We start from the raw sequence: 72089 nt of genomic DNA, 5'->3' as shown, positions 1-72089 counted from the left end.
AGCCCTTCTACTCTGTTTAGCGGGCAAGGGATCTGTCAAAAATAAGCACTGAACAAATGAACAGAGTCGGTGGATGAAATTGAAACCAACAAGATATAAGATTTCATTGGCATGCTTAACTTGAGATATGTAAATTTGCTCCAAAGAAATTAATGCAAGGACAAACCTCAACAAATTGGGGCTGCCACACCATGTGCATGAGGTGACAGGCATCGGGCGAGTCAGAATCTTCTTCGCTTTCACTGGTTTCATGTTCTTCACGATCCTTGTCCCTATTAATTATAACCGCGATCAGAGGCTCAAATGATTCATTCCTCATGTGATCAGGCTCTGCTTCAGTATTAATAACTTCATTCTTAGACATGAAGCTAAATGCGTCAGGAACTTATGCAAACTAAACTAACAACCCTGATTAAATTAAGAACTCCGAATTACCGTCCAATATTAAATCCCAGCTATCAAATGTTAACCTCAATCAAATTTTTAGCGTATTCCTAATTAAAGGCAACTTTGCAGATTCAACTTTTTTCAGAGCAAGATCATCGGATGAATAGAACGAGATCAAACTTATCAGGCTGTTGATTATGAGTTGACGATTTTAATGGATGCAGCCTTATGAATATATATATATATATATAGAGAGAGAGAGAGACACACACACACACACACAAATTAGATGGAAATGATGCAGCCATCAGAGGGAGTGGGATTGAAAAAGAAAGATGAGAATATATTAATGTTCAAAGATCGAACCAGTGATTATATTCCCAGACTGCTTCTTCGATTGCGCACGCAGATGAACTTGATCTCTATATTTGCAAGCTCCTTCAATGGCTTCCTCAATTTCTATAAATCTTTTTCTTTCTCAATCTGCTCAGTTAATTTCCTGTGATTATAGAATATTAGAAGTAAGAAATAATCAGCTTAATGTCCATTTGTTGAATCGAATTCTTCAAAAATGTTAAATTAATTATATGTATGCCAATTCTTCAAAAAAAAGAAAAAAAGAAGCATGTCTATCAGTAGTAGTTAAAACCAGAGCATACCATTTTGAGGTGGAGGCGCGAGAGTGATGTATGAAGTTGAAGTAGTGGGCAGATGAATTGAACTTGAGAGCTGTAAAACTCAAAAACCATGTTATGAAATTCATGGAAGTCAGCTGTGATATTTACGCTTTCGAGAGGTCGATTGCGTTGCATTAGAGCTACGATGTGGATGCAATAATGCCAATTGAATTCGTTTGATGTCATTTTGATATTCAACTGCAGATGTCGGGTACACCCCACACTCTTTGATCTCTACTATTGTTTCATCAGAGAAAGGTGCGAATTCAATTTGAAGCAATGGATGATAAGTGTTGCTTTGGGCTTCTATTTTCTTTTCTTCAATTTTCCTTTGCACTTCTCGACATGGCTTTTGATCGTACCAAAGAACAACATGATCTGACAACATGGACTCACTGAGAGACCAGCGTGCAGACATGGAAGCATATTGACCATCAATAAACAATTTGGCCGTAATTTCTGGAAACCGTGGTGATCCAGAAATGATGGTGCAAAAAATGAAAGCGCCATCCCAAGGTTGTGGAATCGAACTGAGATCCACAGTCAGGAAAGACTGTGTAGTCCTATACATGACCCACTCTGCAACTCTATTTCCCGGATATTTCACTGTAGCCCCGTAATCAATGGCTTTGTTATTATTTATGTCAAGTAGCAATGTGGCCTCAACAGCTTTGATTGACTGCCCATCCAACTTCATGCAATTTCTGAAACTGAAGCTCGGATGAAAATATTGTTTTCCTTCTCTACCTGCAGTCATTAAAGGTAAATGTAAAGTCTCAAGGGATGGGCAGTCATTGACCCAGAGTGTTGAGATAAAGGGAGGGAGTTGTGGCAGAGACCGAAGCCTTTTGCATCCATTTAAGATGAGACCCCGCAGGCTTGAAAGATGTTTGATGCTTAAAGGCAAGGTCTCTATATTATTCCTCGAGAGATCTAACTGACTTAATGACGACAACAAGCCGATGTTGTCGGGCACTTCAAATAATTCACTACAATCAGTCAGGTTTAGATATTGCAAAGCACGCATCTGATCAAATATGGAACGTAGATTTGACGCTAGCTTATTACAATATCTAGCATTAAGGCATCGAAGGGTACGCGGGTCAACCAACTTGTGAAAACTTATCACACCTTCGCATCTTCCTAGATCCAAAGAACCAATGTTGCTGAGATGTCCGCTTGATGAGCACAACTCACCATGGATGGCTGCAGCACAAAGATCCAAGTGAGACAAAAAAATTTCTGAGGTCACCGAAAATTCTCTTAGTCCTGAGCATCCCAACAATTGCAGTTTACTCAGTGATTTGAGATAGGTGTTGCTCGTAAGGCTGGCAAGGGTTGTGCAACCTGTTAGCTCTAAATGACAAAGGCTATGGAGAGATAAAATAGATGGATGAACATTCTGCAATTTTGTACAATATCTGAGATTAACTTGGGCAAGATGTATGGCCTTGGAAAAATTTGGGAGCTCAATCAAGTCTTCTGATCCACGAAGATTGATTTTGCTTAAATTCACGAGATTCTGTTTTTTGAAAAAAAATCCATGGTAAGATTGGTGACAAAAATGAAAATAATTACTCTCATCCTTTTTTTAATAGTTTTACTAAAAAAATTACTTGTTAATGTTGAAAGGTTTTACAACTTTCTAAAATTGCACTTAATTAGTAATCTTTATAAATATTGGTGTGATGGTGAAATACAAATGCATTTTTTAGAATGGGTGCTGTCAGCCTTTCATTGAATTTTTTAAGAGGTTTTAAAGACCCATAGGTAAAAGCTTACAAATAATTAAGAATAAAGAAGAGGCATATAATAAAAATTTTCAGCTAGTGCATTAATAATATTTTCAAAGAAAAAATATAAAATTTACCTGCTCTCCATACCAAAGTTTTGTCAATTTGCTGTTAGGCATGTTTATTTCAACAAGATTTTCACCCTTGAATGCTGTCGGCAAGGCCCTTAAAGGGCATCCCACCCAATCCAACAGCATAAGATTTCTTGGCAAAAGCTTCAGACCAAAAGTATTTAACTTGTTCCTAAGCCGAACATTTAAATTTCCATAAACCCTAAGAAACTTCAGATTGGGCATTGAACGAAATGCTTTATTAATTACGCGCGTCTCTTCAACTTCTGAAAGGTTCATAACCATACCTTCAATACTTACCTAACAAACAAACAATAATAATAATAAATTATATAAATCAAATAGGAATTTCGAATTCAACAATCTCTTTAATAAATAAATGTACAAATTTCACACTTACCATATTTTTCTTCAGTATTTCAGAACTTTTCTTGAAAATCCAAAATATGTTGCACCATGTAGGATGTTTTAATGATTCTTCACGAACAATTTGTTTACCCATTTCTTTTATCAGATTGTGCATGTGTATTCTTCCTTTATGAATATTTAAAAGAGCTTTATCTTCAAGACTTGTCAATCCAATCTCAGTTGAATAACCGCATGCATCTAACAATTTTTTCACATCCTCAACATCATAATAATAATTAAAAAAACATGCGATATGCAAGAAAATATTTTTCTCTTCCTCGTCATCAAGTCCTTCAAAGCTCAATCTGAGGATATCATTGACTTTAGGACAAGGTAATTTTTGAAGCTTTTCAAATTGGCTCTTCCATGCTTCTAGCTTTTTGCCGTGCAAGGAGGAGCCTAAAACCTTTAGGGCCAATGGATTTCCACCTGCATATTCAATCACTTTTTCTGCTAGCTCACTTATCTTTGGATCACTGTAGCCTTTTTTGAAGGCATTCGAGGAGAAAAGTTGAAAAGCTTCATCAGGATCCAAACCATGAAGCGCATATATATCATCCACTCCCTTACCAAGCACTTGCTTATCTATAGTTGTTATCAAAATTTTACTACCTGATCCAAATTTAAGTCTTCCAACTAGATTTTCTAATTGTTCATGATCATCAACATCATCAAGCACAATTAAAACTTTTTTGCGACAGAGCCTCCTCATGGTATAAGGATATATTGCATTGCCAATGTGAGATTCTTTATCCCCTAATGACCTCCAGACAAGTTCTTTTCTTAAAGCATCCATTCCGTATTGCTTTGATTCTTTCCTTACGTTCAGAAAACAAAACCCTTCATATGTAAAAAGCAATTTGTTAAATAATGCTTTTGCAAGAGTTGTTTTGCCTAAACCGCCCATACCCCAAATTCCAATGAATTGACAACCAGCATTGTTTGAACCTTTATCCAACAATGATTCTACATCTGCCATTCTTTTGTGAATTCCAATCAAGCCTTTTAGATAATATTCACTTTTATACCTAGGGCCCAACTTTTGCGTGACTCGATTCACTATTTCTTTAATTAGCTCTGCTTCATCCCTACACACCATTGAAAAAATAAGGAGGCACCAAATTTAATACCACGTTATCTCATTTCAAATTTTGAACTATTTCTATTGACATGTAACTACGAAGATTTGCCAATTTTTAAAATTTCTTATAATAAAGATGACATAACTAGATATATAGATGAAATTCCAGCTTCATCTTATGGCTACGAATGCATCGTCATTACCATAGTGAGATAGGGATTTATATTAAAATATCACACCAGCAAATTGATTGACCCGGTGGACTGGTTAAGCGTAGTGTACAAGAAAAGCTATTCTCTTTATGATCATCAATGTAATGCCTCAAAGATTGATTTAATTTAGCCCCAGGCATGGAAGAAAATGGTAAGGGGAAGATCATAAATATGTAGTTACCTATTGAAGCTACAATGCCAACCAGACAAATTGGCAGCTTGAGTAAGAGCCTCCCTCCACTTTTGCAGTTGTTGATTGTTGATGTTTCTTTTGCGCTCATGTTCTTCAAATGCTTTCTGGTAACTCCCAGACTGCTTCCTCACATGTGAAGGATCCACTCTATAGAACACCGGCATAACAAAGCAATCTTGATTTTTGGTGCACGCTAATATTTTTGCAAGCTCCTTCAGGCACCACGTGGAAGATGCATAGTTTTCTGAGAAGATCACAAGGAACAGAGTTGAATCTTCAATGGCTTTCTCAAGGGACGGCCATACCTCATCTCCTTTCTCAAGTCTGTAGTCGATGTATGTATCTATTTGGTTTCTGCGAAGAGCTTCATGAAGGTGGCTTGTGAAGTTGAAGCGGGTGTCCTCACCTCTGAAACTAATAAAAACATCATATTTCTTTGGAGATTGAAAAGATGGAGCTGAGGAAGAAGATGAAGCCATATCAAATTGCTTGGCTATGATCTGAAAAAAAGAATTGGGACTGCTTTCAATTCTGATCTAAGAACGATTAGCAATAGGAAACAAACCGGCCTAAGAGGAATATATATACAAGATTTTAGGGGAATAGATTGAGCCAACCAAGTCAATGAAAGATGGAACAAAATGAATAATAAATAATCATAATAAAGTATAAATAAAACCAAAGCTAACTTTTAGAGATTTATCACAATACAGCTTCCATACGTCTGACTTTTGAGAAGTTTCACATGGCTTCATTCTCAAATTTGAAATTCCGAAGAAATGCGGTCCTCCTACCCAATTAGTGGTGTGTGGAAGAGACAGCACTAAATGAAAAACCTAGTATAGAGAGTAAGGAAATTCCACTGACCCTTTCTCCGAAATGTTGATCAAATTTCTTTGAGACCTTCACCCAAAGCTTTAATCAAATTTTCCAAGGGCTGCTCAAAAAGAAAAACAAAATCAAATTTCCCCAGAAATTATAAACTCCTGCGGTCAAATGTCCTGATGAAATTTGGTTTAATAAAGCACTATAATTACACCTCTCTTACCTGCGTTGCAGGTTTAGTACTCTTCGCCTCTAGAAATATAAGATTGAACAAATACCTATTTTCTTGAAAAAATAATAACATACATTAGCAAAACATTTAAAGTGAAAGCCAGAGCTAGTAAGCATTCAAAACTGCAAATTTTGACAATTTTTAATTATATTTATTATTAGCCCTCGTTTTCTCTCCTCTTGATAGACCAATAATAAGCAAGTCAATTGCGCGTAGAGGATGGCGTGGTGCGACTGCGAGTAATAAACACGGAGGAAAAAGTGCGGATTGCGCGTGACAGTGAGAATGGGGCAGCCTCACTTTGTTTGGATGGGCGTTAAGACCAACAAACGTGTCTTGGCTATTAAAATTTGTGCTCCCTCCATCTCATTTTATAAACAACAACTATTATTTCTTTTTTATTCTTAAATATAAATAATATTTATAAGTTATTTTAAATTTTTGTTGAGAATTTTCTATTTTATCCTAATTAATTATTTATTTTAATACTCAATATATTTATTATCTCATTTTCCAAATCATTATCTCTCCATCACACATTCTCTCTCTTCCATAAGTCTCTTTATTATAATAATTTTTTTATTATCTCTCTTATACTCTCTCTCCCACATAAATAAGGGTATTTTAAAGGAAAAAAACTTTTAATTTCTACATATTTATTGTTTTTAACTAATTTTAACTCATATTTTGATCTATGTGATGAACTCCAATATTGCTTATAAAAATGAATGAAGGGAGTATTTGTTTGGATGAACTTTTTTTCAAATGAGCTAAACTAAAAATTTGAGCCTTTTGAGATTGTAATAACGTGGAGAGAGAAACAAATGAGGATTAAAAAAAACGAGAATAGTATTTAAGTGGATCCTATATTAATCCAATAATTTAATTTTGTGTTAGTAATAATTTTTTTAAGAAAAATATTTAATTGTGGCTACTTATATTTATTATGTTAAGTTTTTCAATTACACATGATCATGTGTTCATTTTTTCATGTAAGCTTATAATTAAATATTGTTCAATGTAAATATTTTAAAAATATGACATATGGTCATGTGTGATCGGAAAACTTGACAAAATGAATATAAATTGATGTGGGTAATGTCCTTTTTTTTAATGTATTAACTCTTTTATTTTTATAATTTTTATTTTTATTTATTATTTTTCTTAAATTTATTAAGCTATATATGAGATATATGTTATAAAATTCATGATTTTTCAGTCATTTTATATGTAAACTTATTTTTCTATTATTCATCCAAACGATATTCAATTTAGCAAACTGAGTTTTATAACAAACCAATCCAAATATAAATCACACTACACTAACTAGATTTTTGTTTTACCCTAATTGCCTTCTGCAAAAGTCATATGGAATAAAAGTCAGCTTTCTCACTATTAATCCAAACACACCATTCATATATAATGTTTAATTGATTTTAACTAATTTTTTATTTACATAATTCAGTTGGTTGTCATTTATTATGTTTGAATTAGTTTTTAAACTCAAATTTGTTGTTGATATGTTCGAATTTCATTTGTATTAAACAAAATAACATAACCTAATTTTTTCCCCCCCAAAGATACAAAGGCAAGCAAAACTTGAAAATAGATAACCTATAACTTAGTTTTAATTGTGTTCCTTAGCCTTCATTCCTTACTGGAAGGAACTGCGTCAACGAAAGTTAAAAGAAAATCGTTCCTAAATGACCTGTCGGCAAAACGAGTCTAATGGTTGCTCGAATTCCCTTATTTTAAAAAACTTTGTGTTGGGTGAGAATAATTTTAATTCATAAAACGTAAAAATAATTTTTTAATTGATTATTTGAGGCATTTAGCCAATGATGTGCAAGTTTTGACATTTTTAATTATTATTAGCTTTCATTTCCTATCCTCTTTAATCAAACGAGCTAACATCAACGATCGTTTGATTTCCATTTTTAAACCTTTTTTAGTCTTTACCAAAAAACTTGGTTGGGTAAAGTGCATATTATTGTACTTTTTTTCTATCCTAAATGTAATAGTTAGTTGGAATATTTGTTTTGATCTTAAATATAAAATTTTAATCTATTTTATTTTTTAAACTCATAAAATTTTCTTAAGCATCTTGAAGTATTATTTAGTAACACCTAGTATCTTAAAATAATATTAAATAGGAAATGAAGAGTAAGGAACGCATGTAGAATCAGAACTTACAATTTTCAAGGATAGGCTGCATTTCACTAATACACAAAATGATAATCCTTAGCCAAAAAAAAAAAAAAAAAAAGCAATCACTGCACATTGGTCCCGAAAATAGTTTCTCTGTTACCAGTGAAGGTAACACAGAGTTCGCGAAAGATAAAGGTGAGATATTTGTGCTTTCGAGAAAACTGCTGAGTGTGATGTCTGTTGTTAATGCATTGACCAAAGTGCGAATGCTCTGTTGAAGTAAAAAGATAAAAGCAAAGTTTTCTCCGTTTGAGAATACTGCAAAGGATGATTTTTTTGGTAACTGCCAGAGATATTTTGGTGTTTCCATTTTTTATTTGAAATAAATAATTCTATGCATTTTTTTCTTAAAAGTGTACCAAACACACTCATGGTAATTAAGATTACATGGCAATGCATTCCATTTCGGATAGAAGGGAAGCCTAAATGCGTAACTTAACTTGCCCAACCTGTGTATTTCCGCCAGCTGGACTTTACAAGGACTAAATTTCCATAAAACACGAACAAATAGCAGGTAAGTAGCACAACACGATGATAAGCTCATTCTGAATATCAAGGAAAATATAAGAAAAACAAATCACCTGAATTTTTGCTTGAATCCGCCAAGAAAAAGGAAATCTGAACATAACATCATAAAAACATAATACTACGTCCAGTCCTTAATATAAAAATTCTTTTAACTTTTATTTTGATTTTAGATATAAGACCACAATCCACTTTGTCTCCCATACTTATGCATTTTTTTCTAAGATAATCCTTGTAATAAAAGTAGTTCTAGCCAATACACATGATTAACAAGAATATTTTAGGAAAGACAACACTTATTTATTACAAATATCTAACTTAATTTTTTAATTTATTCAAATTAGTTAACTAACTCTTATATTTAGGACTGAGGGTAGTATCTTTCAAGCCCCGTGTTCTATTATTCTTCCATGTCACAGTTGATGGGCTTGGGAAGGCAAAATCCTTGGGCTTCCTAGGAACCACTTGTTTGTCATTGGTGTGGTCACAGGAGCAGCCTACTTTGATTCCCACTGAATTTGGTTTTGACTGTAACATCGATTCCATTGTATTAGAGTTAGGTTGCGGACGCAATGATGCCGACTGAATTGGTTTAATGTAATTTTAATATTCAACCGCAGATGTGGGGCACACTCCACACTGTTTGATCTCTCCTCTTGTTTCATCAACAGAACCCCAAGAGAATATGATGAACCCAAATTGAAGCAATAGTGGATGATAAGCAGTGTTGTTTTGAACTTCTCCTTTATTTTCTTCAATTGTCCTTTGTACCTCTCGACATGACTCTGCATTGTACCAAAGAACAACATGATCTGACAACAGAGGCCCAGAGAAATACGCTCTTTCAAACGTGCAAGCAGATTGACCATCAATAAACAATTTGGCATAAATTGTAGTCGATAATGATGAGTCAGAAAAGACGGCACAGAAAAAGAAAGTGCCAACCCAAGGTTGTGGAACGGAACCGAGATCCACAGTCACGAAAGGCTGTGTAGTCCTATAGATGAACCACTGTGCAACGCTTTTTTCCGGGATATTCCATTTTAGCCTTGTAATCAATGGCTTTGTTATTATACTACCTCGGATCCTTAATATAAAATTTTATTTGATTTTTATTTTTATTCTAAATATAAGACTCCAATCTATTTGTCTCTCATATTTATACATTTTTTTAAGGTAGTCCTTTTAACAATGATAATTCTAATCAACACACTTAATTGGTAAGGATATTTTAGAAAAGAAAATACCTATTTATTACAAATAATTAACTTAACTTTTTTATTTAATTTTCTCAAATTAGTCAACTAGCTCTTATAATTAGGATCGGAGGTAGTATATGTCAAGTAGCACTTTGGCCTCAACAGCTTAAAAGTTGAAATTGGTCACGCATCAGAAATAGGGAAGATATAAGTTGGCACGAATCCAAGTTCTTCAAGGTCATGTGAAGAATTTTCAAAGAAAATTAGAGTTAATATAGTGAAGGGTGGCTATAGTTAATAGGACAAGGTTAACAACATGTCAAGCACTATTTTATTTTGGCTTGATATGTTTTTTGCTCTGTCAAATTTGCCCTCATTTTAGTTTTCAAGGGCAAAATGATCTAGATATTTATTAAATTATAGGAACCAATATTTTCAATGAAAAGAAACTTAAGGGACTAAAACCTATGATTTGAAATTTGTGAGACAAAAACTGAAATAAAGGCTAACTTGAAAGACCAAAAATTATATTAATCATTTTATTTTTTATTTATAAATTACTTTTAATATGTTTAACTGAAACTAAATGAAACCTTAAAACTCATTAATTCTATTTAAAATTAAATAAGCTTTCAACTTATATGGATTTTTTCTAGTAAGGTTTTAACAAGACATAATATTTGTTTATGGACATCCAAGGGAGAGTTACATGGATGTCCATAAACTCCCCTAATCCTTGGCCTTTCTTATTCCACGCTCCATAACATCTTTAATGAATGGTTTTTAGGAGTTTTCATTTCATAATAACTCAAAAGTTATATATTTTGCACTCATGAGAGTTAATTTTTCATTCATTTTATGTTACTCTTAATAAGGTTAAAACCCTATAAATAGAGGGCTATGTAATAAACAATTTGCACATACAATTAAGTGAATAAGAATACACTCTATCCTTCTCTATAATATTCTCTCCTGTCTTGCTTATTTGTCTAATCTCCTTTACATTTCCTTATTTTCATAACTCCAATCAAATATTCTCCTCAATTATAAGTCTCGTTTCTCTTAAATCCACTTGCTACAAGTAAACACCGAAATTTAATTAGTTTGTGGTGTTTTTCCTTAACCATCTCTAGCATGAAATTAAATATGGGCTCGTTTATATTTGGATTGTAATATTATTACAAATTTAAGCTTTTTACCACCTCTGCATCATCATGAGCGGTTAAAAGACATGCGATATCTAAGAAACTCTCTCTGTGTCCCTCATCAAGTCCTTTAAGAATTAGTTTTAGGGCACCGTTAATTCATGGATCAGGTGATTTTTGAAGGTTTTTCAATAAGCTTTCCCAAGCTTCTGGATCTGCCTTATCAGACAAGGCAGAACCTAAAAGTATTAGGGCCAATGGATTCTTTTTTTTTTTTTAACCCTGCGAGTCACTTTCTTGCCAACCTTCCTAGTTTTGGACAAGGCATGTGAAGAGAAAAGTTTAAAAGCCTCATTAGAATCCAAACCCTTTAGTTCATATATAGCGTCACGATCTATTTTCGTACCAAGGACTTGTTTACCTCTAGTTGTTATTAAAATTTTACTCCCTGGTTTAAACCAATCGTGCCTTCCAACCAAATTGTTTACTGAATCATAATTATCAACATCATCAAAAACAATGAAAACTTCTTTTCGTTCAAGTCCAATCATGTCATAAGGGCCAGTGTGAGATTTTTTATCCCCTAATAACGCCGAAATAAGATCTTTCTTCACAGCCTGTATTCCATTATTCTTTGATTTTTCTCCCACTTTTTCCACAAAATGATAAGACCCTTTGGATTTAGAACACTACTTGTTATACAATGCTCTTGCAAGAGTAGTTTTGTCCAAACCGTCCATCCTCCAAATGCAAATAATTCGGACCTCGTTGGACTCCTTGTCCAATAATGATTCTACATCTTTCATTCTCTCTTCAATTCCGATAAAAGTCTTCTCCATTATCTTCACTTGGATACCCACTTGCGCAACATGTTTTTAACACTTTCCACTATTTCTTTAATTCGGTCTGCTTCATTATCTCTGCGCACCATTGAAAAAGTAAAGATGCACAAATTTAATATCATGTTATCTATTGAAGATTTTAACTATTCCTAATGAAATGCAACTTTGAAGATTTCTCAATTTTGAAAATGTGTTCTTATTAGTAGTTTTCTTGAGAAACATTACTCCCTGTAGAGTATGTCATATTTTTATAAAAAAACACGTAGTCAGTTGTCTCAAATTTTGTTTTTACTCCTTTTCGTGGGTTCAGGCATATGTGTTCGCTTTTGAGAAATGTAAAATTGAACAAATAATTATCCTCTTCAAAAATTAGTAATATATAATAATATGTTTGCATGACATTTACAATGAAAGTCCTCTCCTTTTTGTCCAAAAGAAATGAAAGTGTCATCATGCTTTTGTAGTCAAAATAAAGCCTTTCTAGCGGTGAAACATACTGTAAACCTTGGGAGAAGCCTAAGCAATTGTTTGATTTCTATTTTTTTTTAACATTTTTATTTCAGTTTCAGCAAATAAAAATGGAATTCTCGTTTGACTGAGGTGAAACCCAAAAAGCAAGTCAATAAATAAAGATGGTGTGAGTAATAAACACGGAATAGGTTACATAATGGAAAATAGTGCAGACACAGCGGCTGATACGGATTGCGCGTGACGCTGAGCGGTGAAACAACAGTGAAATAAGCACAGAGAATCCCCACATAATTGGATATGTATTTTCTATGGTCTGATCGTAACAACATTTGAAATTACTTATAGTGAGTATATTTTATATAAATTGAGATAAATTTTTTTTATATATTTATCTTATATTTTATAAATGGTAATTGAAAAACTGTTTATAAATTATTTTAAACGGGGTTTATTTGTTTGCTTTTGTATTAGTACTATTATTTTTCACGAACTCGTGGAACACGTGACACTAGGGGTGAATTAATGTCTGGACAAATGTGGAGATAAATTGGTAAGGATGAATTTTCATTGTATAGATTTTTTTGGTGTAAAATAATATTATTCCCTCCCAGATTTATTTTGATTTAACACTTTATTTTCCCAAATTTATAAAAAAAAATTTCTCAAAGTCTTCATATTGATTATAACAAAATTTTTCATTAAAAAGTAGTTAATGGTTAAAAAAACACTTTAAAAATATAAATTAACATATGTTTTTCATAAATAATACTGCCTGCAATTCTTAATATAAGAGTTAGTTTGAATTTTATTTTAATTCTAAATATAAGACCCTAATAATCTATTTTGTCTCTTATACTTTTTTATTTTCAAAGTAGTTCTTATAGTAACAGTAGTTATAGCTACTATACTTGATTAGCAAAGATATTTTAGAAAAGATAACATCTATTTATTATAAATAATTAATTTAACTAATTTTTTTAATCTACTTAAATTAGTTAACCTACTCTTATAATCCTTTGATATTAAATATAAGACCTATTTTGTAGTATAAATTACACTGCAAAATAAATTTTATATTTAAAATCGGAGAAGTATTAGAAACCGAACTCAGCAGTTAATTTGAACAAACAGGGCCATGCATTTCAAAGAAAGGGGGTCACACGAGGTTGGAATTTTGCTGTGCTGTTATGAGTGGGGTGAAAAAGAAATTAACCCAGGACTTTCGGTGGCCTTCACCCCCTACGTACATGCACATCACGTGCAGAGCAAATTAAATCATTGAGCAAGGACACATGCATGCAAACTAGAGCTAAAAAACTAGGCTGAGCCCGTCGGGTCAGACTATTTAAACTCATTTAAATTGAGTAAATTGAGGGTTGGGTTTGTAATTTGGGGTTTTTAAAAGAAACTTAGACTTAAAAAGACTAGCCTTGTAGGGCTTGAAAATAAAAGGACCAGCTCATTTAAGCCCGTCAACAATAATTTTTTCTTAATTTATATTTTTTTCTTGACCCTAACCTAAGTCTATAACATTTTACACATTCTCTCTCTCTAAGTTTCACTTTCAACTTTTCACTCACTCTCAGTTCACACCTCAGTCTCTAATGATGTTGAAATAAATAAAAATATATTCTCCATATCCTAAAGCAGATCTCCAATGTGTTTATTTGAACCAGCAGTAATATATTAAAACAAACAAAATATATTCACCATATTAAAACAAAAATTTTAATGATTGAACCAATAGATACGTATTAATTTGTATATATATGTTATAAAATTTTAATAAATAAGTTAATATTTTTTTCTATAGTGACTATATCATAATTTTTACTCTATATTTAAATAAAGTTAGACAAGCAAGTTAGATAAAACCAAATAAGACCATCCTAAACAAAAACAAAAAAAAGATGACATAATTAGTTCATTAAAAGCATACTATGGATCAATCCAAAGTGGTCAGGTATTTTAGAATTCTCACGAGACTGTGTAGTAAAGTGATTTTCACAATTAAAGCCTGAGAAAAAAAATACTACCTCCGGTCCTAATCATAAGACCTTGTTTGACTACAAACAAGCTCATATAATTAGGACCAGATGTAGTAAGGAGACAACACAGAATCAATCTCTAATGGTTGCTAAGATGAAACATCTAAAAAAAAAAATTTAACATTAATACTTTTAAATAAACTTATTGGTGGGCAAAAAAATCAATTCAAAAAGAAGGAACAAGATATATTAGACTTCAAAATAGCTAAATAGTATTGAGAAGAAATTATTGATATTTTTTGAAGTTAAGAAGAGCCTATTACTAGTGAAGCACAATCAAATATTCTTACAATTGATGATAATCATGATAGTGTTTGTCTTTTTTTTTTTTAATAGTGAAAACGTTTGTCTATTTTTAATGAAACTTTTGAATGTTAATGTTATTAACTTGTTATGTCTAATGGATGTTTTAGATTTTTTGTATATTGATGGATATTTAGATATGATGGTCCTTTGTATTTGTGACTTAATTTTATTCATATTTATGTCTTTTACTAATAATTTCATTAGTTTATTTTATAACCACATTAATTAATCATCCAAATAAACATATTATTTATCAAACTGATTTTTATGTAAAAACTAATCCAAATATAAATTACATTACTGCCTTTTATCTTAATCCAAATAAGTACAAAAAAACACGAAAATTTAATTAGTTTGTGGCGTTTTTTTTCCTTTCCGGTTCTATCTTCTATCATGAAATTAAATATGGGCTTGTTTGGATTAGTATTAAATTGTAATATAAGTATCTTATTCAAATTTATTTTAATGACAGTGAAGATATTTTTTTTACACATTTGAGGGTGGTGGGGTATACTGATACACACGGAGCAATGTTCCCAATGGTAACCCCGCCTAGTGTGGAAGTGTGTAAAATAAGTCGGCACGCATGCGAGTTCTTAATGATTACGCATGCCAGTTCTTGAAAGAGCGGAATTTGTGTTAAAATTGGGATACCCTGGTGCTCACAAAAAAAAGAAAAGGAAAATTGAAGGCGGAATCAAGAGTTTTTTATAAACTCCCCTTCAAGAAAAATGAAGACATCAGTCCCACAAAGGCCTCTCATCCAGGAATGAATCCAGAAGATCTCAAGCTCGCTAAAAAGATAGGGTCTAAAAACTTATTTCATATGTCCAACGTTTCTTAGAGTACGGGATATAGCTGTAATTGGCTTCCGGGTGATTTCCGAAGAGTTTTAGTGCATGGTTAGGAAATTACCTTGAGACTTTCTCCCGAATTTCTCTAAAGGCCTTCATCCAAAAGCTTAAATTCAATAGGAAATAAACTGAGCCTGTGGGGGGATTATACTACTGGGGAAGATAATTAAGGTGGTCTTGGAGTTGACTCAGGCAACCAAGTCAATGGAATTACGTCTGCGAAACTTCATGGAATGGAACGCATACCATTTACACGAGGGGATGGGCCTCTTTCAAGTTATTAATTAAAACTTTCTTTTGTTTATGTTCTCAATCTAAACACTGGAAAAAAACTCTCCAATTAATATCTTCCTGATTATGAATTATTTCTCTTTTTTTTTCCTAACAATTATGATTCTCACATCTCAATACTTTGTGATTGAGACTTGGGGAAAACTAATTCATAAATCTTTATAGTTAATTGATTTTTAATCATATCCCACAAAGGTTAGTCTCCCTTTGAGCCATTTGATGAAAATGATAGAGCATAGTCAAAATGTATAGTTGCTTTTCACATACTGTCGTCAATGCAACTTCTCGTTCATTTCATGAATGGAAAAGACAGCATCAAATGAAAAAACAGAGAGCAGAGAGAAAGAAAATTACCCAACACTTAATCAAATTTCTTTATATACACAAATTAGTTTGAGCTACCGTATTTTACAGAAAATTACAATTAATTGAAGGGTCACAAAGACAATTTAAAAAGAAAAGGCTTGTGCCAGCTTACATAAATCCTTCGATCATGCCCAACTACTATCAAACCTCTTCAATTCAAATAATAGACTTAGCTTCACATGATCACACTATGCAAATAGCAAAACTGAATTAGCGATGATGCTGCCTTGATGCCTTGCTCTTAACTTGAACAAGCATATCAGTTTTTGCAAAGCCTCCAGCTGTGACATGTGCAGCATCTGGAAAGAAATATATCCTGATCTGAGGACCTTGGGCATTCAACCCTAAAAAAAAAAAAGTTGAAGCCTCTCCCAACTAACAAGATCTTTTTATTTTTTTATTTTTTTGCTGTAACTTATTCCAGTGCCCATTATCACAATGACACCTAACCTTTTTAATATTTTTAATCTGTAATTTTATTATAATAAATTTACTTTTTTTAAGAATTGATAGTGATAAACTGATCTTTGTTTTGAATTTTGTATATATTAAAACAAAAAATTATTTAATATATAAAAATATTAAATTGGATCAATAATCCAAAATCAACCTCGGTGGTTCTTATTATGATGAGGGTATTATACATAGTAAATTCACATTTTTATTATTGTTTTTCAAAACATAAATACAAAAGAGAATTTTTATAATTATGTTTGTCTATTTTATCTCTTTTTGTTTGATTTTTTTTTTGCTCATAATTAGCGCTTCTTTATACTGTATTTACTTATTTTGAATTTTAATGCCCAAAGTAAATATGCTTATGTTCTCTACAACGAATGGGATGACTAAAAGCAAAGCTAACTTTTACAGGCTTCCCCTTTTCCGTGTGACTTCCGAAAAGGCTTTAACGCATAATTAGGAAACTACGTTGAGACTTTCTCCCAAGTTTCTTAAGGCCTTCACCCAAAGCTTAATTAATAAAAAACTAAGAATGATTCAAATTTAATAAATGCATGATGGCCAATTATATATAACTATTATATAACGGACAATTATATATACTGCTTCATACTCGTTTGTTCCATTGGAAATACAGGACGAAAATGAACGTTCTTGTAGTAGCGTAGCATGAGGAAGGAAACCTTCTTTTTATTCCACACATCCAAATAAAATGAGAGGAGGGGACTATTATAAGCATTGCTGATTGACTGATCAACGAAGCGCTTCTACTTTCCAACATAAGCACAGAACAAATGAACGTACAGAATCGGTGGAGGAGATTTAAACTAACAAAATGTAAGATTTAATTTCATTCACGTGCTTAACATGGGATATATAAATTGTTGTCTCTCAGAAAATGATGTAGAAATAATATCCATGTATATCGAATGGAGGCTGGGTCCGGTTGTTTTCAATTTTAATTTTAATATAACAGTTAAAGATTTAGTGTTTACTTAATTTAGCCCTATAGGCATGGAAGATCACGATAAGAGAAAGATCAATCATAATCAAGCATATATATATATATATATATATATATATATAGTTACCTATCCAAGCCAGAATCCCAACCAGATAATTAAATTGGCAGCATGAGTGAGAGCCTCCCTCCACTTTTGCAGTTGTTGCTTGAAATGGTGATGCTTTTCTGCTCAAGTTCTTCAAATGCTTTCTGGTAACTCTCGGATTGCTTCCTCATATGTGAAGGATCTACTCTATAGAACACTCTAATATTTCTGTGAGCTCCTTCAAGCACCACGTGGAAGTTGTATTAATAATTGGGGGATATTAAATGCCACTGCGCACGTAATAAAAACATCTCAACTTAATGATTGAGATATACATAGGAACATTTAATATTATAATTAAGTCTTTGCCTGGGTTTGCTCAAAACCAGCAAAATCATATGCTTGTGCAATATTAAGATTTGTAAGTCGCACTTTCTTCCATCAGCTTCTTATGTCTTCGTTAACTGATGAGATATTCATCTTTGATGTTCGCAAAGCCTTTCCCAGCAACTTCAGTAATTTGATCTGCCCTTACGACATATAAGCTATGAAACTCCAATCCTTAATTATGATGCGGTATTGGGGCGAGGGAACCCCCAAAGAGTTGCAAAACATTCACAATCATTTTCCCTCTTTTTTTTTTTTAATTATGAAAATAAAAGTTTAAATAAGTTGAATTTCTGTCCTCCTGGACTAGTATGCCTTTATTTGGGCTTTGGCATTTGCACAGTTGGAATACTTTGTTTTGAAAAAAAGGATAAAGTTCTCTCTTTTTGCTGACGTTGCGAAGAAGAGAGAGCAGAAGTAGTGGCACAAGAATAGTTATTAACAGAGTACTTATAGAAAGAGACTCATTTAAACCGTAAGGCAAGACTAAAGGCCCTTTGTGCCAAGAAAATCCTCAACGACAGAGTTATGCAAGGGAACAGACGAAAATGAACAGAGTTGCAGACGAAAATGAACTTGAACCTTGAAATCAAAATGTATGAATGCTTTTTACATATTGTCGCCAATACAACTTTTTTTGTTCATTTCATACTGAATGGAAAAGGCAGCACCGAATGAAGAACGGAGAGCAGAGAGAAAGAAAATTATACGAAGAGTGGACTATAAGCATTGCTGATTGATTGAACAATGAGCCCTTCTACTCTGTTTAGCCGGCAAGGGATCTGTCAAAAATAAGCACTGAACAAATGAACAGAATCGGTGGATGAAACTGAAACCAACAACATATAAGATTTCATTGGCATGCTTAACTTGAGATATGAAAATTTGCTCCAAAGAAATTAGTGCAAGGACAAACCTCAACAAATTGGGGCTGCCACACCATGTGCATGAGGTGACAGGCATCGGGCGAGTCAGAATCTTCTTCGCTTTCACTGGTTTCATGTTCTTCACGATCCTTGTCCCTATTAATTATAACCGCGATCAGAGGCTCAAATGATTCATTCCTCATGTGATCAGGCTCTGCTTCAATATTAATAACTTCATTCATAGACATGAAGCTAAATGCGTCAGGAACTTATGCAAACTAAACTAACAACCCTGATTAAATTAAGAACTCCGAATTACCGTCCAATATTAAATCCCAGCTATCAAATGTTAACCTCAATCAAATTTTTAGCGTATTCCTAATTAAAGGCAACTTTGCAGATTCAACTTTTTTCAGAGCAAGATCATCGGATGAATAGAACGAGATCAAACTTATCAGGCTGTTGATTATGAGTTGACGATTTTAATGGATGCAGCCTTATGAATATATATATATATATATAGACACACACACACACACACACACAAATTAGATGGAAATGATGCAGCCATCAGAGGGAGTGGGATTGAAAAAGAAATATGAGAATATATTAATGTTCAAAGATCGAACCAGTGATTATATTCCCAGACTGCTTCTTCGATTGCGCTTGAAGATGAACTTGATCTCTATATTTGCAAGCTCCTTCAATGGCTTCCTCAATTTCCATAAATCTTTTTCTTTCTCAATCTGCTCAGTTAATTTCCTGTGATTATGAAATATTAGAAGTAAGAAATAATCAGCTTAATGTCCATTTGTTGAATCGAATTCTTCAAAAATGTTAAATTAATTATATGTATGCCAATTCTTCAAAAAAAAAAGAAAAAGAAAAAAGGAAGCATGTCTATCAGTAGTAGTTAAAACCAGAGCATACCATTTTGAGGTGGAGGCGCGAGAGTGATGTGTGAAGTTGAAGTAGTGGGCAGATGAATTGAACTTGAGAGCTGTAAAACTCAAAAACCATGTTATGAAATTCATCGAAGTAAGCTGTGATATTTGCGCTTTCGAGAGGCCGATTGCGTTGCATTAGAGCTACGATGTGGATGCAATAATGCCAATTGAATTTGCTTGATGTCATTTTGATATTCAACAGCAGATGTCGGGCACACCCCACACTCTTTGATGCCTCCTCTTGTTTCATCAAGACGTGCGAATTCAATTTGAAGCAATGGATGATAAGTGTTGCTTTGGGCTTCTATTTTCTTTGCTTCAATTTTCCTTTGTACTTCTCGACGTGCCCGTTGATCGTACAAAAGAACAACATGATCTGACAACATGGACTCACTATGAGAACACCATGCAGACATGGAAGCATATTGACCATCAATAAACAATTTGGCCGTAATTTTTAGAAACCGTGATGATCCAGAAATGACGGCGCAAAAAATGAAAGCGCCATCCCAAGGTTGTGGAATCGAACTGAGATCCACAGTCAAGAAAGACCCTGTAGTCCTATACATGACCCACTCTGCAACTCTATTCCCCGGATATTTCACTGTAGCCCCGTAATCATTGGCTTTGTTATTATTTATGTCAAGTATCAATGTGGCCTCAACAGCTTTGATTGACTGCCCATCCAACTTCATGCAATTTCTGAAACTGAAGATCGGATGAAAATATTGTTTTCCTTCTCTATCTTCACTCATTAAAGGTGAATGTAAAGTCTCAAGGGACAGGCAGTCATCGACCAACAGCATTGAGATAAAGGGAGGGAGTTGTGGTAGAGACCGAAGCCTTTTGCATCCAATTAAGGTGAGACTTCGCAGGCTTGAAAGATGTTTGATGCTTAAAGGCAAGGTCTCTATATTATTCCTCGAGAGATCTAACCGCCATAATGACGACAACAAGCTGATGTTGTCGGGCACTTCATATAATTCACTACAATCAGTCAGCTTTAGATCGCAAAGCACGCATCTCATCAAATTTGGAAAGTAGATTTGACGCTAGCTTATTACAGTATGCAGCCTCAAGGCCTCGAAGGGTACGCGGGTCAACCAACTTGTGAAAACTTGTCACACCTTCGCATCTTCCTAGATCCAAAATACCAATTTTGCTGAGATGTCCGCTTGATGAGCACAACTCACCATTGATGGCTGCATCACAAAAATCCAACTCAGACAAAAAAATTTCTGAGGTCACCGAAAATTCTGAGTCCTGAGCATCCCATCAAGTTGAGTTCCCTCAGTGATTTGAGATGGGTGTTGCTCGTAAGGCTGGTAAGGGCTTTGCAGTGAAATAGCACTAAAACACTAATGCTATGAAGAGATAAAATAGATGGATGAACATTCTGCAATTTTGGACAATATCCAAGAATAACTCGTGCAAGATGTATGGCCTTGGAAAAATTTGGGAGCTCAATCAAGTCTTTTGATCCATGAAGATTGATTTTGCTTAAATTCACAAGATTCTGTAAAAACAAAAAAAAAAAATTCCATGGTAAGATTGGTGGCAAAAACGAAAATAATTACTCTCTCTTATCCTTTTTTAATAGTTTTACTAAAAAATTACTTATTAATGTCGAAAGGTTTTACAACTTTCTAAAATTACACTTAATCAATAATCTTTATAAATATCGGTGTGATGGTGAAATACAAATGCATTTTTTAGAATGGGTGCTGTCAGTCTGTCATTGAATTTTTTAAGAGGTCTTAAAGACCCATAGGTAAAGGCTTACCCATTTTCACCATATTTTTCTTCAATATTTCAGAACTTTTCTGGAAAAGCCAAAATGTGTTGCACCATGTAGGATGTTTTAATGATTCTTCACGAACAATTTGTTTACCCATTTGTTTTATCAGACTGTGCATACATATTCTTCCTCCATCAATATCTAAAAGAGCTTTATCTTCAAGTCTCATCAATCCAATCTCAGTTGAATAACCGCATGCATCTAACCATTTTTTTACATCCTCAACATCATAATCATCATTGAAAAAACATACGATATGTGAGAAAATATTTTTCTCTTCCTCATTATCAAGTCCTTCAAAGCTCAATTTGAGGATATCATTGACTTTTGGACAAGGTAATTTTTGAAGCTTTTCAAATTGGCTTTTCCATGCTTCTTGCTTTTTGCCGTGCAAGGAGGAGCCTAAAACCTTTAGGGCCAATGGATTTCCACCTGCATATCCAATCACTTTTTTTGCTAGCTCGCTTATCTTTGGATCACTATAGCCTTTTTTGAAGGCATTCAAGGAGAAAAGTTGAAAAGCTTCATCAGGATCCAAACCATGAAGCGCATATATATCATCCACTTCCTTACCAAGCACTTGCTTATCTCTAGTTGTTATTAAAATTTTACTACCTGGTCCAAATTCAAGTTTTCCAACTAGATTTTCTAATTGCGCATGATTATCAACATCATCAAGCACAATTAAAACTTTTTTCCGGCGGAGCCTACTTATGGTATGAGGATATATTGCATTGCCAATGTGAGATTCTTTATCCCCTAATAACCTCCGAAGGAGTTCTCTCCTTAAAGCATCCATTCCATATTTCTTCGATTCTTCCATTATGTTCAGAAAGCAAGACCCTTCACATGTAAAAAATAATTTGTTAAATAATGCTTCTGCAAGAATTGTTTTGCCTAAACCGCCCATCCCCCAAATTCCAATGAATTGACAGCCACCATTGTTTGAACCTTTGTCCAACAATGATTCTACATCTGCCATTCTTTTGTGAATTCCAATCAAGCCTTTTAGATAATATTCACTTTGATACCTAGGGCCCAACTTTTGCATGACTCGATTCACTATTTCTTCAATTAGTTCCGCTTCATCCCTACACACCATTGAAAAAAATAAAGAGGCACCAAATTTAATACCACATTATCTATTCATTTCAAATTTTGAACTATTTCTATTGACATGTAACTATGAAGATTTGCCCATTTTTAAAATTTCTTATAATATTTTTTTGAGAAATATTACTTATATTAGATGACATAACTAGACATATATATATATATATATATATATATATGAAATTCCAGCTTCATCTTATGGCTACGAATGCATCGTCATGACCATAGTGAAACAGGGATTGAGATTAAAATATCATAAGAGTAAATTGATTGACCCGGTGGACTGGTTAAGCATAGTGTACAAGAGAAGCTATTCTCTTTATGATCATCAGCGTAACTTCCATTAAATGCCTCAAAGATTGATTTAATTTAGCCCCAGGCGTGGATGAAAATGATAAGAGGAAGATCATAAATATGTAGTTACCTATTGAAGCCACAATGCCAACCAGACAAATTGGCAGCTTGAGTAAGAGCCTCCCCCCACCTTTGCAGTTGTTGATTGTTGATGTTTCTTTTGCACTCATGTTCTTCAAATGCTTTCTTGTAACTCCCAGACTGCTTCCTCACATGTGAAGGATCCACTCTATAGAACACCGGCATAACAAAGCAACCTTGATTTTTGGAGCACTCTAATATTTTTGCAAGCTCCTTCAGGCACCATGTGGAAGATGCATAGTTTTCTGAGAAGACCACAAGGAACAGAGTTGAATCTTCAATGGCTTTCTCGAGAGGCGGCCATACCTCATCTCCTTTCTCAAGTCTATAGTCGATGTATGTATATATTTGGTTTCTGCGAAGAGCTTCATGAAGGTGGCTCGTGAAGTTGAATCGGGTGTCCTCACCTCTGAAGCTAATAAAAACATCATATTTCTTTGGAGATTGGGAAGATGGAGCAGAGGAAGAAGATGAAGCCATATCAAATTGCTTGGCTACGATATGCCAAAAAAAGGGGACTGCTTTCGATTCAGATCTAAGAACGATTGGTAATAGGAAACAAACCGGCCTAAGAGGAAGATATATAAGATTTTAGGGGAATAGATTGAGTCAACCAAGTCAATGAAAGATGGAACAAAATGAATAATAAATAATCATAATAAATTATAGATAAAAGCAAAGCTAACTTTTAGAGATTTATCATAATACAGCTTCCATACGTGTGACTTCTGAGAAGTTTCACATGGCCTGATCCTCAAATTTGAAATTTCAAAGAAACGCGGTCCTCCTACCCAATTAGTAGTGTGTGGAAAAGACAGCACTAAATCAAAAACATAGTATAGAGAGTAAGGAAATTCCACTGACCCTGTCTCCGAAATGTTGATCAAATATCTTTGAGACCTTCACCCAAAGCTTTGATCAAATTTTCTAAGGGATGGTCCAAAAAGAAAAAGAAAATAAAAAATCCCAAGAAAATAGAAACGCCTGCGATCAAATGTCCTAATGAAATTTGGATTAATAAAGCACTATAATTACACCTCTCTTACTTATGTTGCATGTTTAGTGTTCGCCTCTAGAAATATAAGGTTGAACAAATACTTATTTTCTTCAAAAAATAATAACGTATATTATCAAAACATTTAACGTGAAAGCCAGAGCCAGTAAGCATTGGAGTAGAGGAGGGTGTGACGGTGAGTAAAAAACGCGGAGGAACAAGTACGGATTGCGCGTGACAGTGAGAATGGTGGAGCCTCATAAATAGTCATGTGTCTTATTTTGAGGAATGATGTTAAACAATGTTTTGTATAAAATACCCCTTATGAATAAATAAAATAACTCAGCACTTTTTATCGTGCCAGTCTATTGTCATATAGTTTTTCTTCTTGATGAATGACATTTATATTTTTACTAAAAATATATGACCTAGCCCACCTTGGATTGAAGTTGAGAAAATGCAAAGTGTAAATTGAGGGTAAGAGTAGAAAAAAGAAAAAAAAAAAGGGGGTTTTAAGACATAATAAGTTAATGCTTGCGAAGCTTGCAGAAAGTTCACAAAACAAACAAATATACAAAAAAGTAGAAAAAAGCTACTTTTGACTTTCATACGGAGATCGTCAATCTGCCTACGAAAATAGAATCTCTTTGTTGGCTTTTTGGCATATGACTCAACCGACGCGTATAGTTATTGGCTTCATGTTTCAAAAAGTGTAGGGTGCTTTAATGAGTAAGTGAATTCGGGTCAAGTGAGGCCTTATCCATGATACATTACAAAAAAACAGACTTTCGGCGGCGACAAAAAAAGTCATCGCTGAAAGTTCACTTTCAGCGGTGACACCACAAAGTCGCTACTGAAACTAAGACTTTCAGTGGTGTCGCCGCTGAAAGTATAATATAATAATATATATTTTATTTTACAATATTAATAAACAAATTCAATCTGACTCAGCGGTAAGAAGGTTAGACACGAAAGGAGGCGGTCATGAGTTCGAACCTGGAAGAAGACACATTTAAGGTGAAAATATTTAAACGATGACGTGATGAGGAGGAGTGATGTGGCAATGATGTGGAGGTGGCTAGTGATGATGTGGCGGTCGGCGGTGATGATGTGGCCGCCGATGGCGATGACGTGGAGGTCGACGGTGATGACGTGGCGGGCCGGAGACGATGACGTGACACCGGCGGTGATGACGTGGCATTGGTAAAGCCAATTCTTCTTAGGCATTACTTTCAGCGGCGACAAAAAAGTCGCCGCAGAAAACACTTTCGGCGGCAACATTTGTCACCGCCGAAAAGTCTTTCAGCGGCGACAAGAGTGTCGCCGCCGAAAGTGTTTTCTGCGACGACTTTTTTGTCGCCGCTGAAAGACTTTTCGACGGCGACAAATGTCGCCGCTGAAAGTATCTTTTAGCGGCGACCTTTTTAGTCGCCACTGAAAGTTTTCAGCCACGGCTGCTACGGCAACGACTTTTCAGCGGCGACTTTGAAAGTCAATTTTTTTGTAGTGATAGTTGATCAAGGAGTTGATTTATAACTTATAAAGTTATGAGTTTTAATTATGCTGTCGATATAAGAATTTTGTTAATAAATAATATTTAAATATTTATATTAGCACTTTTCTGGTCTGAAAACATATCAAAGTCTCTGAGACCTAATTCACCTAAATTATTTTGAAAAAAAAAAAGTGAATCCTTTAGAGGATTTTTTTTTTTCCGTAACTTATTCCAATGCCCATCATAACAATGACATCTAACCTTTTTAATATTTTTAATCTGTAATTTTATTATAATAAATATATTTTTTAAGAAGTGACAGTGATAAAATTATCTTTGAATTTTGTATATATTAAAAAAATTATTTAATATATAAAAATATTAAATTGAATTAATAATCTAAAATCAATTTGGGTGATTCTTATTATGATGAGGGTATTGTACATAGTAACTTCACATTTTTATTATTGGTTTTTTTGGGCTGGTCAAAAAAAGAAAGAAAAAGAAGTTTTTATAAATTTATTTGTTAATACTTATAGTTTATTATAAATTTTATACGTTTTATGTTGATCACCATGCATTGGGTAAGAAGCTGTAACCCCCCCCCCAAAAAAAAAAAACAGAGAGAAAATAATAACAGAGGCTGATTGATTTTAGCTTGAGTAAGATTTGTTCATTCCAGTATCCTTTCGTCGTTAAATGGACTTAAATGTATTCACAATTTGAACAGTGAAAACAAGAGTGAAGAAAATAAGGGGAGAAAAACTCTCCAATCAAATACTCTCCCTAATTATAAGTCTCAATTCTTCTAAATACACATAAAAGCATGTGATTTTATCTGATTTTGGTCTTTTATAGGAAGTATTCTAGGAAAAATGTTTTAATTATATCCAGAACTTTGTGATGAGACTTATAACTGGGGACCAAAACAAATATAAAAGCTAGGACTTATGTTTAGAGAAAGAGGCTCTTCTCGGCTCCCCTCCTTTCCCCAAATCATTGTCGTTTTGGGTGTAAAATGAGGGGTACTGTTTTTTTTTTTTTTTAATAACATCTAGCATCTTGAAGTACTCTTCCGCTCTTTAATTTAAAATCTATTTAACTAATTTAATTAGACTAAAAAAGTGATATAAGTTAGTTAATTATAAGAAATATGATATATTTTTCTTAAAACACCATAATCATCTTCTTTAATATCCTCCTTTCCTTTTTTACTTGATTATGACTGAGGGAATATTCATACGGGTAATTTAGAAAAATTATGAGAAATTGGTCTTACATTTAGAACCAAAATCAACTCAATAATTAGGTCTTATATTAAAGACCAGAGAAGTATTATTTAGTAACTCCTAATATCTTAAAATAATTTTAAATAGGAGATGGAGAGTCAGGAACACACGAAGAACCAGAACTTACAATTCAAAAGGATAGGCTGCATTTCACTAATATACAAAATGATAATACTTATACCCAAAAAAAAAAAAAAGTAATCACTGCACATTGGTCCTGAAATAGATCCTCTGTTACAAGTGAAGGTCACACACAGTCCGCGAAAGAGAAGGGTGAGATATTTGCGCTTCGGAGAAAACTGCTGAGCGTGATGTCTGTTGTTAAAGCAGTGACCAAAGTGCGAATGCTCTGTTGAAGTAAAAAGATAAAAGCAAAGTTTCCTCCGTTTGAGAATACTGCAAAGGATGATTTTTTGGTAACTGCCAGAGATATTTTGGTGTTTCCATTTTTTATTTGAAATAAATAATTCTATGTCCCCGCCCCCCTCTTAAAAATGTACTAAACAAACACACCCATGGCAACTAAGATTACATGGCAATGCATTCCATGAAGGGAAGCCAAAATGCGTAACTTAACTTGCCCAACCTGTGTATTTCCGCCAACTGGACTTTACAAGGACTAAATTTCCATAAAACTTTAACTAATAGCAGGTGCGTAGCACAACACGAGGATAATATTTCATCAAGTCTATAGTCGCTATATGTATCTATTTGGTTTCTGCGAAGAGCTTCATGAGGGTGGCTTGTGAACTTGAAGCGGTTGGCCTCGCCTGATCTGAAGCTAATATTTCTTTGGAGATTGAGAAGAGGAAGCAGTGGAAGAAGATGAGGCCATATCAGATTGCTTGGCTACTATAAGCAAATTAAAAGAGAACTGCGACTGCTTTCAATTCAGATTTTAGCATGATTGGTAATAGGAAACAAACCAGCCTAAGAGGAATACTCTTCCTATTATTAATATGGAACTCAATTGTTAAGTTAATTTTTATTCTAAATATAAGACATATTTTCATATTTATTAACTTTTTCTAAATTACTCTTATGAATACTCTTTCAATCATAATCAAGTAAGTGAGGAAAAGAGGATATAAAGAAAGATGATTATGGTGTTTTAAAAAAAACATGTCACTTTTCTTATAATCAATAATCTTACCTAATTTTCTTAATTTAATTAAATTAATTGCAGAGTAGATTGAGGGAACCAAGCCAATGAAAATGGGATCAAAATGAAAATTAAATAATCATAAATTGCAAAGAAAGGCGGTCCTGCCGAGTTATTAGTGTGGGGGAAAAGACAGCACTAAATGAAGAACATAGTACAAAGAGAAAGGAAACTCCAGTGACACTTTCTCCGAAATGTCGAAAGCATAATCAAATTTTCCAAGTGCTGGTCAAAAAGACAACATAGTACAAAGAGAAAGGAAACTCCAGTGACACTTTCTCCGAAATGTCGAAAGCATAATCAAATTTTCCAAGTGCTGGTCAAAAAGACAACATAGTACAAAGAGAAAGGAAACTCCAGTGACACTTTCTCCGAAATGTCGAAAGCTTAATCAAATTTTCCAAGTGCTGGTCAAAAAGACAAAGAAAATCAAATTTCCTAAGAAAATATGGACGCCTGCTGTCAAATGTCCTCGTAAAATATGATTTAATAAAGCATTATAATTATACCTCTCTCAGTTTTCCCCTGGGCAGCATTGGGAATAATATAACGGAGTAAACCCAAAAAGCAAGTCAATTGCGCGTAGAGGATGGGCTGACCGTGACTCTGTAAGTAACAAACAGGGAGGAATAAGTTATGGATTGCGCGTGACAGTGAGAATAGTAAAACTACACTCATAACCGCGAAAATTAAAGTAGAAAGTTCACACACAATTGAATAGCTTGTTTGCTTATAATTATCTGTGAATAATTTTGTCTTATATTAAAGATGAAAAATAGTATAAGGAAGATGAAGGGCCTGTTTGTTTTTGTTCTTTGTTTTCTTATTATCAAAACAATTTTATAAAATTATTTTTAAGAACAGGTTTTGGAAACAAAAAATAAAAAACTTTGTTTGGAAAATAATTTTTAAAAAATCACATTTGGAAAAAAAATATAAAAAATTACACTTTAACAAGTGGTAGTTATCACCGGTAATGATAAGTAATAGATAGTAGAGGAGAAGAAAAGAAGATTTCTCCAATTTTTCAAAACAAAAAAATAAAAAACAAAAAAAACAAAAGCAAAAAAAACATATAAAAATTGTATTGGTTTTTCAGTTTTTAAAAATATATTATTATTTTTTGTTTTTTAAAACAATCAACTAAAAACAAATTGCCAAACAAAGTTTTTTATTTTTCATTTTTAAAAATAAAAAACTCAAAGCACCCATCTTATCACACTTGGACAAGAGAAGTGATGCTAGCTCATTACACCATCCTGCTTCAAGACGTCGAAGGTAACGCAGCTTAATCAATTTGTGAACACTTCTCACATATCTGCAATTGTTTAGAGATAATGAACGAATTTTGCTGCGATGCCCACTTGATGAGCGCAACATACCACTGATGGCAGTTCCTGAAAGGTTTAATTTGAACTCATCATTTTCTGAGGTCACAAAAAATTCCTCCAGACTTGAGCAACCACCTGCATCGAGCCGAATGAGAGACTGGAGATGGGTATAGCTTGTAAGGCTGGTAAGAGACTTGCAATCGCGTAGCCATAAACCACGCAGGCTGTGGCAAGATAAAATAGACGGATGAACACTTTGCAATTTTGAACAACCATTGAGATTAACATGCTCAAGACTTGTGGCGTTGGAAAAATCTGGGAGTTCAATCAAGTCTTCTGATCCAGCAAGCGTAATTTCGATTCAGTTCGGAAGTTCCTGTAAAAACATAAATTACATGATAAGATTGGCGGCCAAAACAAAATTAAGTAACTCATCTATTCCTTTTTATAAGGTTTCGCTGCTGTTTTGCTGAGAAAATTAGTTGAAATTAGCTATTGTCAACAAATTTTACAACTTTTCATAATCTCAATCAATACTCCCTTCGATTGAAGATATCAAATAACTAAATCACATAATTTTAATAAAATTAGTTATAAATAATAAATAATAAATAATAAAAGAAAATATAACTTGTTTTCTTAAAACACGTTTATTTATGAAGAGGACAAATGAGAGAAAAAATATGTAGAAAAAGAGATATGAGAGAATAAGTGGGGGGAAAAAAGAATTAGAAAGATATATAATTAATTAAGAGTAAAAATAAAAATGATGTATTTAATGATTAGATAAATCCAAATTATAACTTATAAAATAAAACAAAAAAAGCTTCAAAGATTTGATGCTTATAATTCAACAAAGATGGTAATCTTTATAAGTAAAGGTCATGGAGCTTAGTGTGAGGGTGAAAGACGAAGGCATTTATTTAGAATGGGTTATCAATATGTCATTGAATTTTGTAAGAGATTTTATCTGGACCTCAAAAATGGACTGAGGAGAGAGTACTTAATAAAGATTTTCCAACTAATGTATTAACAATATTCACCAAGGACAAAATATAAAATTCACTTGCACTCCATCCCAAAGTCTTGTCAAATTGCTGTCGGGCATTTGGAATTCAACAAGATTTTCAGCCTTGAATGTTGCCGGCAAGGACGCACAAGGGTATGCCGTCCAACACAATTTTATGAGTCCTTCTGGCAAAAAGTCTAATCCATCAGGAATTTCTACCTTGACTTCATCCCCACCAAAGATTTTGTGATAAGAATAAAAATTAAGAATCTTTAGGTTGGGCATTGAACGAAAGGCTCTACGACTTAAGCGCATCTCTCCAACTTCTGGAAGGTTCAGTCTTACACCTTCAACGGCTTTACTTCTCTAACAAATGGGGGGAAAAAAAACGTTAGTAATAAAAATATTATGTAAATTAAATAGGAATACTGAATTCAAAAAAAATTTTATATAAAAATATGAAGAAATTTTGCTCTTACCTTTTTTGCCACCAATATTTCAGATATTTCTTTAGGATCCCATAATCGACTGCGCTTTCTAGGATGTTTTGGTGACTCATCACGAACAGCCTGTCGACCCATTTCTCTTAGCAGATCGTGCATTGATATGCTCCCAAATTCATCAACTTCTAAAAGAGCTATCTCTCTAAGTCTGTTCAATTCAGAACAGATTGAATAACCACGTCGTGCTTTTAACAAATTTTTTATCGCCTCAACACCATCAGTTGAAAGACGTCCCTCAACATCATTATTATCACCAGTTAAAAGACATGCGATATCCAAGAAACTCTCTCTCCCTCCATCATCAAGTCCTTCAAGACTTATTTTTAGGACGTCGTTAATTCGTTGATCAGGTAATATTTTTAGTTTTTCTAGTAGGCTTTCCCAAACTTCTTGATCTTTCTCATTAGGCAAGGAGGAACCTAAAACTTTTAGGGCCAATGGATTTCCATTTGCATAACTAGTCACTTTCTTTGCCAAACTTTCTAGATTTGGGTCAGGGACAGGGCAGTTTTTTCCCGAGGCATGTAAAGAGAAAAGTTGAAAAGCCTCATTAGGATCCAAACCCTGCAGTTCATATATAGCATCACTATCTACTTTAGTACCAAGGACTAGTGTATCTCTAGTTGTTATTAAGATTTTACTCCCTGGTTTAAACCAATTGCGCTGTCCAACCAAATTGTCCACTTGATCATAATTATCAACATCATCAAAAACAATGAAAACCTCTTTCCGTTTAAGTCTCGTCATGTCATAAGGGTCAGTGTGAGGATTTTTATCCCCTAATAATGCCGAAATAAGATCTTTCTTCACAGCGTCTATTCCATGATTCTTTGATTTTTCTCCCACTTTTTCCATAAAGACAGACCCTTCGTATTCAGAATGCCACTTGTTATACAATGCTCTTGCAAGAGTTGTTTTGCACAAACCGCCCATCCCCAAAATGCAAATAATTCGGACATCGTTGGACTCCTTGTCCAACAATGATTCTACGTATTCCATTCTCTCTTCAATTCCAATCAAGCCCTCTCCATTATTTCCACTTGGATACCGTTTTCGCAACCTTTTGTTAACACTTTCCACTATTTCTTTAATTTCATCTGCTTCATGATCTCTGCACACCATTGAAAGAGTGAAGATGCACCAAATTTAATATCGCGTTATCTATTCAAAATTTTTAACTATTCCTAATGAAATGCAACTTCGAAGATTTGTCAATTTTGAAAATGTGTTCTTATTAATAGTTTTCTTGAAAAACATTGCTCCTTCATTCTTTATTATAAGAAATAATTATGAAGTATGTCATGTTTTTATTAGAGGTATTTAGAAGTTGTCTCAAATTTCGTTTATCGATTTTTTATTTTATCCTATTTAATTACTCATATTACTCATATCGTTGCGTTTAATTCCCACACATTATCTCTCTTCCATATAAATGAGGGTATTTTTGACAAAAAGGTTATATTTTTTTACCCATTTATTGTCCTCAACACAATTTAGGTAATTGTCTATTATAAAAGGTGGGAGAGAGAGAGAGAGTACAAAATAATTTAAACTAGATATATAAAATTTTAGCTTAATTTAATGGCTATGAATGGATCATAGTGACAATAGTGAGACGGGGATTCAGATGAAAAATATCGTGACAACAAAGTTGATGGGCCTAGTGGACTGGCTAAGCAAATTAAAGTGTATATATATGAGATCCTATACTGTCATTATGATTAGCAACTCCCATGAGATGCTCAAAGATTGATTTAATTTAGCCCCATGCATCATGGAAGAACATGGTAAGAGAAAGATCATAAGCATGTAGTTACCTGTCGGTGATGGGGAAACCAGATATCTCAGCAGCGTCAGCGAGAGCCTTCCTCCACTTTTGCAGTTGTTCTATATCGATGTTTCTCTTGTGCTGAAGTTCTTCAAATGCTTTCTTGTAACTCCTAAACTGCTTCCTCACACGTGAAGGATATACTCTATAGAACACCGGCATAACATGGTGACCTTGATTTTTGTAGCACTCTAATATTTTTGTAACCTCCTCCAAGCACCACGTGGAAGATGCATAGTTTGTTGAGAAGATCACAAGGGACATAGCTGAATCTTCAATGGCTTTCACAAGAGATGGCCATACCTCATCTCCTTTCTCAATTCCGTCGTCGATGAATGTTTCTATTCCATTTCTGCGAAGAGCATCGAAAAGATGGCTGGTGAAAGTTCCGCGGATGTCCTCACCTCTAAAACTTATAAAAACATCATATTTCTATGGAGATTGAGAAGATGGAGCAGAGGAAGAAGATGAAGCCATATCAGATTGCTTTGCTTTGATATGCAAAAGAGAGTTGGGACTCGTCTCAATTCTGAACTCAGAATAATTTGTGATATACAGGAAACACACAGGGCCACGCCTTCGAAAACGGGCAGACAAGATGAATAATAAATAATTACTGTATAAATTAATTTTAAAGAAAGGCGGTCCTACCTAGTTGGAATTTTCTTGTCCTCTTAGTCGCTGCATCAGACAGCACTACATGAAAAGCATAGAACAGAGAGAATGGAAATTGCCCAGTGACCTTCAGCCAAAAGCTTAGTCAAATTTCCTAAGAGCAGCAGGTAAAAAGTAAACAAATCAGATCAGATTTCTTAATGAAATTCATTTTAATAAAGCATTATGATTATACCTTTCTAGTTTTCGTTTCTACTCCTTTTCTTGAGACATGATTTGAAAGTCGGACCGGAGAGTTGGACCAGTTGGACCATCGACCGGTATGTTTCACGGCTCGTTTCACATGGATGGAGTGAAACATTATTTAATGTTGATCAATATTTTTACATTATCTTTTGCCTCCCTAATAGGTAGGTCTGTATTTAATTTTATTGCTAACATATTTAATTTTATTTTTTATCAAACATTATATAACATTAATTTATTACTTAATATCTTAATAATTTGACATGTTTTGGTATTTTTGACACCTTAATATTAAATTTCTTAGCCACATATCATTATATATTATATAATATTATTTTTATTTAATTATGATATTACCAGTTCGACTGAACAATTCAATCGGTTCAACCGTTTGAATCATAATTTACTAACTTCTTTGGTTTGACTTCCAGTTCAGCTTTTAAAACATTGATTCTGGCATGTATGTTCGGTTTTGAGAAATATAAAACTAAACAAATAACTACCCTCTTAAAAAAATAGTACTTATCCGGTTCTAAATATAAGACCTTTATACTAATGTGTATAAAGATTTTATATTTAGAACCGGAGGAGTGATATATAATAATATGTTCGCATTACATTCACAATGAAAGTCCTCGATCACCTTTGAGGTGAAACCCAAGAACCAAGTCAATAAACAAAGATGGTGTGAGTAATAAACACGAAATAGGGTACGTAATGGAAAATGGTGCCGATACAGCTGTAAATGTTGTCTGATACGGATTGCGCGTGACACTGCGAGCATGGAAACAACAATTAAACAAGCACAGAGAATCAACACACAATCGGATATATATATTTTAATATATATTTAAAATTATTTATAAACACATTTTATATAACTGAAAATAAAAATTTTCATACTTATTTTATGTTTTATAAATTATGATTAAAAAAATACTGATTAATTATTCTAAACCTGCCTTTTATGTTTGCTTTTGTAGCGGTACTGGTATTTTTCACGAACTCGTGGAACACGTTACCGCAGGATATGCATTTAGAACTCGTTTGAAACAGTTTATAAATAGCTTTTTAACAGTAATTTACGGAATACGAGATAAATCTATGAGAAAAATTTTGTCTCAGTTTATATGAAACATACTTATAGAAAATTTCTTAAACCCGTCTGTTATGTTTGCTTTTGTATTGGTACTACTCCTCCGGTCTTAATATAAGACCCATTTAACTAATTTGATTAGATTAAGGAAGTTAGGTAAGTTAGTTAATTATAAAAAAAGTGACACATTTTTCCTAAAACACCATAATCATCTTTCTTAATACCCCCTCTCCCTCTTTTACTTGATTATGATTGAGGGAGTATTCATAGGGGTAATTTAGAGAAAATTGATAAATATGAGAAAGGGGTCTTATATTTAGGACCAAAACTAACTCAAAAATTGGGTTCTATATTAAGGACCGGAGGAGTAGTATTTTTCACGAACTCGTGGAACACGTTACTGCAGGATGTGCATTTAATATCTGAAAAAAGCAACAGTAAGTTGACAAGGATGAATTTGAATTGGTTCTATTTTTTCTGCTGTAAAATAAATAATAATATTACTCCCCCTCGTTCAAAATATAAGTAGAGATTTGTTTTTATCGTAAATATTGGCATAAAATTTTTTTATAAAAGATATTTTTTAATACAAATGATTTAAAAATAACATTTTGAGAAAATTAATTAATTCACATTTTTATAAATAGTTACTTTAATTAACTTGTTTAATATATCTTAATTAATTATTTAACCATTATATAATTAAGAATAGAAACAGTGTTTTTTCCCCTTTCCGCCCAAGCGTGTTCGTGGTCAGGGAGTTAGGAACAGAAACAGTACGCACTTGCATTATTATGGAGCAAATTATTGAATAATTTTTTGCGCTAAGGTGGTCGAAATGAGATTTAATCTCACCACTTCTTAGATCCCAAAAAAAATTATATTTTTATTTAGCCACAGAATCCATTTGTCAAAATAGTGCGAAATACTACCTCCGGTCCTAATTATAAGACCCAGTTGACTAATTTGAAAAGATTAAGAAAGTAAGTTAAGTTAGTTATTTGTAATAAATAAATGTTGTCATTCCTAAAATATCCTTGCTAATTAAGTATATTGGTTAGAGCTATCATTATTAAAAGGACTATCTTGGGAAAAATGCATAAATATGAGAGACAAAATAGATTGGGGTCTTATAATTAGGACCAAACTAAAAGTCAAATGGGGTCTTATATTAAGGACCGGAGGTAGTAATATCTAAAATAACTATCAAAGTTAAAAGCTTTGTTTTGGGATATTTACTACATTCAAGACGAAATGTATTACACTTGAAGTAATTTTCACCATTTCACATTAGCAATTTATAAAATTTTTTTTTTTTACGGGCCACAATTTAAATCATCATTTACTACACCATAAGTGGTACCAAGTTACCAACAACATTAAGGTTGTCAATGCAACTTTTTGTTCATTTCATACGGAATGGAAAAGACAGCACCAAATGAAAAACGGAGCGCGGAGAGAAAGAAAATTACTCAATGCTTAATCAAATTTCCTAAGGTGTACACAAATTAGTTTGAGTTACCGTATTTTACAGAAAATCACAAGTGGATCGAGGACATGTGCAGCATCAGGAAATAAAGCTTCTTGTGACTTTTATACTGAGATCGTCAATCTGCCCATGAAAATGGAATCTCTTTGTTGGCCTTTTGGCACATGGCTCAACCGACGGGTATAGTTATTGGCTTCTCCACGTTTCAAAAAGTTTCGCGTGCTTTAACGAGTTTTAACGAGTACCAACTGATCCAATTAGTATGAAGTCACTTCATAACTTGTAGATCCCGTTTGGTACGAAGTATTGAAAATGAGAGATTGGAATTGTAATTGCAACTGAAAAAAATCATTAAAATAGTACTTAGTATGAGTAATTGTTTGTTATATGGGATTAAGGAAACCCATAAAGGTGGGATTGGGAAATACCACTTCCCTCATGGTATTCCCCAATCCCACATATATGGCTTTGATTAATCCCATATATCAAACAATCTCTTATACTAAACACTCTCCTAATAGATTTTTTCAATTGTAATCTCAATCCCAATCCTTCATTTCCAGTACTTCCTACCAAACGCAACCATAGGGTTGGGAGTTCAAATCCTACTGCTGATATGAGGATTTTATTGGTGGATAATCTGTAAATATCTATATAAGCATTTTTTGAGCTTGAAAACAAATCCTGACCCCAGTGAGCATCCGAGACCCAAGTCATCTAAACTTTTTGGTACACAAAAAAGTGAAACCCTAACAATGATGCATAACCTTTTTAATATTTTTAGTCTGTAATTTTATTACAATAAATTTATTTTTTAAGAAAATTGATAGTGATAAAATTATCTTTATTTTGAATTTTGTATATATTAAAAAATTATTTAATATATAAAAATATTAAATTGAATCAATAATCCAAAATCAATTTGGTGGTTTTTATTACGATGAGTTTTTTTTATTATTATTTTGAATTTTAATGCCCTAAGCAATATGCTTGTGGTCCCCACAACGAATGAGATGGCTAAAGGCAAAGCGACCTTTTATAGGCTTGCCTTTTTCCGTGTGCCTTCCGAAAAAGTTTTCATGCATAATCAGGAAATCACCATGAGACTTTCTCCCAAATTTCTTAAAGGCCTTCACCTAAAACTTAATAAATAATTATAAATTGCAAAGAAAGGCGGTCCCACAGAGAGAAAATATTTCAGAGGGAAAGGAAACTCCGCTGGCACTATAATTGGATCATGGGATCATGGGATTTTAATAAGGTCCGGATTGCGCGTGACAAGCGGAAAGCTCACCCACCCACGATTGGATCATAAGACCACATGGTATTTGTCTGAAAATAATATTGAAGAACGACATGATGCAATACGCAGAAAGCAAAGGCAAAAGTGCCAGGCATTCCAAGGCCCACACACATGACTGACAGTAAAGAGCCTCGCAAATAGTGATATGACGATATTAAATAATGTGTTTTATTTTGGCATAAACTTTTATTTTTACCCTTTAATTTTAAAAAGCATAAATTTGATTTTTTAACTTCAAAATTATTATGCTTAGATAATATTTTAAAAATTAAATTAGATAATATTTTGAAAATTAAACTTAATATATTAATATTTAAAAAATATTTTATCAACATTTAAGGTCTCAATATCATTATTTTTGTTAATAATTTTTGAATTAAAGAATTAAAAGTATATTTTTTAAAAATTAAGAGATCAAATTAAAACTCTCTACTAAGTTAAAAGACTAAATGTATACTTTTTATCATATCAATTTTAGTCCTTTAACTTAGAGTTTCAATTCGGTATATTAACTTTAAAAAGTACTTGTAGTTTTTTTAACATAAAAACTGTTAACAAAAATGATGACATTGATATGTTAAATAATAAAACATTCTCAAATACTAACATATTAAATTTAATTTTAAAAATAATTATGATTATAAAAGGTTATCATTTAATGCTAACTATTTTAGGGTTAAAGGATCAAATGTATCTTTTTAAAAACTAAAGACCAAATTAATTAAAATCTTATTTTAAAGTGGCATATGTATAAACAAAAAAGCAAATTATGTCATATAACTAAAGAAAGAGTAGAGAATAATGGAATATTGAAGATAGAAGTATTTCTTATTCCATTCAAGGTGTTAAATACATTATACATTGCTTTTATTTGTAGGTACAGCTTTACATTTTTCACATAAAGTGCTAAATACATTATACATGACTTGTATTTATAGACATAACTTTACATCTTTCACATAATCTACAGGTTATATAATAATAAGAAATAATTATAGAAGATAGAGATAATGAGAGATATTAAAAATTATAAAAAATATATGAGATAAAATGAGATATATGAATACTATAAAAATATTATTTCCTCCAATCCTAATTATAAAATATTGTTTGTGAACTGTATGCAAACAAGATCCTATAATTAGGATGGAGGTATTATTATGTTCATAACCAATTAAAGCCACTTTTGACTTTTAAGGCTTTTTGGCATATGACTCAACCGATGCGGATGGTTATCTTGGTTTCTCCGCGCTTCGGAGGGGGAAAAATGACGAATAATGACAACAAAATTTCAGATCCGTTTGAATCAGCGATTAGAAAAATAGTTTATTGAAAAAGTAGTTTATAGAGAAGTAAAATTGGGTAAAAACTAAATTGAATAAGTTAAATTGTGTTTGGATTAGAGTTTAAAAAAACTAGTTTATAAAAGTAAGATTGATAAAAAATTGTTTAGATTATAGTTGAATAAAAGTAAGTTTGGCTATAAAATGACCAAAATAGGTATGAGTTTTAATAAATAATAAAACATGATTAAAAAATGATTTTACATAATATAATCAATTTAAAATAATTTAATATGAAGAAGTGCAATTTAATGAGTGAATTAAATTTTAAAACTTTTAAAAAATCATAAAAAATATTTTAAATTTAAAGTAAAATATGATAAAAAAATAAATTGACATAATATAATAAATTTAAATTAATTTAATAGGAAGAAGTAAAATTTAATGAGTAAACTAAATAACAGTCCTAAAGTTTGGGGTCTTCGAATATTTTTTAATAAAAATGTACAGAAGTTTGAAAAATAGGAATGATGCGGATACCAACGGTCAAGTTAACGTAAAAATGGGCTCTGATTTTATAATATACATACTGATTTTTTTTTTAAAAAAATCTGGTGTACCTAAATTATAATACGGATAGAGATTTATTAAAATCAAATTTGCTAGAGGAAGGTCAAGTAGATTTATTTACTCTTTTTGCCCCTAATTAACATCGAATTTGCCATCCAAAGCTCATAACAAAAACTGAAAATTGAAAATTGAAAAACAAAAAAGAACAATTCAGAACAAATAAAGTTTCATGGGCGTCGTCCATTTAGTTATCTTCTTTATCTTTGCCTCTGCACTTTTCTCCCTCATCTTCCTCTGGTCAAGAAAATACGAAAGTGGATGAGGGAATAATAGCAGAGAGAAAAATAAAAAAGGAATGATTTCTGGCACACCACGGTCTAAAACAAGCTATTCAAGTAAGTTCTTCTTAGGAGCTTATTTTGAAATGCTTCAGTCATACAGCTTATCAACCACAAGTCCAACTAGACACAAGCTCTCCCAAACATAATGAATCTTCCAATCGGGTTTGTAGTGAAAATAAGCTACTTTTAACCCCAAAAATACTGATGCCAAACAGGCACTTCATGAAATGGAACGCGATCGATTTCAAAAGGATGATGGCCCTCCATCCTTGAAAAGATAGTTGTCAGTTGCCGGAGCTTTGATGATCGGTCATTGCCGCCATCGCAGGCACTAGAGCTCAAGCGACTGCTGGGCTGATGAGAGTATTTGGTTTTTGTTTAAAAAAAAAAGAAATATGATCATTTTAGCAAATTTGTAAATCCCAATTTGGTCACCTGTACATAAATTGGGATTTTGATTGTTTAAGTGATCATTTGGGGGTATTCAAGTTTAAGTGTCATTTTTTTTTCTTCTGAAGTCTATGCATTATACAATCCTTAATATAAGAGGAGTATTGAATAAATTTTAGGGAGAATTAGAGAGAAGGACCAAGAGGGAGTGATATTCATAAGAGAAGATTATAAAAATCAAAATTACTTAAAAGGACCAAATATTCAAATATATTAAAAATGTCATACTGTCTATCCAAACCTCCTACTTTTTCTCCTATATTTCTTCCTACATTTGATTTTTAAAAGCAATACGAATTAATCAATTTCGCTCAGTTAACCTTGATTCCTCTTAATGTTTACAATCTGCGTGGAAATCAATTAAAAAAACTGCAAACAATGTTCAGTGACGTAAAAATTAAAGTTTCATCTTTTATAAAAAAATTAAAATTTTATTTTTAAAACCATCACAGATTTTAATTGCAAATAAAAGTTATATAATTTTACTAAAATTTATATTATTATATAAACTATCATATATACGATTTTAAAAAATTATATAAAATTTGTTTAATTTATTTTTTATTTTGTAAGAAATTTATATCAGATTTAAAAATAAAAAAATTCATGTAATGATAAGAAATTTAAAAATTTTGGGTAATCTATTATAATTTCATAAGACCCCTCCTTAAAATCATTTAACAAAGGCCACCTAATTGTATGATATATTAATATAAACAAAATGTAAAATATAGAAAAAAAATTAACAAATATAAAAGTAATCGTATTTACCTTAAAAGAATTACAACAAGGGGATATATCCCTAAACAATAATTTGTTTGTATAATAAACTAATTTTAAAGATGTTAAAATTTCGAATTAGTAGATTAAGATATTAAAAAAGCATCATTCTCCATACAAAGAAAAAGAAGAAAAACCTTATTAGCATTTGTTTATATTATGATTTATTATAGGATTTATTGAAATTTTGTAGTGACAATATTTTTTATTACAATTAAGAATTATCTAATAAAGGCAATCATGGTTACAAGTTTTGCATAATATTGTAATAGATTATCTGAATTCTTAATATTTCTTAACATTGCATGAATCGTTTTATTTCTAAATCTGATATAAATTTCTTATAAAATAAAAAATAAATTATACAATTTTTTCTTTGAATTTTTTAAAATTGTGTATATAATAAATTATATAATAATCCAAATTTTTGCTAATTTTTTTGACGCAACTTGTAAACTTTTGAGAGGAACTAGGTTTAATATAGTGAATTTTATTAACATGTATTATTTTAAAAAATAAAATGTAGGAGGAAATATAGAAGGTTTGAATAGGGACAGTATAGTATTTTAAATTTATATCTAAATATTTGGTCCTCTTAAATAATTTTAACTTTTATGATCCTCTTTGATAAATATCACTCCCTATCGGTCCTTCTTTCTAATTCTCCTTAAATTTTATGCATGCATGTACAGATGATAAAAATGGAGATTATGGAAAAACAATGATTATGGGTAAAATTAAAAACAGTGAGATGCCAAAAAGCGAAGCAATTTAATGACAGCTAAATTCTCAAAGAAAATGCTAAAAAATGAATTGTAAATACTGATTTAGATCATTGTAAAGGAAGATCTCAATTTTAGATTGAAATTTTTATTTAAAATTTAAATATCTTATTTAATATTTTTTTATCTGAAATATCTTATTTAAGATTAAGACTTCTGGATTACCGTTTGTTTGAATTATATTTATTTTTTGAAATTTTTTTTTAACATGTGAGCTATCTGAGCTGTCATTGAAAATATTGATCTTTTGGACTTATCATTGTATAGGGTATTTACATAATTAATTCTCAATTCTGGAAATCACAAAGTAACTTCCAGAAACTTTCGTACGCTTTAACGGGAAATAGTTAATCTGGATCAGGTGAGGTCTCTAACAACTAACAATATTTTTAATTTTTTTTTAATTTTTTTGCCAAACTTATGTTGGAGCCCATCACAGCAATAAGCATCTAACCTTTTTAATATTTTTCATATATAATGTTTTTATAACAAATTTATTGTTCTAGGAAATGTCAGTTATAAAATTATCCCTATTTTGAATTTTGTATATATTAAAATAAAAAATTATTTACAATATAAAAAATAGTAAATTGAATCTGGATAATCAATTTAAATGGTTTTTATTACGATAAGTACTCCATGCTTGAAATCCTAGAAGTTGAATACCGAATCTTGAAAACTTTAACTTTAAAGGAGTTGTTTTGGTGTTAGGCTATAAAGCATATTATTTGTTTGTGGGCGCGAAGCACAAGTGAAATATTGTGGGCAAAAAAAAACAAATGTACAAGTGAAACACTGAGAGAGATCTTTGATGAAAAATAAAAAGAACAATATTTAAGAGGGATAATATCCCATTTTATCTTTTTATTCTTTTACCCCGAAACATACATACTAATTGAACTTCAACATTTGTACTGTGGTCTTTCTCAATAATAGTTCTACTGGCCGATCCAAAACAGGGGAAATGAGGGGCTGTCGAAGATTAGCATTCAGGTTTGTGCCTCTCAACTTGTTGGTGGCTTGGGACATGCTATCCAGGATAGCCGTAGCATGTTCAAAAATTCTCTCAGTCCTCCCTTCCCCATTTGCATGAACAATTTCATTTCGATTTCGCCATATGAGCCAACAAATGATTATGAATAAACCCTTCCAGTAGCACCCATCTTCTCTCAATTTGTTTTTGATGTTTAGTCGAAGACCCTGATTATGAGAAGAAAGCGGTCATGTAGAGAAGGACAGATAGCCGACATCCATATCAACTTAAACGTATATACATACAGTCTCTGAGAGCATGGAGCGTATCCTCAGGATGAACTTTACATCTATCACAGATGCCATCAGGATGTAGACGGCGACTAAACTTGAAACCATTCGTGATAAGGTGCTCATGAGATATCAACCAAGCAAAAGTCTTACATCTTTGAGGAATGCGGGCCTTCCAAATATCAGTCCAGCCCCCTAAATTATTCCTGGCAATCGGGTTCGAGCTATTATAAGCGGATTTAACAGAAAATGTGGGTATTTATATATTGTTGTTCATTTTAATCTTTTTTTTCTAATATACATTAATTTCTCAGCTTCAAAAAATAGGGAAGAATGGTCACGAAGAGTGTCACGACTCGTTTGAAACACAATATAAAATCAAATTAAAATAAATAAAATAAGTAACTTTATGAAGGAGAAATAAGATTATATTTTCTTTCTTTTTTTAATTTTCATTATTTTCACTCAACTAAATAAAATAAAATAAAATAAATTAGAGAAAAATACCTGTTGAATTTTAGAAAGACAAATAGGTAATGTCAACAACTCTTATAATAGTTTTAACAACTTTTATAATGATTTTGACAGGTTAAAATATGTTAAAATCATCTATTTTGTCATCTTAAATTCAATAGGTATTTTTTGTCATTTTTTTTGGATAAAAATGATTTAATTTATTTTTGTAACATATCAAACACAATTACTTATTTTTAAAAAAATATTATTTATATTTTCATCCTTATAATTATTCATGCTCTTATTCTTACAGAACTTATTTTTAAAAATTAAACCAAATTAAAGGAAACATAGATAAATTGTTCACATTGTGCCAAGAATCGTCTCCAATAATTTTAACGTGAAAATTTCAGTAGTCTTGGAATTTCACGTCAATTAATTTAATAAAAATTAAAACAATTAAAAGTATCTCATTTCTTTTTATTTGAATCTTCGCTCTATTTTATACAATTTTTTTATTAACTAATCATCCTTCCAAATTGGTTGTAGATTTTTTAATTGTGCAGTCACAAGGGGGTAATGTACAAAGTAACTTCGCATTTTTATTATTGCTTTTCAAAACATACAAAAGAGAATTTCTTACAAATCATGTATGTTTATTTTATCTCTTTTTGTTTGATTTTTTTTGGTTCATAATTAGCGCTTCTTTATACTGTATTTACTTTACTTCTTGTGAATTTTAATGTCCAAAGTAAGTTACTTACGAGTCTTTGTTCTCTACAACGAATGAGTTGACTAAAAACAAAGCTAACTTTCATAGACTTAACCGTTTCCGTGTGACTTCTGAAAAAGTTTTATTGCATAATTACGAAATCACCTTGAGACTTTCTCCCAAATTTCTTAAAGGCCTTCACCCAAAACTTAATTAATAGAAAAAAAAGAAATGATTCAAATTTAATAAGTGCATGATGGCCAATTATATAAACCTATTATACTTTTAAGTTGAAATTAGTCACGCTTCAAGAATAGGGAAGATATAATAAGTAGGCACGAATACAAGTTCTTCAAGGTCATGGGAAGAATTTTCAAAGAAAATTATAGTTAATACAAAATGACAGGCCAGTGACTTTAGTTTGCGTACACTTTAATATTCTCAACAAGATTTAGATATAAATTAACCACTGTTTTAGTTTTATTTATAAGTCAATGTCGTGCCAAAGAAAATCTTAAAACTTATTAATTTATATTTAAAATTAAGTAGGTTTTCAACTTTACCACCATCAAATATATACATAGTTTAAAGGCCCTTTGTGCCAAGAAATTCTCACTGAAAGAGTACTGCAAGAAGAGATCACTCCCTCTTAAGCCATTTGATAAAAGGAATAATGCTTGTTAGAGAACAAAAGCACCAAAAGATGGGAGCAAGAGGCAAAACTAATAAATACGTACAAAAACATTTAATTCGCCATATGAACTTGGAAGTGATGGAATATTCTTGAAAATACCCGGTTTCCTTTTCAGGTTCAGTGTTTCTGTCTGTCACTAGTTTTCAAAAGCAAAGCTATAACTTTTACTTTATTTTACTTTGAACAAGCACATCACTATATCAGCTTTTTGCAAGGCCTCTAGCTGTGACATGCGTAGCCCTACTACAAATTATGCAATTTTTGTCTGTCCTAGAAACTCATTTTTATCTGTTTAGAGAGAGACGTTGACTGAAAAATTATAAATAAGAGTTATATATATATATATATTCATCTGTCATATAACAGACAAGTATGAGGCCGTAATGAATATACAGCTTCATACTCGTCTGTTCCATAGGAAGTATGGTACGAAAATGAACCTGCATGTAGTAGCGTAGCATCAGGAAGGAAACCTTCTTTTGATTCTACAGAAAGAATATCCAAATAATATGAGAAGAGTGGACTATTATAAGCATTGCTGATTGATTGAACAATGAGCCCTTCTGCTTTCCAAAATAAGTACAGAACAACTGAACGCACAGACTCAGGGGATGAGATTGAAACTAACAAAATATAAGATTTAATTTCATTGACATGCTTAACATGGGATATATAAATTGTTGTCTGTTAGAAAATGATGTAGAAATAGTATCCATATATATTGAATGGAGGCTGGGTCCGGTTGTTTTTAATTTTAATTGTAATATATAACAGTTGAAGAATTAGTTTTTAATTTAGCCCTGTAGGCATGGAAGAACACGATAAGAGAAAGATCAATCATAATTAAGCATATACACATATATATATATATATAGTTACCTATCCAAGCCACAATCTCAACCAAATAATTAAATTGGCGGCATGAGTGAGAGCCTTCCCTCCACTTTTGCAGTCGTTACTGGGTGATGCTTTTGTGCTCAAGCTCTTCAAATGCTTTCTGATAACTCTCAAATTGCTTCCTCACATGTGAAGGATCTGCTCTATGGAACACTGGCATAACAAGGTGACCTTTGTTCTTGGAGCACTCTAATACTCTTTCAGTCCTTAATATATGACCCAATTGTTGAGTTGATTTTTGTTCTAAATATAAGACCCATTTCTTGTATTTATCAATTTTCTCTAAATTACCCCTATGGATACTCCCTCAACTATAATCAAGTAGAAGAGACAGAGAGGGGGTATTAAGAAAGATAATTATGGTGTTTTAGAAAAAATGTGTCACATTTCTTATAATCAACTAATTTACCTAACTTTCTTAATATAATGAAATTAGTTAAATAGATCTTATATCAAGGACCGGAAGAGTATTTCTGTAAGCTCCTTCAAGCACTACGTGGAAGATGTGTTAATAATTGGGGGATATTAAATGCCCTTGCGCATATAATAAAAACATCTCAACTTAAAAGATCGAGATATGGGTATATAGGAACATTTAATATTATAATCAAGTCTTTGCATGGATTTGTTCAAAATCAACAAAATCATATACTTGTGAAATATTTCATCCAGTAAAAGTTACATCAAGTAACAAACGCATCCACTAAATGCCAATGGATCATAGAGTATCCCAGAAAATTAAGATTTGTAAGTCGCTGTTTCTTCCATCAGCTTCTTATGTCTTCTTTAACTGACGAGATATCGATATTCATCCTTGATATTCGCAAAGCTTTTCCCAGCAACTTCAGTAATTTGATCTGCCATTACGACATAGAAGAGATGAAATTCCAATCCTTAATTATGATGTGGGATTGAGGGGAGGGAACCCCAAGAGTTGCAAAACATTCACAATCATTCTTTCTCCTTTTCTCTTTTCCCCGAAAAAAAATCAAAGTTTAAGCGAGTTAAATTTCAGTTTTCATTAGACTAGTATGCCTTTACTTGGGTTTTGGCATACACACAATTAGAATAAAATTTAAAATTTTTTAAATTAAAACCTATGAATAAATCTTTGGGCTTTGCTTAGCATGCGCTAATCATGAAGATTTTTTCAACTGTTCAAAAATACTTGGCTGCTATAAACTGACCATGTTGGACGAATTGAAGTAATTTACATTCCATTTACGGATGTGCCTAGTAAAATGAAACTCTATATATATATGTATGTATGTATGTATGTATATGTATATATCCAATGTTAGTATGTCTCTCTAGCCCATTGGAATTAATATAACTAGGTTTTGTATAATACAATGAACAGGCCAATAAATAAATGATGCATTTCAAAAGAAGTTATGAATTAAGACGAGAATACTGTGCAAAACAATTTCTTACTGTGTTCACTCAATAATGAAAATTCAAAAGAAAAAAAGAGAGAGTAGTAAACAGCAAAGTATGCTCTAACCATTCAAAGGGACAAGTTTGAGAGAAAATTAAAGGATCGATAAGAAAGATATTAAGTTCAATTCATTATTCGATTAAAATTATTTACGTCATAAGGCACGCTTTTTCGCTTCAATAATCCAGTCATGTTGTTATAAAGAAAATGAATTTCAGATATCCACTAGGAAGAAATTCAGCTCAGCGTAAAACCCTTGATGAGCTATTACGTGCATACATATATAGATATATATTTTGAATAAAAAGCAAAATCAAATGACATTAAGAAGTAATAACAGCTACAAAGTTCTAATAAATTGAGGGAAAATAAAAACATCTCTAAACCTATTGCATGCATATATACACATATATAGCTACATGATTTGATAATTAAAAAATTTGATGTCATTACCGTATAAAAGAAGAAAGCAATTCTCAAGGAAAAGAACGCTGAGAATCAATGATGATGACTACTTTATTTTTAATTCTTTCGGAACCGACAGATCAATTGGACGCAATTTACATATATTTTGTATTTTGTGGCAATTTACATGTGGTTTAGCCACCATTGATATTCGTTATGTGTTTAGAAACTAATGCTTATAATTGAAAGATTATAAAAATAAAAAATACAAAGACCTAATTAAAAATCAAGTGAAGTTACATGAACTTACATTTTAATTTTTTGAAGACTTCGAAAGTGGAAACTAAGATTAAAACAAATAAAGAAGACTGAGATTTATATTTAAGACCGGAAGACAGTAGTCAAATATGCCTCTAGCTTATCATTTATTGAAGAAAATATACTGTCGTAACTTGTAATCGAAAGAAAATGTATTACTGTTTTGGTCGTTTTCTTGAAGGAAAAGATGAAATTGAAGTGAGGGAATACTTCTGAAAATGCATGGTTGCTTTACAGGTTCGGGTAGTCTCTCACTCTTTGCTTAATCCCATTTCGTTGTATTATGATGCATATCCATGGTATCAAATGTTAAATTTATACCGTCCAATATTAAATCCCAGCAATGAACTGTTAAACTCAATCTAATTGCCTGAAGCAAAGGTGGGATGTGACCTAGCATATGGGTAGAATTTAAAGAGTTTAAATTAAACTATCTTGATACACGCACACGCACATATATATGTGTATGCATGTGTGTATGTACAAAGGTTATTTATCCCAAATGAGTTCAATAAAAATCAAATCTGACTCGATGCTCCATAGTACTAAACATCATAGGAATGCATAAAAAAATAAAAAAAATTTATACCAACATTCCTTTTTTAAGGATTTTAATATATTGATAGGTTAAAAAAATTTTATGTTTTGCAGTTCTTCCTCCTCCTCCTCATCATCATTTTACATAATCACATCTAAATATCTATCTTACTATATTTTAATGTATCTTTTTCTCTGTTGCAACAGAATAATTAATTTCAATAACATTATATATGACAGCCGCGGTGCAGTTGAAACTGTTACCACTGTCTTAATTTAACCTTTTAATTTATTCATTTGTCTTAATTCCCTTCTAACTTTTGTATGCTAGTTTCTCGTAGCATTTCATTGTTGCTTTTAAATTTCATTCTTTATCGGAATTTTATTCATTTAATTTGGATCACATGAACCATGCTAATTTTTTCATATAGCAGACGCTAAGATTTTAGGGTATTTTTAATCAAATGCAACTTTGAGGATTCGCAAATATTTTCAGAACTGTGGTAATACTTTTTTTTCAGAGCAAGATGATCGGATGACTTGAACCAGATCCAATTTTTTAGGCTCCTGATTATGAGTGTAATGGAGGCAGCCTTGTGAATATATATATATAGATGAAATGAAAATGATGCAGCCATCAGTGATAAGCATTGAAAAAGAACAGTTAAGAGAGGATGTTAGTGTTCAAAATCAAACCTGTGGTTTCTTCTTCTCATATTCTTCAGATGCTTTCTAGTGATTATATTTCCAGACTGCTTCTTTGCAGGCCGATTGTACTTTTGACAGGCCGATTGCGTTGCATTAGAGCTACGATGTGGATGCAATAACGCCAATTGAATTTGTTTGATGTAATTTTGATATTCAACTGCAGATGTCGGGCACACCCCACACTCTTTGATCGCTAATGTTGTTTCATCATCATAAGGCGAAAAGGCTGTGAATTCAAATTGAAACAATAATGGATGATAGGTAGTGTTGCTTTGAGCTTCTCTTTTCTTTTCTTCAATTGTCCTTTGCACCTCTCCCCATGACTCTGCATCGTACCAAAGACAAACATGATATGACAACCGAGACACATGAAAAGACTCGCCTGGGGACATGTAAGCATATTGTCCATCAATAAACAATTTGGCACCAATTGTAGTCCACGATCGTGATCCATAAATCACGGCACAAAAAATGAAAGCGCCATCCCAAGGTTGTGGAATCGAGCTGAGATCCACAGTCACCAAAGACTGTGTAGTCCTATACATGACCCACTCCGCGACTCTTCCTCCTGGATATTCCATTTGAGCCCGGTAATAAATGTCTTTGTTATTATTCATGTGAAGTAGCACTTTGGCCTCAACAGCTTTGATTGACTGCCCATCCAACTTCATGCAATTTCCGAAACTGAAGTTATCATAATAATACCCTTTTCCTTCTATATCTTCACTCATTAAAGGTGAATGTAAGGTCTCAAGGGACCAGCAGTCATTGGCTTCCAGTGTACAGATAGAGGGAGGGAGTTGTGGTAGGGACAGAAGCCTTTTGCATCCATCTAAGGTGAGACATTGCAGGCTTGAAAGATGTTTGATGCTTAAAGGCAAGGTCTCTATATTACTCCTCGAGAGATCTAACTGACTTAATGACGACAACAAGCTGATGTTGTCAGGCACTTCAAATAATTCACTACAACCCCTCAGCACTAGAGCTTCCAAAGCACGCATCTCATCAAATATGGAACGTAGATTTGATGCTAGCTTATTACAATAATCTGCATGAAGGCGTTGGAGGGTGTGCTTGTCAACCAATTTGTGAAGACTTGTCACCCCTTCGCATCTTTCTAGGTCCAAAAAATAAATTTTGCTGAGACATCCGCTTGATGAGGACAACTCACCATTGATGGCTGTTCCACAAAGCATCAATTCAAACAAATTATATTCTGAGGTCACTGAAAATTCGCATAGTCCTGAGCATCCCGTCAAGTTGAGCATACTTAGTGATTTGAGATGGGTGTTGCTCGTAAGGCTGGTAAGGGCTTTGCAACCACTTAGCAATAATCCACGAAGGCTATGGAGAGATAAAATAGAGGGATGAACACTCTGCAATTTTGAACAACCATGAAGATAAACTTCTGCAAGATGTATGGCCTTGGAAAAATTTGGGAGCTCAGTCAAGTCTTTTGATTCATGAAGATCAATTTTGGTTAAATTCACAAGATTCTGTAAAAAAAAAATAATAAACAAATTACATGGTAAGATTGGCGGCAAAAATAAAAATAATTACACTCTCTTATCTTTTTTTTAATAAGACCTTGTTAGCAATTTTATTTACAAAATTAGCAATGTCAAAAAGTATTACAAAATTTTTTAAAATTACACTTAACCAATAATCTATATAAATATTAGTGTGATGGTGAAAGGGAAATGCGTTTTCTAGAATGGGTTGTCAATCTTTTATTAAATTTTCTAAGAGATTTTAAGGACCAATAGGTAAAAATTTATAAATGATACTGAAGAGAGGGTGCATATATAATAAAATTTTTCCAACTAGTGTATTAATAATATTTTATAAGAGAAAAAAGTATAAAATGTACCTGCTCTCCATCCCAGAGTTTTGTCAAATTGCTGTTGGGCATTTTTATTTCAACAAGATTTTCTCCATTGAATGTTGTTGGCAAGGACTTTAAAGGGCATCCCACCCAATCCAATAGCATGAGATTTCTTGGCAAAAGCTTCATACTAGAAGCATTTAACTTGTTGCTAAGCTGACCATTCAAATTTCCATAAAACCTAAGAAATTTCAGATTGGGCATTGAACGAAAGGCTTTAATAATTACATCCATCTCTTCAACTTCTGAAAGGTTCATAATCATGCCTTCAATACTTCCCTAGCAAACAAAAAATACTAATAGTAATAAAAATATTATCTAAATCAAATAGGAATTTGGAATTTAACAATCTTTTTAATTAAAAAAAAAAGTAAAAATTTCATTCTTACCATACTTTTCTTCAATATCGCAGAACCTTTCTTGAAAATCCAAAATATCTTGCACCATGTAGGATATTTTAATGATTCTTCACGAACAATTTGTTTACCCATTTCTTTTATCAGATTGTGCATACATATTCTTCCTCTATAAACAATATCTAAAAGAGCTTTATCTTCAAGACTTGTCAATCCAATCTCGGTTGAATAACCACATCCATCTAACAATTTTTTTATGTGCTTAACATGTACATCATAATAATTGAAAAAACATGCGATATGCAAGAAAATATTTTTCTCTTCCTCATCAAGTCCTTCAAAACTCAATTTGAGGATATCGTTAACTTTTAAACAGGGTAATTTTTGAAGCTTTACCAGTTGGCTTTCCCATGCTTCTTGATTTTTGCCATGCAAGAAGGAGCCTAAAACCTTTAGGGCCAGTGGATTTCCACCTGCATATTCAGTCACTTTTTCTGCTAGCACCTTTATCTTTGTGCCATCATATCCTTTTTTGAAGGCATTCAAGGTGAAAAGTTGAAAAGCTTCATCAGGATTCAAACAATGAAGCGCATATATATCATCCACTTCATTACCAAGTATTTGCTTATCTCTGGTTGTTATCAAAATTTTACTACCTGATCCAAATTCAAGTCCTCGGACTAGATTTTCTATTTGCTCAAGATCATCAACATCATCAAGCACAATGAAAACTTTTTTCCTACCAAGCCTACTTATGGTACAAGGATATATTGCATTGCGAATGTGAGATTCTTTATCCCCTAATAACCTCCAAACAATTTTTTCCCTCAAAGCATCTATTCCATGTTTCTTTGATTCTTCCCTTACATTAGCCAAAAAGCAAGACCCTTCATATGTAAAATGCAATTTGTTAAACAATGCTTTTGCAAGAGTTGTTTTGCCCAAACCGCCCATGCCCCAAATTCCAATGAATTGGCAGCCACCGTTGTTTGAACCTTTGTCCAACAATGATTCTACATCTGCCATTCTTTTGTGAATTCCAATCAAGCCTTTTAGATAATCTTCACTTTGATGCCTAGGGCCCAACTTTTGTATGACACAATTCACTATTTCTTTAATTAGCTCAGCTTCATCCCTACACACCATTGAAAAAATAAAGAGGCACCAAATTTAATTCCACATTATCTATTCATTTCAAATTTTGAACTATTCCTAATGACATGTAACTATGAAGATTCGCCAATTTTTAAAATTTGTTATAATATTTTGTTTGAGAAATATTACTTATATTAGATGGCATAACTATGTGTGTGTATCAGAAAGATCATTATAACCATATATCCCTCCGGTCGTTAATATAAAACCTAATTGTTGAGTTGATCATGACTCTAAATATAAGACTTATTGCTCATATTTATAAAATTTTTCTAAATTATCCTTGTTGATATTTTCTCAATCATAATCAAGCAAGAGAGGGAAAGAGGATATTAAGGACAATAATTGTGATGTTTTAAAAAAATGTCATTTTTTTATAATTAATTAGCTTATCTAACTTTTTTTTTAAACCAGAAGCCTAACTTTTTAAATCTAAATCAGTTAAATATAAGGACCGAAGGAATTTATATACAAGTTACCTATCGAAGCTACAATGCCACCCAGATAAATTGGCGGCATGAGTGAGAGCCTCCCTCCACTTTTGCAGCTGGTGCTTATTGATGCTGCTTTTGCGCTCATGTTCTTCAAATGCTTTGTGGTAACTCCCACATTGCTTCCTCACATATGAAGGATCTACTCTATAGAACACTGGCATAACAAGGAGACCTTGATCATTTTTGGAGCACTCTAATATTTTTGCAAGCTCCGTCAAGCACCACGTGGAAGATGCATAGTTTTCTGAGAAGATCACAAGGAACAGAGTTGAATCTTCAATGGCTTTCTCAAGAGATAGCCATACCCCATCTCCTCTCTCAAGTCTATAGTCGATGTATGTATCTATTTGGTTTCTGCGAAGAGCTTCATGAAGGTGGCTTGTGAAGTTGAAGCGGGTGTCCTCACCTCTGAAACTAATAAAAACATCATATTTCTTTGGAGATTGAGGAGATGGAGCAGCGGAAGAAGATGAGGCCATATCAAATTGCTTGGCTACTATAAGCAAATGACAAGAGAACTGCGACTGCTTTCAATTCAGATTCAAGAACGATTGGTAATAGGAAACAAAGCGGTCTTAGAGGAAGATATATAAGATTTTAGCGGAGTAGATTGAGTCAACCAAGTCAATAAAAATTGGAACAAAATGAAAAATAAATAATCATAAATTGCAAAGAAAGGCCGTCCTGCCGAGTTATTAATGTGAGGAGAAGACAGCACTAAATGAAGAACATAGTACAAAGAGAAAGGAAACTCCAGTGACACTTTCTCCGAAATGTTGAAAGCTTAATCAAATTTTCTAAGTGCTGGTCAAAAAGAAAAACAAAATCAAATTTCCTAAGAAAATATGAACGCCTGCTGTCAAATGTCCTCATAAAATATGATTTAATAAAGCACCATGATTACACCTCTCTTATTTTTCCTCTCGGCAGCATTGGAAATAATATAACGGATTGGACATGACAGTGAGAATAGTAAAACTACACTCTCATAACCGCGTAAATTAAAGTAGAAAGTTCACACACCATTGGATAGCTTGTTTGCTTATAATTATCTGAGAATAATTTTGTCTTATATTAAAGATAAAAAGCAGTACAAGGGAGATGAAGTCACACATTAGGCTCGTATGTATCTTCTTATCTTAAGTACTTATAGCCATTTTCATTTTTTAAAAAAGTATTTTTTAATATAAATAAAAACTTTAAAAAAATTAATTTACATTTTTTATAAATAGTTAATTCAATTTACTTATTTAATCGATCTGAATTAATTATTTATCTATTATAATTAGGAATAAAAACAGTATTCAGGTAGTACATAGCATGCGCATGCATTTTATTGCGGAGCAAATTATTGAATAATGACATGCAGTGCGCAGAAAGCAAAAGTGAAGTGCCAGAAAATCCAAGGCACGCGCGCATGGCTGATGGTAAAGAGCCTCATGAATAGTGATATCTCTCATTTTGAGGAATAATATTAAATAATGTTTTGTATAAAATGTCCCCTAATACCAGTCTATTGTCATGTAGTTTTTCTTCTTAATGAATGATATTATATTTTTACTAAAAAATAAGACTTATCCCAACTCGGATTGAAGTTCAGAAAATGCAAAAGGATAAATTGAGGGTAAGAGCAGAAAAATGAAAAAAAAAAAAGTGTTAAGACATAATAATTCAGTGAAAATAGTTTATCTGTATGTTTACAGAAATTAGATAATTTTTTATCATACGAGAACAATGAAGTAATGCTGTACGCAGGCACACTTCAAACAAAAGCCAATAAACAAAAAAAAAAAAGCAAATAAAAGCTACTTTTGACTTTTATACCAAGATCGTCAATCTGCCTATGAAAATGGAATCTCCGTTGGCTTTTTGGCATGTGACTCCCCGTTTCAAAGGGGGGGAAATAAATCACCGCGAAACTTCATGGAATGGAATGCGGTCCATTTCAAAACGGGGATGGCCCTCCAACAACTCTGCACTCTGAACTTAATTAAAGCTTTCTTTTTTCTTCTTTTTGTACCCAAAAAAAACACTTTCTTTTATGCTCACAATCAAATATTCTTCTTAATTATATTGATCGTTTCTCTTAAATACCCCTACTATTAGGAAACACCGAAATTTAATTAGTTTATTGTGTTTTTTTCTTTTAGATTTTCAGTTCTGTCACAATTTAAATATGTGGGTTGGTTTGGATTAAGGTTAATCAAAGTGATTTTTATAAACTGACGTCAGGAGCATTTTAGTATTTCGGTTAAAAGTTTAGGATTATTTTTACACAATTAACCTTTTTTTCAAATTAGGGTTATTTTGGTATTATTAAACATTATCATGGGTCTCACTACAAACAAAAAGTGATGGCTGTAAGACTATAACCATGTCATTTTTGCTTTGATTTTACAAATTTATAAGTACTTTTGCATTTTTAAAATCTATGAATTATGCAATTCTTGATATAAGAGGAGTATCCAATAAATTCTATCTAGGTGTATACAAATGATGAAAAATGGAGATTATAGGAAAAATAATAATTATGGGTAAAAGCAGTGAGATGCCAAAAGAGCAATCATTTAAAGGCAGCTAAATTCTCAAAGAAATTGCTGAGAAATGAATTGGAAATACTGAAAGGTTTATTCAAAATTTAAATATCTTGTTTAATATTAATACTTATGAATTACTGTTTGTTTGAATGATATTTATAATTTATTTTTAAAAAAAATTTTAACATCTGAGCTGTCATTGTATTTATTGATCTTTTGGACTTAATTATCATTTCACTAACAATTATTCTATTATATTCTTGCCTTAACTTATTCCAGTGCCAATATTTTTAATCTCTAATTATTCATAATAAATTTATTTTTTTAAGAAGTGACAGTTATAAAATTATTTTTATTTTAAATTTTGTGTATATTTTTACAAAAAATATCCAAATATAAAAAAATATTAAATTGAATCTGAATCATTGAAAATCAATGTGGTTGCTTCTTATTATGACGAGGGTATTGTACAAAGTAAACCTGCATTTTTATTATTGTTTTTCAAGACATGCAAAAGATAAGTTTTTATAAATTATGTATGTTTATTTTATCTGTTTTTATTTTATTTTTTCGGCTTGTAATTAGCACTTCTTTATATACTGTATTTTCTTATTTTGAATTTTAATGCCTAAAGTAATGTATTTGTGAGTCTTTGTTCTCTAAAACGAAGGAGACAACTAAAAGCAAAGCCAACTTTTACCCGTTTTCGTGTGCCTTCCGAAGAGTGTTTTTTTTTTTTTTTTTTGAGTTTTAATGCGTACTTCGGAAATGACCTTGCTACTTTCTCCCAGATTTCCTAGAGGCCTTCACCCAAAGCTTAGTTAATAAAACAATAGAAATGATTCAAATTTAATAAGTGCATGATGACCAATTATATACTCCCTCTGTATCTTATTATAAGATCTAATTTTTTGAATAGATTTGTCTCTTTTTATAAGATTCCTTTTGAGTTTGTCTGAACATTTAATATATTATCACTTACTTTACTCCTAGTTTAATGTATTAAATATATTCTCTTTCTTCATTTATCTCACTATTACTCTCTCACATCTATCCATTTATATATAGGGGTATATTTGGAAAAAAATTGTATTTGCTACATATTAATTGCTTTTAACTAATTTTAACTGTTTTCTTAAACTGCATAATTTAATTAAAAGGATCTTATAATAAGAGACGGAGTAGTATACCCATCCTACTCATAAAAGTTGAAATTAAGCACGCAGCCAAAATAGGGAAGATATAAGTAGGCACGAATCCATTATTTTTTATTTTAATTTATTATTTTTTAAAATTTATTAAATTATATGTATGAGATATATGTTATAAAATTCATGCTTTTCAATCATTTTACATGTAAACTTACTTTTCTAAATAAGTTTTAATTTAACAAACTGACTTTTATAACAAACCAATTCAAATATAAATCACATTAGGCTAACTGATTTTTGCAAAAGTTATATAGAATAAAAGTCAGTTTTGTCACTGTTAATCCAAATACACCTTAATTATTTACATCGTATTTCATATATAATATTTAATTAATTTTAAATAATTTTTTATTTACATAATTCAGTTAATTAATCCAAGTACACTCTTAAGTACTTATTTACATCGTATTTCATATATAATATTTAATTAATTTTAACTAATTTTTTATTTACATAATTCAGGTAGTTGGTTGTCATCTGTTATATGTGTGAATGAGTTTTTAAACTCAAATTTGTTGGTGACATGTTCGAATGAGCATGTGTTTCATTTGTATTAAACAAAACAAAACAACCTAATTTTGTTTCCAAAGATACAAAGGCAAGCAAAACTTGAAAGTAGATAACCTATAACTTAGTTTTAATTGTGTACCTTAGCGTCCATTCCTTACTGAAAGTAATTGCCTAAACAAAAGTTAAAAGAAAATCGCTCCTAAACGACCTGTCGGCCAAACGAATCTAATGGTTGTTCGAGTTCCCTTATTTTAAAAAATTTTGTATTGTGTGAAAATAATTTTAATTCATAAAACGTAAAAATAATTTTTTTTAATTGATTATTAGAGGCATTTAGCCAATGATGTGCAAGTCTTGACATTTTTAATTATTATTAGCTCTCATTTCCTCTCCTCTTTAATAAAACGAGCTGCCATCAAGGATCGTTTGATTTCCATTTTTGAACCCTTTTTTTAGCCTTTACCATAAAGCTCGGTTGGGTATAGTGCATATTATTGTACTTTTTTCCATCCTAAATAAATATAAAATTCTAATATATTTTATTTTTTAAATTCATAAATTTTTATTGAACTATCTCTATTTATTATGAAAATAAAAGATCTGACGCATGTAATTAATTGAAAGTAAAAATAAAAAAAATATTAAACGTTGGTACATTTTAAAAGTGTATACCGAAGTCCACCCAAAAATTTCCTGTAAACATTTCCACTGATACGTACGGATTGCGGGTGGCAGCGACGGAGAAGCTCCTGTGAAATGAAAGTAGAAAACTCACACATAATTGCATATATATATATATATATATATCTATCCTCTCTGTGTTTTTCCCAATATTTTTCTTACATTTAGACTTCAAGAGTTATTGATTAAACTAAAGAAGATGTTGTATCACTCAAAATTCAAAAAGTGCATATGAATCTCCCAATATTGAAGATCTATAAGAACCTCGATTTACTTCTTCTTGTTTGATTTGAATATTTATTTGTTAATACTTGTAGTCGACAATGATGATCCAGAAAAGACGGCGCAGAAAAAGAATGCACCATCCCAAGGTTGTGGAATGGAACTGAGATCCACAGTCATGAAAGACTGTGTAGTCCTATGCATGAACCACTCTACAACTCTTTTTCCATGATATTGCATTTTGGGCTTGTAATCAATGGTTTTGTTATTATGTATGTCAAGTAGCACTTTGGCTTCAACATCTTGAAATTAGTCACATATCAAAAAAAGGGAAGATATGAGATGGCACGAATTCAGGTTCTTCAAGGTCATGTGAAGAATTTTCAAAGAGAATTATAGTTAATAGTACAAGGTTAACAACATGTCAACATTGAAATAAATTAACAATTGAGTACTATTTTATTTTGGGTTGATGTATTTTTTAATCCCTCTAATTTGCTCTCATTTTAGTTTTCAAAGGGCAAAATGGTCCAGATATTTATTAAATTATAAGAACTAATATTTTCAAATGCAAAAAAAAAAAAAAACTTAAGGGACTAAAAGTTATTATATGAAATTTAAGAGACAAAATTGAAATAAAAGCTTATTTGAAGGACCAAAAATTATATTAACTACTTTATTCTTTATTTATAAGTTACTTTTAATATGTTTAACTGAAACTAAATAAAACCTTAAAACTCATTAATTCTATTTAAGATTAAATAAGCTTTCAACTTATATGGATTTTTCCTAGTAAAGTTTTAATGAGGCATAATATTTGTTTATAGACATCCAAAAGGAAGTTATATGGATGTCCATAAACTCTCCTAACCCTGGGCCTTTCATATTCCACACCCATAACCTCTTTAATGAATGGTTTTTAGGAGTTTTCATTTCATAATAACTCAAAGGTTACACATTATGCGCTCATGAGAATTAATTTTTCATTTATTTTATGTTACTCTTAATGAGGTTAAAACCCTACAAATAGAGGGCTACGTAATAAATACTCATTTGGTACTATTTATAAGGTATTTCTAATATGTTTCACACAGACTAAGAAAAGCCTTAAACTACATTAACTCTTTATTAAAATATAACAACTTCTCAACTTTACTCCTATTTAATATATATATATTTTTAAAAAAAAACTATCTACACTATAATAAATGAAGGACAATATAGTATATTTATAGTAAAAATTTAATGAAACAACTGATAGATAGGACAAAAAAAATCTTCTCTCTCTACCCTATAAATAGGATCAGGAGAGTAATTTGCACATCCAAGTGAATAAGAATACACTCCATCTTTCTCTACAATTTTCTCTCTTGTCTTGCTCATTTGTCTAATCTCCTTTACATTTCCTTATTTTCATATCACCGATCAAATATTCTCCTAAATTATAAGTCTCGTTTCTCTTAAATCCACTTGCTACGAGTAAACACCGGAATTTAGTTAGTTTGTGGTGTTTTTCCTTAACCATCTCTAGCATGAAATTAAATATGGGCTCGTTTATATTTGAATTGTAATATTATTACAATTTAAAGCTTGTTACTGCCTCTGCATTATCATGAGCAGTTAAAAGACATGCGATATCCAAGAAACTCTCTCTCTGTCCCTCATCAAGTCCTTCAAGACTTAATTTTAGGGCACCGTTAATGTGTGGATCAGGTGATGTTGAAGGTTTTCCAATAGGCTTTCCCAAGCTTCTGGATCTTCCTTACCAGACACAGCGGAATTACCCAAATGTCTTAGGGCCAATGGATTTCCTTTTGCCCTGTGAGTCACTTTCTTTGCCAGCCTTCCTAGTTTTGGGTGAGGGGCAGGGCGGTCTTTTCCTAAGGCATGTGAAGAGAACAGTTTAAAAGCCTCATTAGAATCCAAACCCTTTCGTTCATATATAGCATCACGATCTACGTTAGTACCAAGGACTTGTTTATCTCTGGTTGTTATTAAGATTTTACTACCTAGTTTAAACCAATCGCGTCTTCCAACCAAATTGTTTACTGGATCATAATTATCCCCTAACAACGCCAAAATAAGATCTTTCTTCACGGGCTGTATTCCATGGTTCTTTGATTTTTCTCCCACTTTTTCCACAACACCACTTGTTATATAATGCTCTTGAAAGAGTTGTTTTGTCCAAACCGCCCATCCCCCAAATGCAAATAATTCGGACATCGTTGGACTCCTTGTCCAATAGTGATTCTACATCTCTCATTCTCTCTTTAATTCCGATAAAGTGTTCTCCATTATCTTCACTTGGATACCGCTTTCGCAACTTGTTTTTAACACTTTCCACTATTTCTTTAATTCGGTCTGCTTCATTATCTCTGCACACCATTGAAAAAGTAAAGATGCACAAATTTAGTATCGTCGTATCTATTGAAGATTTTTAACTATTCCTAATGAAATGCAACTTTGAAGATTCCTCAATTTTGAAAATGTGTTCTTATTAATAGTTTTCTTGAGAAACATTACTCCCTGTAAAGTCTGTCATATTTTTATTAAAAAACACTTAGAAGTTGCCTCAAATTTTGTTTTTACTCCTTTTCGTGAGTTCTGGCATACGAGTTCGCTTTTGAGAAATATAAAATTGAACAAATAATTATCCTCTTCAAAAATTAGTAATATATAATAATATGTTTGCATTACATTTACAATGAAAGTCCTCACCTTTTTGTCCAAAAGAAGTGAAAGTCTCAAATCATGATTTTTAGTCAAGATAAAGCCTCTCTAGCGGTGAGACATACTGTAAACCTTGGGAGAAGCCTAAGCAATTGTTTGATTTCTATTTTGTTTAATTTTTATTTCAGTTTCAGCAAATAAAAAAAGGAATTCTTGTTTGGGTGAGGTGAAACCCAAAAAGCAAGTCAATAAATAAAGATGTGTGGTGTGAGTAATAAACACGGAATAGGCTACGTACTGGAAAATTGTGCAGACACAGCTGTAAATGTTGGCTAATGCGGATTGCGCGTGACACTGATCGGTGAAACAACAGTGAAATAAGCACAGAGAATCCCCACGCAATTGATAATTTTGAGAAAATGACATTAAGGTCCCATATAAGCAAATATACAACAAAAAGGTCCCTTGAAATGTGATAATTTTTCTGAAGTCCCAAAGGGACTTAGCTGCCATTTTCAGAAAGTTAAAATGACTTCCTTACCCTAGCATATCAGAGATAGAAGGCGCTGAGATGAGTTTCCCGCATAGTGTGGCTCTGTTATGGCTGAGAGAGAGGTCATGGAAAAAGAAAGAAGGAGCCATTGATAATGAAGTATCTTCTCTATTACTATTAGTGAAGTCCAAAAAGGTTCCATTTGAATCTTCACAAATCTTCAGATCTGGAAATTTCTTTCCTCTCCTCTCCTGGAATATTTTTCTTGACAGATTGATTGTGTTTGGGAATGAGAAATTAGAAAATCATTTTTGCCTTTGGTACTGTAAAGCTTTTATTTTTTTGTCTAAGATGAACAAGTAAATCAATGGAAAAACTGTGTTTTTGGTTGGTGATTTAAGTTGGGTGTGTAGGATGACCATGGGTGCTCTGTTTTTGGGTTGCTTGTGGGTGGTTTTGCTTTGTTCTGACGTTAGTTTAGGGGCAAAGGAAGAAAAAGATGAATGTTAGTTTGGGTAAAAACCCTTAGCATGAAATAGGATATTGTGTTGTCAATCAGGCTGCGATAGTTGTTAATATGTGCCGCGACAGTTGTCAACATAGCTTCTTGACTTGTCAATAACAGTTGCGTGATTTTTTATGCAGGTTTAAATTACTGATGGCGAGTATGTCTGGAAAGCATCTATTTTGCTTTGTTCACACAAGGAAAAAGTTTATAAGTGATGGAGAGGATGATATGAGATATGGGGGAGGTAGTGTAAGAACAACAAATATAAAGGAGGGCACAAGTTATGAAGAATTGAAGAAAATTGTATCATCAATTGCTGGAAAAGAAAGTAACTCATTTCTTTTGAAATTCTCAGTTGTGTATAGCTCAACAGCACTCAGCGTAGAAATTAACAACCTGAGTTATCCAAAATAACAATTAATATAACAGGAGTTAATGACAAGTGATATAACAATTTCATAATAAATGAACGTGTGGATATTAACAATTGATATTCAAAATTTTTACAATTGAAGGTGTTATTTATTTATAATGTTAAGTAATATTTGCATTAAAATATAATTATTAAGAAGAAGGTGTTACTCAAATTTATGTTCAATTGATAAGAGACAGTGCCTTCATTAACAAGTCATAGTGCTTCATTGGCAAGTCACAGTGTCACCATTGATAAGTCATAGTGTCACCGTTGACAAGTTATAGTGCCACCATTGACAAGTCAGTGTACCACCATTGACAACTGATAATTCGCTGAGGCGTCTGACCATATCTGTCGCAGCTCCCCCATCTATCCCAAGGAGCTATCATTCTGTGTAAGGCGCCGCAGCTCCTGATCATATCCGCCGCAGCACCCAACCCTTTTAAGAAGTTATTCGGTGAACAACAAGTCACAGTGTTACTATTGACAAGTCAGTGTGCCACCATTGATAAGTCATAGTGCCACCATTGACAAGTCATAGTGCTACCATTGACAAGTCACAGTGCGACCATTGACAAGTCATAGTATTACCATTGACACTTCATTAATAATGATTATATATGACAATATAATCAAAATATAATATGATAAAGTGATTGAAAATATCACATGATACTAAAACATGTTAAGTAACTTGAATTCATATTGTTGACAATTTATATCAGCAAATTAATTGACAAGTCACAGTGCTCCATTGACAAGTCATAACAGGTCTAATGATAATACAGGGTGCAGGTAATGACAACTGAAATGATAGCAGAATCTAACATGCCAATTCATAGCCAACTTTCATTTACACTTTCATATATATGAAATTACACCTATTTCACAACCCATCCAAAAAAAAAAAAATAGGGGTTGCATATAATTACGAAACTAACTATTGGTGTGTATCCATTTACAAAAAATTCTCTTCACACACATTTACAAAATATTCCCTTCACATCCGTATAATGCTTTTCGGAGGGCAATGGTATTTGGAAATATTTGTCCTTCTCCAATAATCAAATCCCTCTGTTTTGTGGAATTCATTTGTGGTGTAAGTGTTGGGATCATTTCAACAGCACAAGGAATTGATGATGGCTCTCCAATCTCATCAAATGAGGTAGGTAGAGACATAGACGATCCATTGATACCTCCAAATAATTGATCAATCCTACAGGAAATGACAAGTTAGGGTGCATGCATTGACAAGTTGGTAGCAAGACAGTAACAACTAATATTGATAATAACAGTTTTGTTAAACTAAACTTGCACATCTTGCTCGTCCATTACATTATCCCTTGTTGCTTCTATGTGGTCTTTATTTCCATTCTCTTATACCTACACATGACCGCTTTCTTCATTGAATTTTGCCAAATTTTCTACCTCATCATCACCTACCAACCCCACAAATATTTTTTTATCAAACACAACTGAGAATTTCAAGAGAAATGAGTTACTTTGTTTTCTAACAATTGATGATATAATTTCCTTCAATTCTTCATAACTTGTTCCCTCCTTTATAGTTGTTGTTCTTACATTACCTCCCACATATATCATCTTCTCCATCATTTATAAACTTTCCTCCTAAATGAACAAAGCACAATAGATGCTTTCCAGGCATACTCGCCATCAGTAATTTAAATCTGCATCAAGAATCACGCAACTGTCATTGACAAGTCAAAGAGCTACATTGACAACTGTCGCAGCACACATTGACAACTATTGCGGCCTGATTGACAACACAATATCCTATTTCGTGCTAAGGGTTTCTAACCAGACTAATCTTCATCTCTTCCTTCCTTTGCCCCTAAACTAACATCAGAACAAAGCAAAACCACTCACAAGCAACCCAAAAACAGAGCACCCATGGTCATCCTACACACCCAACTTAAATCACCAACACACACCAACCAAAAACACAGTTTTTCTATTGATTTACTTGTTCATCTTAGACCAAAAACAAAAGCTTTACAGTACCAAAGGCAAAAACGATTTTCTCATTTCTCATTCCCAAACACAATCAATCTGTCAAGAAAAATATTCCAGAAGAGGAAAGGAAGGAAATTTCCAGACCTGAAGATTTGTGAAGATTCAAATGGAACCTTTTTGGACTTCACTAATGGTAATGGGAAAGATACTTCATTATCAATGGCTCCTTCCTTCTTTCTCCATGTCCTCTCTCCCAGCCGTAACAGAGCAACACTATGCAGGAAACTCATCTCAGTGCCTTTTGTCTCTAATATACTAGGGCAAGGAAGTCATTTTAACTTTCTGAAAATGGCAGCCAAGTCCCTTTGGGACTTCAGAAGAATTATCACATTTCAGGGGACTTTTTTGCTGTATATTTGCTTATGTGGGACCTTGATGTTATTTTTCCTATTTTCTATGGTCTGATTGTAACAACATTTGAAATTACTTATAGTAAGTACTTCATCCGTCTCATATTATAAGTAACACTAAAACTCATCACATAAATCAAAATATTAGTTAAAATTAGTTAAATATAATAAATATGTAAAAATTAGAAGTTCTTTCACTAAAATGCTCTTATTTATAAGGAAGAGAGAGTATAAGAGAAAGAATAAGAAAATTATTATAATAAAGAGAATTATAGAAGAGAGAGAATGTGTGATGGAGAGATGATGATTTGAGAAATGAGATAATAAATATATTGAGTATTAAAATAAGTAATTAATGAGGGCAAAATTGAGAATTTGCCACAAAAGTTTAAAACAATTTATAAATGTGGCTTATATTTAGGGACAAGAAAGATATGATAGTTGTTGCTTATAATATAGGACGGAGGGAGTATATTTTATATAAATTGAGATAACTTTTTTATATATTTATCTTATATTTTAAACATGGTAGTAAAAAAACTGTTTATAAATAATTTTAAATGGGTTAATTTGTTTGCTTTTTATCAGTTATATTATTTTTCACGAACTCGTGGAACATGTGACAGCAGGGGTGAATTAATGTTTGGACAAATGTGGAGATAAATTGATAAGGATCAATTTTCACTGTGTAGATTTTTCTGGTGTAAAATAATATTATTCCCTCCCAGATTTATTTTGATTTAACACTTTATTTTCCCAAATTTATAAATTTTTTCTCAAAATCTTCATATTGATTATAACAAAAATTATCATTAAAAAGTAGTTAATGATTAAAAAAAGACTTTAAAAATGAAAATTACTATACGTTTTTCATAAATAATACTACTTACGATCTTTAATATAAAAACTAATTTGATTTTTATTTTAATTTTAAATATAAGATCCTAATAATCTGATTTGTCTTTTATTTTTTAAATTTTTTTAAAGTAGCCGTTATAGTAATGGTAGTTATAGCTACTACACTTGATTAGTAAGGATATTTTAGAAAAAAATATCTATTTATTATAAATAATTAATTTAACTAATTTTTTTAATCTACTTAAATTAGTTAACCTACTTTTATACTCTTCTGATCTTAAATATAAAAACTATTTTGTAGTATAAATTATACTACAAAATAAATTTTATATTTAGAATCAGAATAGTATTAAAAACCGAAGTCAACAGTTAATTTAAACAAACAGGGCCATGCATTTCAAAGAAAGGGGGTCCCAGGAAGTTGGAATTTTGCCGCGCTGTTATCAGCGGGTGAAAAAGAAATTGACCGGGCACTTTCGGTGGCCTTCGCCCCCCACATACATCACGTGCAGAGCAAATTAAATTATTGAGTAAGGACACATGCAATGCAAATACCCAAAAAAATAAAACAACTGTTATGAAATGGATCTAAAATAAAACTACAAAAGTAAAATAGAGAAAGATGAAGACAAAAAAATAAGAGAACTTTTGTATTTCTTCACTTACACTACAATACAAATGACATGTCCTATTTATAGACATAGTCTTATACATAGGTTATAATTGTTTTTAAATGACATATAGTGGATAATCAATCCCATAAATATGAATGGAGGTGAGTTACAAGAGTGAATAGATAGTGGAGAAGTAATGGATAGTGAAGAAATAATAAATGGTGGAGGTAGTAGAAATTACTCAGAGAAGATAAAGAGGAAGGGGTAAATAGAAATTTACATAATATTCATAACAGCAACCAATGCATGTTAACTAAGGCTTTTTTTTTTTTGGTAATAATTAAAGCTACTTTTGACTCGTCAGTCACGGAATCTATTTGTCGGTTTTTTTAGCATATGATTGACGTTGTGCTTGGGATCATGTTCTCAGCCCAAACTGGCTTTTTGACAAAAAAAAAAAGGGAGCTTCTGATGTCAAATATTCGATTTTAGCCATTTTATAACCATATTAATTAATCATCCAAATAAACATATTATTTATCAAACTGATTTTTTATGTAAAAACTAATCCAAATTTAAATTACATTACCGCCTTGTAGTTAATCCAAATAAGTGCAAAAAAAAAACCAAAATTTAATTAGTTTGTGGTGTTTTTTTTCCTTTCCGGTTCTATCTTCTATCATGAAATTAAATATGGGCTTGTTTGGATTAGTGTTAAATTGTAATATAGGTATCTTATTCAAATTTATTTTAATGACAGTGAAGATATTTTTTTAACACATCTGAGCCACGTATACCGATACCCACGGAGCAATGTTCACAATGGTAACCCCACCGACGAGTCTGGTAGTGTGGAAAACAAGTCCGCACGCATGCGACTTCTTAATGATTACGCATGCCAGTTCTTGAAAGAGCGGAATTTGTGTTAAAATCGGGATACCCTGGTGCTCACAAAAAAAAAAAAAAAAGGAAAATTGAAGGCGGATAAATAATCTAAAATGAAACTGATTTTTTTCTTCTGTTTTTGGTACAACATTATGCACAAAGATAGGGTCTAAAAACTTATTTCATATGTCCAACATTTCTTAGAGTACGAGATATAGCTGTAATTGGTTTCCGGGTGATATCCGAAGAGTTTTGATGCATGGTTAGGAAATTACCTTGAGACTTTCTCCCAAATTTCTCTAAAGGCCTTCATCCCAAAACTTAAATTCAATAGGAAATAAACAGGGCCTGTGGGGGGATTATACTACTGGGGAAGATAATTAAGGTGGTCTTGGAGTTGACTCAGGCAACCAAGTCAATGGAATTACGTCTGCGAAACTTCATGAAATGGAACGCATACCATTTACACGAGGGGATGGGCCTCTTTCAAGTTATTAATTAACACTTTCTTTTATTTATGTTCTCAATCTGAACACTGGAAAAAAAACTCTCCAATTAATATCTTCCTGATTATCAATTATTTCTCTCTCTCTCTTTTTTTTTTTGCCAACAATTATGATTCTCACATCTCAATACTTTGTGATTAAGATTTAGGGAAAGCTAATCCATAAATCTTTGTAGTTAATTGATTTTTAATCATATCCTACAAGGGTTAGTCTCCCTTGAGCCATTTGATGAAAATGATAGAGCATAATCAATATGTATAGATGCTTTTCACATACTGTCGTCAATGCAACTTTTTGTTCATTTCATACTGAACAGAAAAGACAGCATCAAATGAAAAAACGGAGAGCCGAGAGAAAGAAAATTACCCAACGCTTAATCAAATTTCTTAAGGGTCCGTTTGGTATAAGGGAAAATGAGATAAGGATAGGGGAGGAAAAATTTTAATGAGCTTGATTTTAAAAATTAAAAATGTGAGGTTAAAAACTTTTAATTAATTTTTATTACTCTTTTACATTACTTTTCTCTTTATTAAAATTTCAAAACCCCACTTCTCCAATTTTTTATATAGAGCTCATTAAAATTTTCCTTCTTCTCCCCTCTTTTTCATTTCCCTCGTACCAAACAATACCTAAGGTATAGACACATTAGTTTGAGCTACCGTATTTTACGGAAAATTACAATTAATTGAAGGGTCAAAAAGACAATTTAAAAAGAAAAGGCTTGTGCCAGCTTACATCATCCTTCGATCATGCCCAGCTACTATCAGACCTCTTCAATTCAAATAATAGACTTAGCTTTACATGATCAGACTATGCAAATAGCAAAACTTGAATTAGCAATGGTGCTGCCTTGATGACTTGCTCTTAACTTGAACAAGCCTATCAGTTTTTGCAAAGCCTCCAGCTGTGACTTGCTCTACATCGAATGAGATGACTAAAAGCAAAGCTAACTTTTGCAGGCTTCGCCTTTTCCGTGTGGCTTCCGAAAAAGCTTTAAGGCATAATTAGGAAACGACGTTGAGACTTCCTCCCGAATTTCTTAAGGCCTTCACCCAAAGCTTAATTAATAAAAAACTAGAAATGATTCAGATTTAATAAATGCATGATGGCCCATTATATATGCCTATAAGTAGGCACGAATCCAAGTTCTTAAGTTGAAATTAGTCACGCATCAAGAATAGGGAAGATATAATAAGTAGGCACGAATCCAAGTTCTTCAAGGTCATGTGAAGGATATTCAAAGAAAATTATAGTTAATACGAAATGACAGGCCGGTGACTTTAGTTTGCTTACACTGTAATATTCTCAACAAGATTTAAATAATTTAACCACTATTTTAGATTTATTTATAAATCAATGTCGTGCCAAAGAAAATCTTAAAACTTATTAATTTATATTTAAAATTAACTAGGTTTTCAACTTTGCCACCATCAAATATACATAATTTAAAGACCCTTTGTGCCAAGAAATTCATACTGAAAGAGTAATGCAAGAAGAGATCACTCCCTCTTAAGCCATTTGATGAAAGAAATGATGCCTGTTAGAGAGAAAAAGCACCAAAACATTAGAGCAAGAGGCAAAAGTAATGAATACATACAAAAACATTTAATTCGCCATATGAACTTGGAAGTGATGGAATATTCTTGAAAATGCTCGGTTTCCTCACAGGTTCAGTAGTTCTGTTTGTCACTTATTTTCAAAAGCAAGCTATAACTTTTACTTTATTTTACTTTGAACAAGCACATCACTATATCAGCTTTTGCAAAGCCTCCAGCTGTGACATGTGTAGCCCTACTACAAATTATGCAATATTTGTCTGTTCTAGAAACTCATTTTCATCTGCTTAGAGAGAGACATTGACTGAAAAAATACAGATAGGAGTTATATAGATTCATCTGTTATGTAACGGACCATTATGAGGAAATAACGAATATACAGCTTCATACTCGTCTGATCCGTAGGAAATACCGTACGAAAATAATTTTTTTTTTTTACAGAAAGAACATCGAAATAATATAAGAATAGCGGACTATTATAAGCCTTGCTGATTGATTGAACAATGAGCCCTTCTGCTTTCCAAAATAAGTAGAAAACAACTGAATGCACAGAATCGGGGGATGAGATTGAAACTAACAAAATATAAGATTTAATTTCATTCACATGCTTAACATGGGATATATAAATTGTTGTCTCTTAGAAAATGATGTAGAAATAATATCCATGTGTATTGAATGGAGGCTGGGTCCGGTTGTTTTTAATTTTAATTGTAATGTATAACAGTTGAAGAATTAGTTCTTATTTAATTTAGCCCTATAGGCATGGAAGAACACGATAAGAGAAAGATCAATCATAATTAAGCATATATATATAGTTACCTATCCATGGAAGATGTATTACTAATTGGGGGATATAATAAAAACATCTCAACTTAAAAGATCAAGATATGGGTGTAGAGGAAGATTTAATATTATAATTAAGTCTTCGCATGGGTTTGTTCAAAACCAACAAAATCATATTTCATCCATTACAAGTTACATCAAGTAACAAATGCATACACTAAATGCGAATGGATCATAGAGTAGTCCCAGAAAATTAAGATTTGTAACTCTTACTTTCTTCCGTCAGCTTCTGATGTCTTCGTTAACTGATGAGATATTCATCTTTGATATTCGCAAAGCCTTTGCCAGCAACTTCAGTAATTTGATCTGCCATTACGACATAGAAGAGATGAAATTCCAATCCTTAATTATGATGTGGGATTGGGGCGAGGGAACCCCAAGAGTTGCAAAACATTCACAATCATTCTTTCTCCTTTTTTTTTTCTCTCTTTCGAAGAAAATCAAAGTTTAAGTGAGTTAAATTTCAGTTTTCATTAGACTAGTATGCCTTTACTTGGGTTTTGGCATACACACAATTAGAATAAAATTTAAAATTTTTTAAATTAAACCTTGTGAAAAAATCTTTGGGCTTTGCTTAGCATGCGCTAATCATGAAGATTTCTCAACTGTTCAAGAATACTTGGCTGCTATAAACTGACAATGTTGGCCGAAGTAATTTACGTTCCATTTACGTATGTGCCTAATAAAATGAAACTATATATATATATATATATATATCCAATATTAGTATGTCTCTCTAGCCCATTGGAATTAATATAACTAGGTTTTATATAATACAATGAACAGCCCAATAAATAAATGATGCATTTCAAAAGAAGTTATGAATTAAGACGAGAATACTGTGCAAAACAAATTTCTTACCGTGTTCACTCAATAATGAAAATTCAAAAGGAAAAAAAAAACAGAGAGAGTAGTAAACAGCCAGGTGTACCCTAACCATTCAAAGGGACAAGTTTGAGAGAAAATTCAAGGATCGATAAGAAAGATATTAAGTTCAATTCATTATTCGATTAAAATTATTTACGTCATAAGGCACGCTTTGTTTCTTCAATAATCGAGTCATGTTGCTATAAAGAAAATGAATTTCAGATATCCACTAGGAATAAATTCAGCTCAGCGTAAAACCCTTGATTACATGCATACATATATAGATATATATTTTGAATAAAAGGCAAAATCAAATGATATTAAGAAGTAATAACATCTACAAAGTTCCAATGATTTGAGGGAAGATAAAAACATCTCTAACCCTGTTGCATGCATACATACATATATATGGCTACATGATTTGATAATAAAAAATTTGATGTCATTAACGTATTAAAAAAGAAAGCAATTCTCAAGGAAAAGAACGCTAGGAATCAATGATGATGACTACTTTATTTTTAATTCTTTAGGAACCGTCAGATCAATTGGACGCTAGTTGACAGCTTTAAAACTCAAAATCATTTCTTCAAAATCGATCTTGTTAGAAAAATTGATCCATAAAGCCTTATAGTCTAACTTGAATTTTAATTAGGTCTCGGTAATTTTTTTTATTGGGTCCTTACATTTTTTCCCATTATAGCCATTGGTATCTATACTTATAATTTATCAATCTGTAAGAGAGACAACGTCAATAACGAATGATGTCGTCCTCACTCAGCATACACTTGAATTAAATTTGTCACATGAATCTAAATAAAACCAAAATCAACCAAATTATAGATTATGTGTAAACGTGTAAAGAGACAGCTTTGTGTATAATAATTTCTTATTACGTTAATAATAATAAATAAATTTCATCTTTTTATTTTGTATTTTGTCGCAATTTACATGTGGTTTAGCCACCATTGATATTCATTATGAGTTTAGAAACTAATGCTTATAATTGAAAGACTGTAAAAATAAAAAAATTACAAAGACCTAATTAAAAAGCAAGTGAAGTTACATGAACTTACATTTTAATTTTTCGAAGACTTGGAAAGTGGAAACTAAGATTAAAACAAATAAAGAAAACTGAGATTTATATTTAAGACTGGAAGAAAGTAGTCAAATATGCCTCTAGCTTATCGTTTATTGAAGAAAATACGTTGTCATAACTTGTAATCCAAGGAAAATGTATTATTGTTTTGGTCGTTTTCT

General features: G+C 32.2%; 5 protein-coding genes and 1 pseudogene across 5 annotated transcripts; all 6 read right to left on the bottom strand.

The window, feature by feature from the left end:
• Window positions 1–4806: 4806 nt before the first annotated feature.
• Window positions 4807–5301, bottom strand: LOC114715642 (TMV resistance protein N-like). The gene has a single exon (XM_028900501.1). It carries the CDS (start codon window positions 5299–5301, stop codon window positions 4807–4809), a length of 495 nt encoding a protein of 164 aa, XP_028756334.1.
• A 15534-nt stretch (window positions 5302–20835) lies between these two features.
• LOC114715639 (TMV resistance protein N-like) lies at window positions 20836–27801 on the bottom strand. Its single transcript, XM_028900498.1, has 4 exons — window positions 27770–27801; window positions 23178–23666; window positions 21626–22731; window positions 20836–21044 (listed from the first exon to the last, which is right to left on the bottom strand). The coding sequence occupies exons 1-4, from the start codon at window positions 27799–27801 to the stop codon at window positions 20836–20838; spliced, it is 1836 nt and encodes a 611-aa protein (XP_028756331.1).
• A 536-nt stretch (window positions 27802–28337) lies between these two features.
• LOC114715638 (TMV resistance protein N-like) lies at window positions 28338–33276 on the bottom strand (annotated as a pseudogene).
• A 15875-nt stretch (window positions 33277–49151) lies between these two features.
• Window positions 49152–52449, bottom strand: LOC114715637 (disease resistance-like protein DSC1). Its single transcript, XM_028900497.1, has 3 exons — window positions 51820–52449; window positions 51053–51346; window positions 49152–50678 (listed from the first exon to the last, which is right to left on the bottom strand). The coding sequence occupies exons 1-3, from the start codon at window positions 52447–52449 to the stop codon at window positions 49152–49154; spliced, it is 2451 nt and encodes an 816-aa protein (XP_028756330.1).
• Window positions 52450–53053: 604 nt separating this feature from the next.
• On the bottom strand, window positions 53054–53551 carry LOC114715636 (TMV resistance protein N-like). Its single transcript, XM_028900496.1, has one exon. It carries the CDS (start codon window positions 53549–53551, stop codon window positions 53054–53056), a length of 498 nt encoding a protein of 165 aa, XP_028756329.1.
• A 6368-nt stretch (window positions 53552–59919) lies between these two features.
• LOC114715635 (disease resistance-like protein CSA1) lies at window positions 59920–60456 on the bottom strand. The gene has a single exon (XM_028900495.1). It carries the CDS (start codon window positions 60454–60456, stop codon window positions 59920–59922), a length of 537 nt encoding a protein of 178 aa, XP_028756328.1.
• Window positions 60457–72089: the final 11633 nt, after the last annotated feature.

The sequence above is a fragment of the Neltuma alba genome, unplaced genomic scaffold, assembly GCF_004799145.2.
Source record: "Neltuma alba isolate B1F8T4 unplaced genomic scaffold, ASM479914v2 tig00011603_pilon, whole genome shotgun sequence".
Taxonomy (NCBI): domain Eukaryota; kingdom Viridiplantae; phylum Streptophyta; class Magnoliopsida; order Fabales; family Fabaceae; genus Neltuma; species Neltuma alba.
This window is presented reverse-complemented; position numbering and strand designations above follow the sequence as displayed.

Bases quoted from the DNA above. Each gene is read 5' to 3' on its own strand.
- LOC114715642 (XM_028900501.1), bottom strand. From the start codon at position 5,301: ATGGCTTCATCTTCTTCCTCAGCTCCATCTTTTCAATCTCCAAAGAAA.
- LOC114715639 (XM_028900498.1), bottom strand. From the start codon at position 27,801: ATGGCCTCATCTTCTTCCACTGCTTCCTCTTC. The intron at 23,667-27,769 runs TCAATCTCCAAA...GCAATTTGATAT, and splicing joins TCTTCCACTGCTTCCTCTTC to GGCTTCATCTTCTTCCTCTG. The intron at 21,045-21,625 runs GTAAGCCTTTAC...TTTGTGATGCAG, and splicing joins GAAAAATATGGTGAAAATGG to CCATCAATGGTGAGTTGTGC.
- LOC114715637 (XM_028900497.1), bottom strand. From the start codon at position 52,449: ATGGCAGATGTAGAATCATTGTTGGACAAAGGTTCAAACAACGGTGGC. The intron at 51,347-51,819 runs GTAAAGCTTCAA...TTTGTTTGCTAG, and splicing joins AAGCATGGGAAAGCCAACTG to GGAAGTATTGAAGGCATGAT. The intron at 50,679-51,052 runs GTACATTTTATA...TTTTTTTTACAG, and splicing joins AACTCTGGGATGGAGAGCAG to AATCTTGTGAATTTAACCAA.
- LOC114715636 (XM_028900496.1), bottom strand. From the start codon at position 53,551: ATGGCCTCATCTTCTTCCGCTGCTCCATCTCCTCAATCTCCAAAGAAA.
- LOC114715635 (XM_028900495.1), bottom strand. From the start codon at position 60,456: ATGTCCGAATTATTTGCATTTGGGGGATGGGCGGTTTGGACAAAACAA.